Consider the following 72,089-nt stretch of genomic DNA (forward strand, 5'->3'; position numbering starts at 1 on the left):
CACATCTCACCTCTTGCTATCATCACATTAAATATTCCCATATGCAGTACCTAAAGTATCAGAGATGTGTCATTAGCAGTTACAATCAGTAGTCCTGCACATAATTCCTAATGTATCATCCTCCATCACATCTCACCCATGGGAATGTTGTTTGAAGGTATTCCCATCAAATCATCATCAAAGTGCACATATATTATGCCAATGTACAACAGTATGTACTAACACAACAGCATGTTGTCAGCAGGTATGTTACACAGTTTTGCCAAATTGTAACTGACAAAACTACAGCTCCCATCAGGCCCTGTTGCCTGAGCGCCTAATACTATGTACTACTCTCCTTTCCCCATAGCCACATGGCAGCCATGTCCGTAGTCAGGTTCACCTCAAAGGTAGGTGGCCATTGTTCAAGCGTGGGCTGGGAGAAGATGACAGGACTGCAACTCACATCAGGCACTGTTACCTGAGCACCTAACAACATGTACTACTCCCCTTTCCCGTTAGCCACTTGTCAGCAATGCCAGTTGTCAGGTTCACCTCAAAGGTAGCCAGCCATTGCTCAAGTGTGGGCTGGGAGAGGCTGACAAGACTGCAGCTTCCATCAGGACGTGTTGCCTGAGCACGAAACAACAAGTACTACTCTCCTTTTCCCATAGACACTTGTCAGCGATGTCAGTAGTCAGGTTCACCTAACAGGTAGGTAGCCATTGCTCACTCAAGTGTGGGCTGGGAGAGGCTGACAGGACTGCAGCTCACATCAGGCCGTGTTTCCTGAGCACTTGACAAGATGTACCATTTCCCCATAGCCATGTGGCAGTAGTCAGGTTCCCCTCACAGGTAGCTAGCCTTTTTCTAAAGTGTGGGCAGGTAGAGGATGACAGGACTGGATCTCCCATCAGGTCCTGGTGTCTAAGCACCTAACAACATGTACTACTCCTCTCTCCTCTCAGCCACTTGGCAGCCATATCAGTAGTCAGATTCACAGCACTGATATGTAGTCATTGCTCAAGTGTGGGCTGGGAGAGGCTGACAGGACTGCAACTACCATCATGCCCTGTTGCGTGGGCACCCAGCAATATGTACTACTCTCCTTTCACCATAGCCACTTGGCAGCCATGTCAGTAGTCTGGTTCAACTCATAGGTAGCTAGCCATTGCTCAAGTGGGGAATGGGAGAAGATGACAAGAATGCAACTCCCATCATGACCCTGCTGCATGAGTATCTAACAACATCTACTATTCTTTCCCATAGCCAAATGTCAGCCATGTCACCAGTGATCTCCATGTCTAATTGACTGCACACAAGCACATTTCCACCAACTCATCCAGAAATCCACCAGGTCTCCGTAAATGAAAAGTAAGACTACCTGACAGACACCCAATGAACTGTATAACAGAAATGTCAGTAATGCATCAAGGTAACACAACCTATATGACATGGCTAGTGAGGCATTGGCACTACACATGCACACGTGATAACCAGTGCAAAATGATAAATACATTTGTCATTAGGCCTGCCTTGGACACACCTATGAGTTTGATGTTACCAATACCCATGTAACGTCTAAACTGGTCTTGCATCAAGTCATTGTGTGATGCCATGTACATCCCTATTGCCAACAGGAAGAGGAGTAGTTCACCTAAGCCTCATACCAATAAACCTACATTTAACGGATGTAGCATGTAGCATAAAATATTGCTAAACTGTCAAACACAACGGCTATAGTCTTGAATGTCTACCTCCACCACTTTTGTCCCTTCCATGCCTCTACTACTGTATACCAAATGCTGTGGAATGTACATACCATACCTCCTACAATGACACTCTACTCTGTCTCAAGAGGGGGATCCACTACCACATCCAGCGAGACACAAGATACAGAACAGAGTCCAGCTCCACCCCAGGATTAAGCCAACAGCAATGCTGAATCTCCTGCACATACGGATGTGGAGGAGCTATTAGGCCCTTCTGGACAGCCTGGGGCAGACCGAAACAGTGAGTTTTACTGTGCCCATGACCACACTTTTCATCCCAGCAGCAACACCTCTGCTGACTCTGCCCCAACAACATGTGGACTTATCTTCAGCAGCAACTTCACCTGCACCCCAATCTCAGCTCCAAAGGTGAGCACTGAAACCATGCTCCCAGAGGATGAAGTTGCCAGTGGAAGGGTGCAGCCTGGGACAAGGCCTCAGGTCCATTGGGGCAGGAGTGGAGGGTGGTTCTCTGTGGACCATCTTTGCCAATGTCTTACTGAAGCCCAGACCAATACTTCCAGATCAATAGGTGAATATGAGGACAACCAAGGGCAGATGGATCGGGTACTCTGAGAACTCCAGGAAATGAAGCACCTGCAGCAGTCCATAGACCACCGTTTGGATACACATAATGATAATATGGGCCAACTCATTCAGGTGCTGAGGGACATCCACACCATCTTCTGCAGGGCTTTTCCCCACAATCTGCCCATTCATGTGTCCAACCTATATCTGGGCCATCTAGATCAGTGGCTGGCTGTCACAATAATTGAGACCTGGGCAGAGGAGGACTCCTCAGACACCTGTGAGCTTACAGCAGCAGATCCCCCTGCAAATGTAAGCAGGAACATCCAAAAACAAATGCAGGAGATTCGGGTGACAGTGCACCCCCCCAACCCAGGAATAGGAGCTGCCCCTGATGTCATCCTTGTGCACTGCACATTGAGTTTGTTGACTATCCCTGTACACATTTAATTTATGATGACAGGACTTTGTTGGACCTTGGATTCCAGACAATGTGGCTACAACTCTAACGCTTTCCTCCACCACCATTGACAACTACACCCCTGTGTGTTCACCATTGCTCTGTATATGTACTGTAAAATAGTCACAAAATGCACTGCAATAAATGCACTTTTAACACATTCAAAATGTCATGTTGTATCATTCACATCTAGAAAAAATTAAGTCAACACCTTTTGTACCACCAAATATAAGTAGCAGCAACTTCCGTATGCATGGACTTGTGACACTTTAAAATATGCACATGAGTATACCATACATGTCACCCAAAACAGACATAGAAGTGTACAGTATCAAAACATCTTAGGTGGTCATAATGTTGTCCACAGAGTGAAATGGCACATCAGTGAAATGATCAGTGTCAGTGACCACACATGTTATGTTCATACCTCAAGAACATGTTTGGAGACAATACACTTGACAAAGAAAACATCAGTAGTAATATTGCAAATGTGTCAGGGAATTCAGCTGGAGCCTTAACGATTTCCCTTTAATAGGAGTCCAACATCATATATTACTAGGAACCAAAACAAGGGATGACTACAGTAACTGAGTGCAGGTCCAGTCCAAACAAGTGGAGCACAATGCAAAAGGTGGTCCCACTAGACAGTTATTCAATATCAAAGATACAATAACAGGGAAAACTAGTAACAAAGCAGAACAAAAACATTGTGTACTTGAAGATACAGTGTTATTTAATCACGCTGAATGTACATAAATTTGTAACATTATTTAAATCAAACAAAACCAAAAACGAGTACCCCTAGGAGTGGAGAAGAGAGGGGTGTTGGTAATAAGAAAGGTATCGTGATTTGAGTGAGGATAAGAGGGTACACAGAGAAGATAGCGTGCAGATCACATAATTTTCGCATAAAAAACACGGCTCATGTTTTATGCCATAACAGTCGAAATAGTGTCCAAAAGATAAACAGCCATGGTTGAAAATATTATCACAGTGAAAAATCACTATTGATCAAGCTGGCAAATGGTAAAATGTTGTAGTTTCGACCCCTAAAGAAAATGTAGGTTTCTGATTTCCTTACAGAGGGGTCTTCCTCGGGACTGAAGTGAAATGGAATGGGGCACCATAAACAGCCCCTCACTGAGGGCTGATTCGAAATTGTGGGCGCAAAGGCTCCAAGCAACTGCGAGCAAAGGACAGGTACTTTAGTTTAATAGATATCTAGTTTGTCCCTTCCAATAGGCAGACAATACAGGGTGTATGTGACCAGTTGGTGCCTCACGTATGTCCTTGTTGGACCTACCCCACAGGTCTGACACCGAGAGTGATAGTGATGGTCAGATTGCACTTCCTGGACATTGGTTCATTTAAGTAACAGTGGCTATACTAGGAGGAATGACCCCAACCAATGTTTAATATGGTGCTAAGTGATGTGCTATCAGCACTGATGAGATACATGTATAGCTACATTCTGTTCCGCAAACATCAAGAGTTGGTCACAGTGAAGGGAGACTTTTATGCCATAGGTCAAATCCCACATGTGGTTGGAGCTATTATTGACAAACATATTCCCCTAGTACTTCTGTAAGCCTGTGAGCAGGTGTATAGGAACAGAAAGAACTTCCATTCCATCAATTTACAAGTGGCATGTATAGTGGATTTATACATCTCATGTCTGTGCAAAATTCCCAGGATCTGCCCATGACTCCTGCGTAATTAGCGTAAATAGCACTATATCCCAGTTGATGTGACGACTACAACTGGAGAGGATCTGGTTTGCTGGTGAGTGAGATCTGTCAAACCTTTGTGTTTGTGTATGATGTCTGGTGGCATCTTCTTTGGATGTCTGAATCATAAATGCACATCTGTGTGTCTCCGATCTAGGTGACTCTGCACATCCCAAATAGCCATGGTTGTCGGCCCTGCTGAGGAATCCAATATCACCTGTGGAAATTCACTTCAATGAGGCCCATGGTCATATAGTGATGTGTGTCAAATCACCGCTGCCTGCTGCATGCTCCACAACCTCGCATTGTGCAGGAGCATCCCTCTGATCGTAGAGGATAGAGATACGCAGGATCCCCCCTCCTGGGGAGAGGACCCTGAAATGAGCAGTGATGATGATACTGGCAAAAAGGGAGGAGTTGACATGTGTCAAAAGCTCATCAAGAACGTCTTCCCTTGAGTGTGATTATGCTGAGAGATGTAATTGCTGTGATCGTTCCTGTTACTAAGGTTGTGCAGCTGTGAGGATGTCGTTGATGGTTGACAGTTTGGTGTGTGTACAGATGTGGGTGACACTGTGCAGGTCTGTTAGTGGAGGAGATATTGACACATCCACATTGTTGATGTTGCTTTGACTATTGGTCTGTAGTACGTACCTTTGCCCTGCCATCTTCATCTGTACATTTTAGAGTAGTAACATCAGCAGGTATAAGATGCAGTTCTGCAGTGCAAATTGGATATGGTGTGTTCCTAGGAATAATAAATATAACAAAAAGGGGAGAGGAGAGATTCAATGGGGTGAATTCGGTCTCCCCAAGCATAATTTTATAAATGGAAAGAATCCACACCTAGTGTGCCTAGAGTAGTCCCCACGGTGGTGGAGAGCCAGTATTCTTTTGATACCCCTCACACGCCAAAAGGACCCTTGGTGCCATGCTTCATCATCGGTGTCTTCGCACCCCTCTACGGGGTGCGGCGTGCTACTAACCAACGGAATACGTTGGAGCACTTAAATGATGACTATGTGTGGTGTGCGAAGGGCTTATGTTATTCAGTGAGTGGTGGATTTGGAGTGAAAATGGTGGGAAAAAATTAAAAAGGGCCTGGCGCGTGAAGTCTATTTAATTTTAATATGCTTCCGTGCTCGCACTGTTAAAAAGTTTGTGTCGAGGTGTATGTATATATTAAGGTACAACACCTCCTTGGTGCGTCAACATGTTTCGAAGCAAAGCATCTTCTTCAGGACGGGGGTGCACAATCCCCACCTTACTCACAACTATATGTCAAAGGACATCAATATATTAAACATAATCAATTTAATTCGGCTTTCTGAGGCTATAGTGTGCCTACTTTTTAATGTTTACAAAGATATCATCAATGTATACTTGCTGCCAAACGAATTGTTTGCCCCATGAGCCTGTTTAACGGAAGGGGTGATGTGCTAGATAGCCAAAAAATGTAGGAGAATCCCCATTCGTGTCTACCCCCGCCCGCGGCTCCGTAGATACTTATCTACGCAGCCGCGGGCAGGGGTAGACACGAATGGGGATGATATCTTTGTAAACATTAAAAAGAAGGCACACTATAGCCTCGGAAAGCTGAATTAAACTGATTATGTTTAATATATTGATGTCCTTTGACATATAGTTATGAGTAAGGTGGGGATTGTGCACCCCCGTCCTGAAGAAGATGCTTTGCATCAAAACATGTTGATGCACCAAGGAGGTGTTGTACCTTAATATACACATACACCTCGACACAAACTTTCTAACAGTGCCAGCACGGAAGCATATTAAAATTAATTAGACTTCACGCACCAGGACCTTTTTAATTTTCTCTCACCATTTTCACTCCAAACCCACCACTCACTGAATAACATAACCCCTTCGCACACCACACATAGTCATCATTTAAGTGCTCCCACGTATTCTGTGGTTAGTAGCACGCCACACCCCGATGATGAAGCATGACACCAAGGGTCCTTTTGGTGTGTGAGGGGTATCAAAAGAACACTGACTGTGTTCCTAGGAATGTCTGGCACAGACTTTTGGTGTATGACTCTGGTACCAAGGCAGCTTGAACAGCGATAGGATAGAAGATGCTGATACACTATTGGATTCCTTCCCTGTTGTGTGGTGCTCCTTAGGCAATATGTGTGCCATCATGTTTAACTACACAATGTGGTAGTTTAGTCAAAACATTCTTGTCTCTCTTCACATTGGGTTAGTCCTCAATATGTATGAGCTGGATGTAGGTGTTCATGTGTCTCATCAATGGATCCCAGAGAGCTTGTGAGACTCCACAATCAAATGTTTGTGACATTCCACCAGATGGTGCTACACTTGTTTATTACAAAAAGGGTAAACCCTGAATACATCGCTGGGACCTGGGTATAGGACAGTACAATGCAAAAGGCGGACCCAGTAGACAGTTATTCAACATCAAAGATACAATAACAGGGAAAATAAGTAACACAGTAGAACAAACACATGTTGTACTTGAGTATACAGTGTTATTTAATCACACTGAACATACATAAATCTGTAACAGTATTTAAATCAAACATTACCAAAAACGAGTGCCCCTAGGAGGGGAGGAGTGAGGGGAGTTGGTGATAATGACAGTATCGTGATTTGAGTGAGGATAAAAGGGAAAACAGAGAAGATATTGTGCAGATCACATAATTTTGCCATAAATGTCAAAATAGTATTCAACAGATAAACGGACAAGGTTGAGAACATTATTGCAGTGAAGAATCGCTGTTGATTAAGCGGGCAAATGGAAAAATGTTGATGTTCCGACCCCTAAAGAAAATGTAGGTTTCTGATTTCCTTACGGAGGGGTCTCCCTCAAGACTGAAGGGAAAGGGAAAGGGGGCATCATAAACAGCCCCTCACTGAGGGCGGATTCGAAATGTTGGGTGCGTAGGCTTCAAGCAACTGAGAGCGAAGGACAGGCACTTTATTTAAATAGATATCTAGTTTGTCCCTTCCAAAACTGCAACGGACCAAGCCATACTACTCAGCTGGACCTTAGAATTATATTAGCTCTGGAGGATTCCTCGGGACAAACAGCCGGCCCGCACGGTGCACAATCGCTACTCACAGAAAATGTCTCTGTTCACCTGAACCTTGACCAGGCTGCACCCTCGGACTGCCCCTCCATCCTCAATGAGAATAGTGTCAATGCTCACCTCTGGAGATGGGACTGGAGTGCAGGTGATGTGGCTGCTGCTGGGGCTAGGTCCACATGTTTTGGGACAGTGGTCAGCTGAGGTGTTGCTGCTAGGATGGGTAGTGTGTTTCTGTGCACAGTGAGAGACTCACTGGTTCTGTCTGCCCAGAAGGGCTGGTAGGTCCTCCACTTCCGTATGTGCAGGAGATTCAGCATCACTGTTGGCTTGATCCTGGGGTGGAGGTGGACTCTGGTCAATATCTTGTGTCTCCCCAAATGTAGTGTGGGATACACCTGTTGAGACAGAGTAGAGTTTCACTGTAGTAGGTATAATATGTATATTCCACATGCTTTGATACACAGTGAATATAGGTCTGGAAGGGGCAAAAGGGATGGAGGTAAACACTCTGGACTACAGCCATTGTGTTTGACAGTTTAGCATGATTTTGTGTGACATCCTTAGATGAAGGATTATTGGCATGAGCATGTGGTGTACTGTTCCACTTCCTTTTGACAATAGGGATGGATATGACTTGATGCAAGACCAATGTAGATGTTACATTGTTATGTATTTGTGATGCCAAACTCCTAGGTGTGCCCAAAACAGGCCTATTGACAAATGTGTTTCCAATTTTGCACTGGTTATCATGTGTGCATGTGCAATGTTAATGTCTTACCAGCCATGTAATGTAGGCTGTGTTACCTTCACACATTACTGACATTTCTGTTACACACTTCACTGCGTGTCTGTCATTTTTTCTTTCATTTAATTTATAGAAACCTGGCAAATTTCTGGATGGACATGTGCCTGAGCAGAGCTTTGTGTGCAGTGCATTAGACATGGAGATCACTATTGACATGGCTGTCAAGTGGCTATGGGGAAATGAGAGTACTACATGTTAGGTGCCCAGGCAACAGGGCCTTTTGGGAGTTGCAGTTCTGTCAGCCTCTACCAGGCCACACGTGAGCAATGGCTACCTATCTGTGAGGTGAACCTGACTACCAACATTGGCTGCCAAGTAGCTATGGAGAGAGGAGAGTAGTATATGTTGATAGTTGCTCAGGCAACATGTTGTGGTGGTTGAAGTCCTGTCAGCCTTTCCCAATACCTGTGAGGTGAACCTGAGTACTGACATGGCTGCCACGTGGCTATGGGGAAAGGGCATAGTACATGTTGTTAGATGCTCAGGCAACAGGGCATGATGGGAGTTGGAGTTCTGTCAGACTTTCCAAGCCCACACTTGAGCAATGGCTAGCTACCTGTGAGGTGAGCCTGACTACTGACATAGCTGCCAAGTGGGGATGGGGAAAGGAGAATAGTACATGTTGTTAGTTTGTTCCAGCAACAGGGCCTGATGATAATAGCAGTTCAGTTAGCCTCTACCAGCCCTCACTTGAGCATGGGCTACCTACCTGTGAGGTGAACCAGACAACTGGCATCACTGCCATCTGGCTATGGGGAAAGGAGAGTAGTGCTGGTTGTTAGGTGCTCAGGCAACAGCGCCTATTGGTAGTTGCAGTCTTGTCAACCTCTCCCAGCCCCATCTTGAGCAATCGCTTCCTACCTGTGAGGTGAACCTGACTTCTGACATGGCTGCCATGTGGCTTTGGAGAAATTAGAGTAGTACTTGTTGTTAGGTACTCAGGCAACAGGTTCTGATGGGAGTTGTAGTCTTTCGAGTAACAATTTGGCAACACTAGCAAACCTGCATTATGTAACATACCTGTTTGCAAGATGCTGTTGTGTTGGAAGATATTGATGTACAATGGCGCAATATATTAGTATCGTTATGATGATTTGATGGGTAAAACACTTGCAAAAAACATTCCCACGGGATGGAGGCTGATACATTAGGAATCATGTGCAGGGCTACTGATTGTAACTACCAATGACACATCTCTGATACTTTAGGTACTGCATATGGGAAAATTGGATGAGTTAGACAATAGCAAGAGGTAAGATGTATGCAGTCAGTACATTGATATGTTATGCCAGTCTGTGCGGTGTTACTTACCAGTTTACAGTTCCTCAGGGGTTCCAGTCAAGTGCTCAGTGCCCGAGGGCAAGCACCTTCTCCTCCCAGGCTGTGAGATCTAATGGTGACCAGGGACGCCCACTGCCAATCTTCTGAGCCGCCAGGTGGTGCCTTTTGATGAGGCGCTTGACCCTGATCTTCAGGTCGTGCCACCTTTCTCTGAAGTCCTCTTTTGTGTGCAGGATGGTACCAACACTATTGACCTTGGTGACGACCTTGTCCCACATTTCATTCCTTCTAGCAACAGAGGTTTGTGTGACTTGGGCTCCAAACCAGGGCCGGCTCTAGGCTCATGGCGGCCCTGGGAAGGGAGCGTAGGTAGGGGGCCCCGGAAGAGGGCCCTGGAAGAGGAGGCCCTGGAAGAGGCGCAGAGGCCAGTGAAGAGGGGGGCGGGTCAGGGGGTTTGGAAGAGGGACAGAGCCGGAGGCCGCCAAATCCCTGCCACTGGGGCCACCACGTCAATATGTATCCATCCTCAGAGGATTATCATATTAAGGATATATATTGGCGTGGCGGCCCCTGGGGTTTGGCGGACCTGTACAGGTGCACAGCTTGCACATGCCTAAGGCCGGCCCTGTCCAAACTAATGTGGATCTCCTCTAATGATTTCATTCACCAAAACGGACAACCCAGTTTCAGAAAAACGTTGTTTTTTTGCCAGTGACATGTGAAGAAAAAAATTGGAATTTGAGTGTGCTAGTGAAGGTGATGCAATTGGGTATTAAGTAGGAGTGATAAGCAACAGTGTGTGAACAAACGTGGGTGGGGTGTGGGTATAGTGATGGCTGCTGTCTCTCTTTCACTGCAACAAAGTGATGTGTGGGGCTGCACTGCTGTGTTGTGGCAGACTATCATGGTCTGGAATGGGGTGTGTTTTATACTTTGAAATGTAGGTGTGTCCATCTAGGCAATAACCATAAGCTGTGTCCTTTTTTTATACTTTCTATTGACACAGATGTGCTGTTTGGCTGGGTCAGTAGCGCAGCAGTAAATTGCTGTGGTTTGACTGCATAATTCAGACTGACAGACAGTACAGCGGTTTTATTGTAATCTGCTCTGCAGTTGTATCGCAGTACTGTCAGCTTCGGAATCCCTATCGGCAAGCTTTCCGACCGCCGCAACCCATGCAAAGAGCTTTCTAACTGCAGCAGTTGGAGGTTTACAAAACATGCATTGTAATAAGGCAGATATTAGATTGCGGACTTGGCCGTCAGAATTATCCTGCGGACAGAGCAATCGGATGGCTGGTCTGACCGGCATCATAATTAGCCCATAAATAGGTGACATTTACTATTCCCACTCCACTACAAACAAACTCAGGGAAACTGTTGGACCTTAATGGGGTGACATTTACAATTCCCACTACAATACAAAAAAACTCAGGGAAGGTGCTGGACACTAAATGGGTGGCATTTTCTATTTCCACTCCACTACAAACTGAGGGCCAGATTACGAGTTTGGCAGTTTTACCACCGTAGCGCCACGACCGAGGCCCCAAGCAACTGCTGCCACATTACGATGTCACTGCAGGGCCTGCTGTAGTCTTTCCGACAGCGGTGAATATTTTTTCATATGTGTCAAGGCAGGTGTGTATAATTTGACTACACAAGTATTAAATGTACACATGAAAAAATACCCACTTCGAGTACTTTCCCATTGCCGGAGTCTGGATCATATGTGCCAGTCCAGGGAATACGTATATATTGCAAAATGGATATACCTGATTTCGATGCCAACAGGGTTGTTTTCTTCGGTGTCAAGATGCTGCTGTGAAGGGGAACCTAGAGGAAAGATTCCTCGTGGGGGACTTAAGATAAGAAAGGAAAAGGGTGAGTTTGCACCCAAATTCCTTTGATTCTGCTGACTCAAAGAAGTTGTTCTCACCGACATGGTAGGCTTGACAGAAAGCTAACTCATTATTCGGATTGCTGTGAACTTGCATGTACCACTCGCTGCCAACTGCCCTTCTCCTACAACTGGCGCTGCAGTTTGCGAAAGGCTAGCAGTGATGGCGGTGCTCTGGCAGTCTTTTGTTCAGCAAAATGACAACATCGTAATACGGCTTGCAGACCGCCAACTAGGCGGTGGGGTTTCCGACACTCTTTTGACAGTGGTTCCAGTGCAACCAAACTCGTAATTGGGTCCGAAGTCAGGGATGGTGTTGACATCAGAAGGGGTAACATTTACTATTACCACTCCAATTACAAACAAAGAAAGGGAAACTGTTGGACACTAAAGGGGTGACATTTACTATTCCCACTCCAATACAAACAAACTCAAGGAAGGTGTTGGACACTAAAGGAGTACAATTTACTTTTCCCAATGCAATGTAAAAAAAAGTTAAGAAACATATGATACAATTAAAAAACATATTTAATAATACCAAATCAAAATAAAAGTCCTTACAAAAGTCCTTATGTACAATAATCTTTTTACCAATACATAAAGAATATTTTACACTACACAGTATCATTTTTTTTTTCAATTGTACTACATTTTATACCATAACACACTATTTGGAAAAATATACAAATGTTAAATATGTTATTAAAAAAAGATTAGAAATTTCAATTTGTTTCCAAAGGTTTGTAACAATCTTTTCTACACTAATATTCTGAAAATAGTACCATAATTAGTCAAAAATATTATTTTTTATAAAACTATGTTTAAATTTGTTTAAACTTTTCAAATTATTATTTATTTATTCTCCATTTTTACAAATATGAACATATATTTTGTTGTAAATTAAATGTTTACATTTTAAAAAAAAATCATATTTAAAGATAAAAATATCAATATGCAACAATTGTAAAAGTTATTTTTTTAATAAAAATAAAAATGTATTAAATACATTATTATAGTTTTACCAATACATTTCTTGTTATCAATTTTATTTTGTATTTATTAATGTTGGTTAAAATTATTTAAAACATAATTTTGTTATTTTTAATAAAGCAATATTCTTATTATAAGGGTAAATATGAATATGTAATGGCAGTCACCATGCTGTGCCAGACACGTGGTGTAGGAATGTTCAGGGAGGCAACATAGGTGTTCCCCAGAACTCATAGCGGAGGATCAAGAGGGAAGGAGGCCCTACTAGTGGTCCCCAAAGTCACTTTCCGACAGCCTTTCATGTCAGAAAAGTCAACATGGAAAGGCTGTGGCAAATGGACATCATAATCCAGATGGCCATTTGGGGATTATCTGTCCTTCTGATACTACGAGGGGCTTAAGCGGGACGGGCTTCCGCTGACCACTAGTATCGTAAAACGGCAGTCAGACCGAAACCTATCACAAGGTGTCGGGTGACTTTCCACCTGACTGACTGACTGAATTATTTTTAAAGCGCATTGATGCCGAGGTGTCTTGGCGCTGTAGAATGGAAGAAGAACCAGATAGCTATTAGGGCATAGAAAAGAGCCAGGTTTTTAGCGCCTTCCTAAATCTGGTTCTATTCGTGTCGGAGCGTAGTGTGATGGGCATGGTGTTCCACAGTTTCGCTGCCTGATGAGAAAAGGATTTACCGCCCCATCGAGCTCTTCTTATTCTAGGCAAACGGATTAGATCTTGACTACTAGATCTTAATGTGCTAGAAGGTACATAACAAGGGAATAGATTGGTTAAATCCTCTGACCCTCTTCCATTGAGAGATTTGTGGACCAGACAGAGAGCTTTGAATTGGATTCTACGCCTGACAGGAAGCCAATGAAGTTGCCGTATGGCATGGGATGTCGGATGGCGCTTAGGGAGGTCCAGTAAGACTCTGGCTGCCGCATTTTGAATTGACTGAAGCTTTGCGAGCTGTTTTTCCTCTGTACCTAAATACAGTGCATTGTAGTAGTCTACACGAGGCATTACCAAAGCTCCCATCACTGTTTTCCTTAAAGTGAAGGGAATGTATGGCAGGATTTTCCAGAGAACCTTGATTGTATAGAAACAGGTCGATGTAACCTGACTGATTTGCGCTGTACAGGTTAGTTCCATGTCAATCATTAAACCGAGGTTCCTGACCTTTTTAGCTGGGACTGGACATGTACCAGCTTCTGGAGGCCACCAGAGGTGACTCCAGATGGAAGGTTTTTGACCAAACTCAATCACTTCCGTTTTTTCAGTATTGAGTTTTAAAAAGTTCTCACTCATCCAGCTCTTCACGTCTAGAAGACAGTTTCGAAAGCGCTCTACTGTGGTTCCACCGTCTGAGAAAGTGACACTACTAATTGTGTGTCATCGGCATAAGACACTAAACGCAGAGCATGCGATTTTATTAGTACTGCGAGGGGGGTCAGATACATATTGAATAATGTAGGGGAGAGCGCTGACCCCTGGGGGACACCACATGGGAGAGAAAACTCTTCAGATTGGAAACCTCCCCAGTGAATTTTCTGTAATCGGGCATCTAGGAGGGACCTGAGTAGAGTTAAGGCAGTGTCTGTAATGCCTAGTGTTCCAAGTCTATTCAGTGGGACCCCGTGATTGACAGTATCAAATGCCGCCGTTAAGTCTAACAGAATCAGGGCGGCTCTTCCTCCGTCATCCATAGTCCTCCGGATATCCTCGGTTGCCATAATTAAAGCAGATTCCATGGAATGACCTGACCTGAAGCCATGTTGAGTGGTATCTAGTAGGTTATTTTGGTCTATGAATTCCATGAGCTCTTGATTTATAGCTTTTTCAAGAATCTTGGCCGGTAAAGGAAGGCACGATATCTGACGATAGTGCTTGAGTTCCATAGGGTCCAGGGCTTCTTTTTTAAGAATGGGCCTTATAAACGCTTTTTTCCATCTGTGAGGAAAGATACCAGAGCCTATAACTTCATTAGGCAGAGGAGTTAGAATAGAACTGATTGTCTCGGGTATCAAATGTTATATTTAGGGGGGGCAAGGGTCCAGAGTTGAGCCTGATTTTATCTGGGTTAGCAGGCTCGCCACCTGTTTTTCTTCAAGATAAGAAAATTGCGGGAGTTGGTTAGTACCTGGTACTATGTCGTCCCTGTGGCTCGTTGCTGTTGGAGTGGATGAATTGTGGAGTTCATCATAGACCACTTGGACTTTTTGCTGGAAGAAGAGAGCCAGATTTTCTACAAAATTCTGATCCGGGATAAAGATAGTGTCACGGGGACTCTTAGCTAGGTGTAAGACAGTTTTAAATAGTTCCTTAGAGGAATTAGAGGCTTCTTGGATTTTTTTGGTGAAAAAGGCCGATTTGGCCTGTTCTATCTTTATCTTATATTCAAGTAGGACTCTGGTATATTCTTTCCTATTTTGGGAGCTATAGTCGGATCTCCAGATCCGCTCATAGTGACGGCATTTAAGTTTAATTTGTTTGATGTCAGGAGTGTACCATGGTGAGGTAACTGAGCGTCTTCTAGGTTTCTTGGTTTCCTCTGGGGCCAGCTCATCTATCACTTGGCTAATCCATGCATTGAAGTTGTTGGCCCCCGCTATTGCTGTCATAGGTTTCTAAAGGGGGTTTTATAGATAGAACATTGGCAAGTTGACTAGCTTGAATCTTCTTCCAAGAGCGCACTTTGACTGGAAGAGAGTGATCCCTTTGGCGAATGATAGAAAGGTTAGTTTGTAGGTTGAAAAGGATGGCTGCATGGTCAGATCATGGGACAGGCATAACAGATGTTATCCTAATGTGGTCATTATTTGTGAAAATGCCATCAAGCGTATGGCCAGCTATATGCGTTGGTTTTGGAACTATCTGTTCCATCCCAAAGCTTTGGAAATTTTCGATTAGGGGGCCACTTCAGTATCATTATTCTCCTCTAGATGGAAATTGAAATCACCTAGGACCATAAAAGTGGCTGTATCAAGAGTGGATTCCAGAAAAGTGTGGAGCGCTTTGATAAACGAGGCTCTTGGTCCCGGGGGTCTGTAGACCAATAAGCCTGATAATATTATTTGATTTCTGTCCTTGACACTGAAAGTCATGGTTTCTGCTTCCAGACCTAATTGTGGAAGGACATTTACTTTAAGATAGGAGCGGTGGATTATGGCAATTTTGCCATCCATAGAACCTATTCTATCAGCATGTGCCACAGAGTAACCAGTAGGGACAGCTATATTCCAATCTGGCCCTGACGAGTCAGACGCCCATGTTTCCGTAAGAAAGATAAGATCAATCAATCATCAGAATTTGTATAGCGCACTACTCACCCGTAGGGTCTCAAGGCACTGGGGGGGGTCGCTACTGCTCGAACAGCCATGTCTTGAGTTGTTTCCTGAAGGAGAGATGGTCCCGGGTCAGCCGTAGGTGAGTGGAGAGGGAGTTCCAAGTATTGGCTGCCAGGTAGGAGAAGGATCTTCCTCCGACGGTGGATCTGCGGATTCGCGGGACGGAGGCGAGGGCGAGGCCGGCGGATCGGAGCTGGCGGGTGGGTGTGTAGAATGTGAGGCGGCTGTTGAGGTACTTCGGACCCGTGTCGTGGAGAGCCTTGTGTGCGTGGGTGAGGAGTCTGAACATGATCCTCTTGTTGACGGGGAGCCAGTGCAGGCCTTTCAGGTGGGCAGAGATGTGGCTGTGGCGAGGGATGTCCAGGACGAGTCTGAATGCGCTGGAGTCTTTTCTGGAGTTTGGCTGTGGTTCCAGTGTAGAGGGTGTTCCCGTAGTCCAGACGGCTGGTGACGAGGGCCTGAGTGACCGTCTTCCTGGTTTCGGTGGGGATCCATCGGAAGATCTTGCGGAGCGTGCGTAGGGTGTTGAAGCAGGATGATGTGATGGCATTGACTTGCTTGGTCATCGTGAGGGAGGAGTCCAGGATGAAGCCCAGGTTGCGTGCGTGGTCCGTTGGCTTGGTTGCGGTGCCCAGGGCAGGGGGCCACCAGGAGTCGTCCCAGGCGGAGGGGGATGGTCCGAGGATGAGGACTTCCGTCTTGTCTGAGTTCAGTTTCAGATGGCTGATCTTCATCCATTCTGCGACGTCTTTCATTCCTTCCTGGAGGTTGGCTTTGGCGGTGGCGGGGTCGTTGGTGAGGGAGAGGATCAGCTGGGTGTCGACGGCGTAGGAGATGATGTTGAGGTTGTGTTGGCGTGCGATGGCTGCGAGAGGGCTCATGTAGACGTTAAAGAGGGTGGGGCTGAGTGAGGATCCTTGCGGAACGCTGCAGATGACTTCGGTGGCCGCGGATAGGAATGGGGGAGGCGGACTCTCTGGGTTCTTCCGTCGAGGAACGAGATGATCCACTCCAGGGTCGCTCCTTGGATTCCGGTGTCGCTGAGGCGCTGTATCAGGGTGCGGTGGCATACGGTGTCGAAGGCTGCTGAGAGGTCCAGGAGGATGAGGGCAGCAGTTTCCCCGTTGTCGAGCAGGGACCTGATGTCATCGGTGGCTGCGATGAGGGCGGTCTCGGTGTTGTGGTGTGCTCGGAAACCGGACTGAGAGGGGTCGAGGGATCCGTTGATCTCGAGGAAGACGGAGAGATGTCTGTTGACGCTCTTCTCGATGACTTTGGCTGGAAAGGGGAGGAGCGAGATGGGGCAGAAGTTCTTCAGGTCCTTGGGGTCCGCGGTGGGTTTCTTCAGGAGGGCGCTCAGCTCGGCATGTTTCCAGCTCTCCGGGAAGGTGGCGGATGTGAAGGAGCTGTTGATGATGTTCCGGAGTTGGGGTGCGATGATGGAGTCGGCTTTGTTGAAGATGTGGTGTTGGCAGGGGTCGGTAGGGGAGCCGGAGTGGATGGTGTTCATCAGGCGGGTGGTGTCTTCGGGGCTGACAGGGGTCCAGGTGCATAGGGTGGTGGTGGGGTGTGCTGGTTCGGTGGTTGGGTGCGTGGTCAGCGCGCCAAAGCTGTTGTGTATGTCGGCGATCTTGCGGTGGAAGAACGAGGCGAGTGAGTCGCAGAGGTCTTGCGAGGGTGTGATGTCGTTGTTGCAGGCGCTGGGGTTGGAGAGCTCTTTAACGATGCTGAAGAGTTCCTTGCTGTTGTGGGTGTTGTTGTCCAGTCATTCTTTGAATGTTGTCTTTTTGGAGGTGCGGATCAGCTGGTGGTGTTTGCGGGTGGCATTCTTGAGGACAGTCATGTGTTCTGCAGTCTGGTCGTGGCGCCAGGCTTTCTCGAGGGTGCGGCAGGTTTTCTTGGAGTTTTTGAGGTCGTTGGTAAACCACAAGGCTTTCCTGCTGCCGGGTCTGCTGGGAGGATTTTTCAGAGGTGCGAGTTTGTCGGCGCAGTTGGTGAGCCACTGTGTGAGGTTGGGGGCTGCTTCGTTGGGGTCCGTTGTGTTGATGGGAGGGTTCTGGCTGAGGACGGTGGTGAGCTGGTCGGCGGTGATCTTGCTCCAGCTTCTGCGGGGAGCCTGTTGTGGGTGGTGGTGGGTCGTGGTTCTCCTGAAGTTGAAGTGGATGCAGCTGTGGTCTGTCCAGTGTAATCCGGTTGAGTGGCTGAAGGAGATGTGCTTGCTGGAGGAGAAGATGGGGTCGAGCGTGTGGCCGGCGTTGTGGGTGGGGGTGTTCACCAGTTGCTTGAGTCCGAGGTTGGCGAGGTTGTCCAGCAGGGCGGCGGTGTTGCAGTCCTTGTTGTTCTCCAGGTGGAAGTTGAGGTCCCCTAGGAGGATGTAGTCTGTGGAGGTGAGGGCGTACGGACTGACGAAGTCTGCGATGGCTTCGCTGAATTGTGTGCGTGGTCTCGGGGGTCTGTAGATGAGCGTGTCTCTGAGGGTGGTCTTGGGGTCGGTGTGAATCTGGAAGTGAAGGTGCTCGGCGGCGGTGAGGGTGTCGTCGGTGTTGGTCGTGATGCGGATGGTGTTTCTGTGGACAATGGTGATGCCTCCTCCGGTTCTGGTTGACGCGGTCCTTCGGGGTGATCATGTAGCCCTCCGGGATGGCTATGGCGATGTCGGGGGCTGAGGAGGCGTTCATCCATGTTTCTGTGAGGAAGGCGACGTCTGGTGATGTTGTGTCGAGGAGGTTCCAGAGTTTGACGGCATGCCTGTGGACAGAGAGGGTGTTGAGCAGGATGCCTGGTTGTTGCTGGAGCTCTGCTTGGCTTGGCAGGTGAATGGTCCGTGAGTGCGTTTTGGGTTGGCTCGGTAGCAGGCGGTGTTCCGGCTGGCGTTGAGTGCGTGGAGGGTGGCGGCGTCGTAGGTTCCTCAGGTGCGTTGGAATCGTTGAGGGCCAGGGGTCCTGGTTCTGGGCGCGGACGGGCGTGGACGGGCGCAGACGGGCTTGCCTTTGGCATGCCTTCGGCGCACAATCGGCGCACCCGCTTCGTGCGTCCGCTGCGCGGTCGCTTGTGGACTCCATAAGTAAGGAGCCGGGAGGGAGGAGCAGCTGGGTGGCGGGAGCGGGGCGGCGAATGGGCTGGAGGGGGGCAGGGCCGCAGGGAGGCAGCGGTGGGAAAATCAGGCGGTGTGCGGCTCAGCGGCGGCTGGGTCGTCCAAGGCGGCAGCGGCGGCGGGATTAGCTGGGCGAGGAGGCAGACTGGGAGACAGCAGCGCGTGGGGGCGACCTAGCCTAGAGGCAGGGTCAACGGTCGCTCCCTATGCCTGCACGCAGCCCCCTTAAGTAAGGAGCCGGGAGGGAGGAGCAGCTGGGTGGCGGGAGCGGGGCGGCGAATGGGCTGGAGGGGGGCGGGGCGGCAGGGAGGCAGCAGCGGGAAAATCAGGCGGTGGGTGGCTCAGAGGCGGCTGGGTGGTCCAAGGCGGCAGCGGTGGCGGGATCAGCTGGGCGAGGAGGCAGGCTGGGAGACAGCAGCGCGTGGGGGTGACCTAGCCTAGAGGCAGGGTCAACGGTCGCTTCCTATGCCTGCACGCAGCCCCCTTAAGTAAGGAGCCGGGAGGGAGGAGCAGCTGGGTGGCGGGAGTGGGGTGGCAAATGGGCTGGAGGGGGGCGGAGCCGCAGGGAGGCAGCGGCGGGAAAATCAGGCGGTGGGCGGCTCAGCGGCGGCTGGGTCGTCCAAGACAGCAGCGGAGGCAGGATCAGCTGGGCGTGGGGGCGACCTAGCCTAGAGGCAGGGTCAACGGTCGGCCGAGTTGTCAGTTATTAGCGCCCCTAACTTGTGTTTATGTTTTGACATAGATCTTACATTTATTAAGATATTTTTTATTATTTTATGGTTGTTATCAATAGGCCTATCCGTAATGTTGGAGGGTCATATTGTTAGATTTGTTCTCGAAGGTACTCTTAACTTGATAACCATCTATAGAAGGTGTTGGTGCATTCTTAAGCAGAAAGCCACAAGAAGAGCAGTTGGTGGTATCTAAGATGCCATGGTCGAGCAAGGTAGTTGGGTGATCACAATTTCTGGAATTTAATTTGAGCAAATCATTCCGGGAGAAGCTGATTTTAGAGAAACATGCAGGTGTTGGGGCGCTGGGCGCGGGTCCGGCGCGGACGGGCACAGACGGGCTTGCCTTTGGCGTGCCTTTGGGACGCCGCCGGCGCGCCCGCAGCGCGCGTCCGGACGAGCATTGGGCTAAGTAGGCTCTCCCTGGAAGTCGTGGCAGCTAGAGCGCGTCCCCACCTGTCCAAGATGGCAGCTGTGCTCACTCCGAAAACCCGGATTTACCCTGCTCTCCCTCGACAACAAACGGGACTTCCCGCGGCGGAACAGGGATACCGTCACTAAGGTAAGTAACAGTAACAATTTTCAATTGTGCAAGTGCTGTGGCAATTTTAAAAGCATAACAATTTTAAAACGTAGTAATCACGTGTTAAAACAGATCAGAGCGACTTTGCTTAGCAGCAGTAATTATTGTGGTCCAAGACCTGAGGGCAAGGTAGTGATTAATTGCGCTAGCAGCTTCTGTGAGTTCTTCCTTCTAATTCTGCGCGTCCGGCTGAGCCTTGCCTAAGTAGGCTCTCCCCGGAAGTCGTGGCAGCTAGAGCGCGTCCCCACCTGTCCAAGATGGCGGCTGTGCTCACTCCGAAAACCCAGGGTTACCCTGCTCTCCCTCGGCAACAAACGGGACTTCCCGCGGCGGAACAGGGATACCGGCACTAAGGTAAGTAACAGTAACAATTTTCAATTGTGCAAGTGCTGTGGCAATTTTAAAAGCATCACAATTTTAAAACGTAGTAATCACGCGTTAAAACAGATCAAAGCGACTTTGCTTAGCAGCAGTAATTATTGTGGTCTAAGACCTGAGGGCAAGGTAGTGATTAATTGCGCTAGCAGCTTCTGTGAGTTCTTCCTGACATCATAATCAGGCCCTTAGTGTGTGTGTGTGTGTGTGTGTGTGTGAGTAAATATAGATATATAGAAAAATGTGTGTGGGTGTATGTATATATGAGTGCATGCTTGTATATATATACAAAGACACATATATACAAATATATATGTATATATTGAAATTATACATATTTTAATGCATTGAAATTGCGAGCAATATACATAAATTGGAACTGCATAATTTGGGCCTATATAGCAACAAAGGGTTTTTTGTAACATGCCATTGGGCCAAAAATGGTGCTTAAGTATGGTGTTTGAATATATGCTTAAAAATGGTGTTTGACTATTTTTTGGGATGTTTTGTACTGGAGTATTAAATAATAATCATAAAACTATTGATTTTTTTAGTAAAATATGCTGATTAGTAAAGCTGGGCGATAACTTTGGGTCCCCTAGCATGATTGTTGGGAGTTAAAGTGGCACCCAAGGAGATTTTCTAAATGTAGACTGTCGGAGGAAGTTACAACTATTCTCAGTGAGAAAACTGCCACTGGAGTAGAAAATCCACTCCAGTGACAGCAAAAAAGCAGCACCTCATTGGCATGCCACATGGTGCTGTTCGCACTGATTTTGCAATGCAGAGCAAGCTTGCAGTGCTAAAAATCAGCACAAGCAGCAAAGCGTATTGATTTCCTACTTTCGTGGAACTCCACTAAATCGAACAGAGTTTTTATGTAACTCTGCTTAGTTTGGCGGAGTGAAACTTTTTTAGGTGCAGGGTTTAAGGGTTATGGGGGATAAGAGTGGGGAATGTATTATCATTGGGGCTATATGTTAAAAAATTGATTATAGTAGTACTCAAGTATTCATTCTAAATATTAATAAAAGATATCATTAATGCTTAGATTTAACTTGAGTATTCTAAATATCTATAATATAGTTTAATAAAGAATGAAATAAAAAATTATTTCTTAAAAAACACTTAGGAACAGGATGTTACTGGGGATGTTGGTGAGCAGTCTATTATTTTGTTGGGTTATTTTAGGTATTTTATGGGTTATTTTAGGAAGTAATAGACAACATTTAAATTAAATATGCTTTTTAACCATTAAGGGTCTGATTACGAGTTTGGCAGGCCAACCACCCGAGAACCACATCCACGTCGTCCATGCCACCGCTGTGCTGGAGAGCTACCACCTGCCATATTACAACTTGTGCTGTCTGAAACGACCACTGTAGCCAAGGTGGGCTGTTTGGCAGGATTGCAGCAGTCTTTTATGAGCGGTGTGTGTCCTACGATGCCACAAGGTCTGCGGTCTACCCACCAAACTTTTTATGACTACACAGTTGTACCCGCCACCTCACATTGTTGCTCAACAAAAGGCGGTTACCCAAAGCGGTTGACCACCGCGATACGCGGCAAATAAATAGTGACCATTGGATGGATTAAAAACTGCATACTTGATAATGTTTGGCAAGTGGATATGCCTGCAAATAACACTATAAAACACCCCATCCCTGACCAGCACCCTTTGCTCCACAACTACAGCACAGCAAGACAACAAGTCAGCCATTCCTCTGCCACATATTTTCATCATCCCATTTAGCACTCTCCACCGCCTGTAAGGTTTTATGTTTTGGGCACCTTTTTACTTCTATCACTTGTTTGTTCTACATTCACATACTCCCTCACATTTTGTTATTGTTCCCCTTGCCTGTTAAAAAAAAAAGCTTCACTGAGTAAGAGTTGACTGTCCTGGTGGATGAAATTTTAGATAGAGCCACACATTTTTGGGTCCCACGTCCAGCAAAGTTTTCTCATTAGAAAAAAAGAAACATGAGAAAGGATAGCCAACTGAGTGAATGCTGTTGATAATACCCTGTACATACAGGGAGACATTAGGAAGAGGTGAAACGGCTTCAGGCTGAAGGTACGGGCCAAGTTCAACAACCACCAACTGCAGGCTTAGAGGACTGGTGGAGGCCCTCCCAGCGCACCACTACAACTCTTATCCTGGGACGAGGTCTTGGCCAACGTGCATACTGAGGGCTTGTCAGGAATTGAGTGGGAAGTGGACTCTGGTAAGTTAAACTTCATTAACTGCCACAATATCTCAGTGTCCTCTTTGATCTTGAATCTGCTTTTCCTATTCTGCGCTCTATCTATTTTCCTAACATGCAATACTCAAAGTGTCTGAGATTTGTCTGTGGCAATGTGAATTTATTGCATAGAAGAGCAGCTGTATCCAAATCCATAACATGCCACATGTTACAATGCTGTTTGTAACTGTGTTGCCATCAAAATATCTATCCAGTACATATAAAATGTGTGGAAATATAAATTAATGGTCCATCCCAAATGCATGTTGCCAAAAGCTATGGTTTACTGATTGTTTGTCAAGTGTGGCTAAAGTGAGATTGAAGTGGCTGCAACTACCATGATGCCTTGACACTCCAACTCTAACCAATTTGGCACACTTCTTTTGCCCTTCTTGTCTGCTCTGTCACAACTGAAATTCACTTATCATGCAGGTTACCAATACTCATGTGTTGGTAAAGTGACCTTGAACTGACTACAACTACCATGAGGCGTTGTCACTCCAACTCTAACCAAGCTGATACACTCCTTTTGCCCTTCTAACTTGTCTGCCATGTTACTACCGATATTCACTTATCATGCAGGTTACCAAAATGTAAGTGATAGTAAAGTGAGATAGAAGTTATTGCAACTACCATGATGCCTTGTCACTCCAACTCTAACCAAGCGGATACACTCCTTTTGCCTTTCTCACTTGTCTGCTATGTCACAACTGAAGCTAACTTATGCAGGTTACCAATACTCAAGTGTTGGTAAAGTGACCTTGAACTGACTACAACTACCATGAGGCCCTGTCACTTGAACTCTAACCAAGCTAATACACTCCTTTTGCCCTTCTCACTAGTCTGCCATGTCACTACTGAAGTTCACTTCTCATACAGGTTACCAATACTCAAGTATTGGTAAAGTGACCTTGAACTGACTACAACTACCATGAGGCCCTGTAATTCCAACTCTAACCAAACTGATACACTTCCTTTGCCCTTCTCACTTGTCTGCCATGTCACTACTGAAGTTCACTTATTATGGAGGTTACCAATACTTAAGTGTTGGTAAAGAGAGATAGAAGTTACTGCAGCTACCAAGAGGCCCTGTCACTCCAACTCTAACCAAGCTGATACACTCCTTTTGCTCTTTTTCACTTGTCTGCCTTGTCACTACTGATGTCCACTCATCATGGACTGTGCAATGTACAGACAATGCTCCACTCATATATACTTCTGAATACTTTGCCTGAAGGTGTCCTGAACCCATTAACTCATACTAATGATGGTATCAGTGACACCATAACAATGGTGTACCCAGTGGCGGCTGGTGACATTTGAAATGGGTGGGTGTAAACGTGCGTGATGAGTGCCCTGTGGCAAGTGAGCGAGGCCAATTTTGATAAGGAGGGTCTGGGGTGGTTCTCCTCCTGATAGATTTTGAAAAAAGAGTGGGCAAATGATGCATTTTTAAACAAACTTGAGAACGCAAGTAGGTTAATGAAGCAATTGTGAAAGTGTAGTTATGGCATCAATAAAGAGATTTCATATGATAATGACATAGGTAGCTATATATCCAATATAACCGTAGAACTTCACAACTCCCAAACACACAACTCTCCAACTCACCAGTAAGCACTGTATTTTTATTTACTTTTGCCTTCTCAATATTTTGGGATCTGTGTACCTCATTCACACACAGTTGGACAGAATCACAATTGCAACTCGAATAGGGAACCATTGCTCTGTTTGTTCAGCAGAGAGGCCAAGAATTGGATGACCAAGTATTCTGAACACCACCCACTGACTGGCACTGTGAGAAATGTGCGCTGCCCTCAGCCTCTACAGCTCTCATTAGTGGCTTGTTCTAAATGCCTGACGGTGACTCAGTTCAAAGTATGCACTGTTCAAGAGAAAAATACTACACAACAAAATACACAAATGCGACATCCTGGAATTGGATGCTCATTTTATAAAAATTCAGTTGTCAGTTCCTGTTTTATTTAGACTCTTTCTGATCAGGGCTGCTTTTCTTTCGAAAGAGCCGACTTCGATCCTGGAAAGTGGATTGCTCTGGAGGATATAGCATTTAAAACATAGCTTTACCGTGAGTATCTCATTACACACCGAGCCCTGCTTATTACAGCTCACAGTAGCTTCAAATGGTTGGTGATGTTGGACAGTTACAGAGAAAGCTTTTGACTCTACACACCTCTCCTATATCATCTAACCACCAATGCAATCATTACTGTATCCAGCTGTGCTGTGTAGCCCTCAGTTGTCAGCACTGCAAAGGCTTGTGCGATCTTGTACAATTTTATTACCATTATTAGGCAGTTTCACTTCAGTAAACACTTCGCATACTTGCAACCAAAGGGTATTTTCAGAAACACATGCAGAACTTCAGGGTCAGCCTCAGACTGTCTGGAACATAAAATAATCTCTAGCATGGGCACCAATATAAAAGCGGACCCAAGCTAGCTAAAAACCTGCCCACATGATGACATTTGCAAATCGGGACAAATTTTAACTTGTAAAGGTGAATGGTGTATAGTTTTCTTATGTTACGGTAGATTGCATGAATTTGTGCTTTAGCTGTAGTTAATGTTTGCGGTAATATGATCAGGTAAAACAATAGTAAACCTAAACCCAGGCAGCACCAGAACACAAAATAGACCAACATACAGCCACAAAAAAGGCCCACACAATCACCTGTTGGACCAACCTAAAGGGCACTGCCAGCCGGATTCCTCTTAGCTTTAGGTCAGTCCGACCCTGCAGAAGGAACACACAGCAGACCCAATCTGCCCCACAAATCTAATTCGCACACATCATCTAAGACAGTTAAGCAATTCGATGCCCCTTTAGAGGTAGTAAGTGCTATATAGATAAATTATAATTACAATCTAAAATGTTGCTCTGTATCACATCCGTGTCTTTAAAACAGTTTGGCGAGCAGCTTCTAACACGACACATTTCCTGCTGCAGGGAAGCACTTCATTGTTCACAGAGCAAAACTGAAAGAAAGGCACCTGTTTTCAGAACAGGACAAAGGTTAATATCAAAGCAATTTTTTGTTATGCCTGTGGAATTGGTCTGCAAGATTGGTTCTGAAGTCACAGCTAAAATGTGAGGTGGAAGCCTAAACACACTTCTCTGAGAATAAAAACACGAGGCCATGGGGGCTGGTAATCCCGATTTTGATGGAAATGGAAACTTGCACCCAATCGGGTGGTTACAGACTGTGAGGGATATTCTCAAGAACGTGTGCGCATGTCCACAAGCCTGACTACGACATAGTAATGATGTGTGCTGAAGGTGGCTGACCACGTGTGTGCAGTCCCATTGTAAGGACAGGGCTGACACAGATGTAGAGCACCTGCCTGGCTGAACTCGCCATGCGGTTGAGGGTTGACATTTGGCGCATGCTACGCTAATGGCGACAAACACAACAGTTGGTATGTGTGATCCCTGACCCCAAGCGGGCATGCCCTCACTCATGTACCCCTTCGGCCGAGCCCGCACTTCGGCGGAATGCTACATAGCAACATCCTCCATTGCGGAACAGGTGGCGCAGACACTACAACATAGACAAACGCATTAGTCACTTCCTAGGCAAGGCCTAAACTTAACCACACCCAGATTCACGTGTGGAATAGCCACACCCCTATGCCATACTCTCATATGCATGTCACCTCCACTGACGCTCACAGGGAGGTACGACACAGCTACATTGCCGAGGTCTACCCCACTGCCTGCGGTGACATGGTTGTGCCCGCTGTACACAGTACAATGTAATGTGGTATGGCCTGGGGCCCTCCTGCATACACACTGACCACACGGACACACTGAGTGAGTTTGTGGAACTGGCTACGGGCACGTGCACCCGGTCCCTTTTATTGCCAGGGTCAAATGTCCAGTGACGCCTGTGCAGGATGGGTGTTGTGTAGTGTAAGACGCCCCTCAGGGGTTGGTTGGTGCTGGCAAAAACCACAACAGTGATCAATCAGCAGTACAATGTTCAAACAGCAAGGGTCCATGACTTGAGCTGCACATAGTTATTGGCCCCAGATGCACTGCATCCGCACAGGCACACCGCCATGGGAAAATGACTTACGTTGCACTGAGGTAGGACCACACGAGCTGAGCGAGTGGGTCTTCATCGATGGCCAAGGTGAATGTCGGAGAGGGTTGCGGGGGACAGTGGAAGGCATGATGCAGAGGGCAGAAGCAAGCAGAAACAGGCAAATGGCGGAGTTGAATGCTACAGACTCCTCTTTACCACCATGTTAGTATCAGCTACATGATGACGGAGAAAACCCCCAGCCCATGGACTCAGATGCCACCAAAGTTCAACCAGAGAGTGCCCATGAATTTTGGGGCATATACTTAGTGGCACCAGAGCTGAGAGGGGATGCAGCCTGCGATGAGGCCTGTACAATGACATGAACTCTGCCATTAAGGAGCAGGACTCAGTTCCAATTGTGTAACCTACTCCACCGTAGTGTGTGCCGGAGGCAGCGGTCAGCAGTGGCCTCCAGCCACGTGTCGTAGGCCTGCGATGCACAGAGTTAGTGGCACCAGTGCAGTTGTTGGTAGTGTCCCATCACCTCCGTAACAGAGACCCTTTTCTCCGCCGGACTGAAGCTCGTCTTCCTCTTACTCCTCTCCTTGCCTACTGTGACATGCACACTGCCATGACGAAATCGAGACTCACTTCCAAATGTGTGACCTAGATGACATCAGTGTAGGCCAGAGGCAGCAGTCACCACGGGTCAACCGCTATCCAGCCATCTCCTCCTGATTCTCTAACACACGATGTTGAAATGGCATGTGGAGGAGATTTGTGGCTGACGGAGGTAGTGGCACTGGAGCTGAGCGGGTGTGCAGCCTGCGACGATGCCATGTCCTGCCTGGTATGGACTGCATTGCATTGGTCTGAGGCCTGCAGGACCGCAGTGTAGGCCGGAGGCCGAAGTCAGCAAGGGCCCACAGACATGAGTGGTTGGAATGCGATGCATGGTGTTGGTGGAACCACATCGAAGGGAGTATAGTGATACAAACTCAGCCATACTTAAATGTCCCCGGCCATAGTGTAATCAAGACTCAGTTCCATATGTGTCATCTACTGGTCTGCTGTGTCAGCCGGTGGAGTACGTCAACAAGAAAGGAGTTCTGCGGGCCTGTGTTGCGGAGGCCGTGATGGTGTGAGGGGGCTGCCAAGGTCGGGGGCCTCGGAGCTTGCAGCGGCATGTGGTGGGCCATCCGTGACACACGCCAGTGTCGGCAGGTGAGCAGTGATACCTGGATATGCATGGGCAGGCAAGACGGCTTCGGGGACCAGCGACCCGGGGTGTAGCAGTCTCACATGATCGCAGGCACCACCGCTTACAGCCTCGGCCTCATGGCAGGGTGAGAGGTGCCGCTCTGGCAGGAACGTTTGCCATTCCGGAAGAGGACCAAGCCCAGGGCTACGTACTTTTAATTCATACCCCTTCGCTAGCCTGGGGTACGCCGGGCCAGCCCACTCCACACATGCTTACAGGGGGGATGTAACAAGCTACATTTCTGTGATCTCCCCCACAGGCTGGTGTGACATGGTTGCGTCCACTGTCCACTACACTCCATACACCAGCGGTGTATTTAGACATGGATGTGTCTGTGATCTGCATACTGCAGCCTGTCCAGCACATCCAGGCCACACATGGCATTGTGTACATTCTCATTCATCGGTCACTTGCCTCCTTCGCACATGCCTGGTTCCCACATCTCCCCACATTCTTCTATTGTGTGGCTGAGGTGCCATGCCGTTGATGGCTTATGTACATGGCTAGACCAGGTTCACATAGTAAGTTGTGCTGTCATGTCTGGTGGGTGGGCATGTTGTTTGGCATGTTGTATGTGACTTTCTGACATGTGCATTCCCAGAGTTATGATTTGCATGATTGTGGAGTTAGGGTGTGTTCATTTGGTTCTTACCAACAAGAAGTGCATTTCCGTAGATGCCAGCCTGGAAGCAATGGTTAATGATGGACTGTTGGAAGATATAGGAATCATGCACACTGCCTGGGTAGTTGGTGATGACATTGGTGAAGAGTCCCCGGTGGTCCACTATTGCCTGCACATTGATGGACTGCGTGTGCTATCTGTTGCGGTAATTGTGTGCAGTGTCGGCAGGGGGCACAAGTAGGACATGTGTGCAGTCAATTGCCCCAACACGTGCGGAAAGCCAGCTATGGCATAGAAGCCTTGCTTGGCCTCCAGCTATTCCTGCACAGTGTGGGTGTAGCATAGGTATTGGGGTACCAAGCTGATGAAGGCATCCAGGACAGGTTTTAAAAACTTTGATAGGCCTGGCTGTGAAACTCCTCCAACTCTGGCGGTTGTTGGTTGGAAGGTACCAGAGGCCAACAGGTGCAGCACAGCCAGCAACTTTGCCTGAGGTGGGATGTTGGTTGTCCGCTGTGTTGGTATCGTCAGCCTGTGGGCAATGATGTCCAGGATGGGGAGGACGGTTGTCCTTCTGAGCCTGTAGTGGGCAATGACGTACTCTGGTGGTTAGTCTGTGAGGCTGGTGCATTTTCTGACGGTCTGCTGTGTGTGGCTGCCTCTGTGGTGGTCCGGGGGGGCGGTGAGGGTCCAGGGGGGTGGCGGGCCTGGGGGTGGTGGCAGTGGGTGTTGTGGCCCTGTGGGGCTCCGAGCTGCATGATCAGTAGCTCCATGGCTTCTGCATGTTTTCAGGTGTTGCTCTGGGCTGGGCTCCCTTTTCTGGTGCAGGCTGTCGTCCGACTGTACACTAGGTCAGAGCAGGTGTTAATTTCCTGCTTCTAACGCGCCTTATTGCCTGTTTTGGGATCTTATCGCCGATTTGGCTGGTCGTTGAGAATGTTACGGAGTGGTGTTGTTGCAGCTTTTGGCACGGGTAAGCCTACTCTGCATCTCATTAGCTACAGTTGTCGGGCTCAGCTGTGGCGATGTTTTTTGCGGCTCCTATCACAGGTAAACTGGTGCTATGAGCTGTTAGCACAAGCTTGTAAATGGGGCAATAGTTTTATCGCCACTTTGGCTGCGATAAAGTGTCGATAACTTGGCGATAGCTCCTTGAGAATATGCCCCTGTGTGTTTAAAAAAATAACTTTGTTCTCACACATTTCTGGAAGAATTTGTGCAGGGAAAATATGTCACATTTTACGTTTCGAAGCTCAGAACAGAGGACAGCATGGTATTACGTCATCAGCAGCCATTCCAAGTTGAGAATGGTGAGGCAGCAACTCACACATTTAAATCCTCACCATCAGTTGTCTCAGTATTGCTTTTTTGTGCTGCACTGGAAACATTAACCCAACATTGTGCAAAAAGGACATGAGCAAATATTGCAGAAACAACCCCTCTGATTCATAAACATGCTTTCTGTAAATCCTTGACAAAGGATCCCAATGCAGTGACGGAGACCAACGAGGGACATAGGTATTCATCCTGGCAATCAAATCTACAGAATATCGTGATCGCAGACACTAACTCTTTAAGGGGCTCTTTAAGGCTGCACTGGAAACATTAACCCAACATTGTGCAAAAAGGACATTAGCAAATATTGCAGAAACAACCCCTCTGATTCATAAACATGCTTTCTGTAAACCCTTGACAATGGCTCCCAATGCAGTGACGGAGACCAACGAGGGACATAGGTATTCATCCTGGCAATCAAATCTACAGAATATCATGATCGCAGACATCAACTCTTTAAGGGGCAGTGATTGTAATGCAAAAAAGTGGTATTTTCGGCAGAGCATGTAGCTAATTAATTTACCAGTGTCTGCTTCCTCAAAAGCCTACGGCTGACATTCACGTAGAGGGATGCCATCCGAGTGCAGCACTTTACACGCAACCCTGCCCTTAAACATCATCTGAGATGAGGCCCTGGTTCCATTTTGACTCGATACATAATGGTTTAAATGAACACGATAGTTCCTTTTCACAACTAGCCATCTTGAGGTAAGGGACTAGCCCTTTCTACTGTGTGACAGTTTCATTTACACCATGTATGTTATTTTTCTCTTGAATCCAACATAGACTAGACGTATATGTAACAATTTTCAATGCAGAAATCGTTTTGGAATTGCTCCTGTGCTTTTAACTGTATTGCGTTTCCATTACTGCTTTTGGATATACATTTGTTAATATTGTCCATCGATACCTTGAACACTCATGATTCTGGGGTTATGTGATTCTTTTGCGGAATATTTATAAATCTCAATAATGCTCAATCGAGTCTCCATTACCTAATAGGGTGCACTGGTTACTATAGCTACAGTGCACACTTCCAGCATAGACGGACAGGTCAATGGTCCTATCTTTATGTTCCCGGCGCATACGTCGACTCTGGTGACGTTCTCCTGAAACCGGGGCTATTTGCAAATATGTACTCGGATAATGAGGATGTGCACTTATGAATTATCCACCTTGGCATACCCTCCAAACCTAGTATTGCCATCATAATTTATTTACTCATCACGTACTTTAGTAATACCTCTTAATTTTTTCCGATTTTTATGCCAATAGTCCTATTTTTGTGTCTCCGGACCACACGTAGACCATGATCACGTGCTCCGGTAACCATGGCTATATCCTAACCAGGAAGAAGCCTGTTTCCATTGCGGACCTCGCTACAGATCGAGCCGGATTAACTCCATTCTAGGTAAGCGATTTTAATTCGCACAGGAGTTCTTCCCGCCCGGTGACTTTAGCAGCCACCTAACTCCCTCCCGCCTCTTTACAGACGGCATTCCTGATGATCGTCATGATGACTCGGTTATGGGCGGATTGTTTATCGCCTTTCATCACTGAACCCCATATTGAGGATTCACTCATCCGTGTACCTGAGTAAGAGCCGCCATTTATTTATTTCTGGTGGCTATTGTTTTTTAAGCACCTGTCCCACAAGCAGTTTGGTCATTCTTACTCCATTCAACCCTGTAGGATCCTGAGGACTGATCATCGCCCTCCAGTAAATGAACTCCAATACGAGGATTTACTCCTTCTTTGGCTGAGTAAGTGCTGCGATTTACTCACCCCTATTTACCACTGGTACTTGTTGCACATTAAGACCTTGATCTGTAAACAGAATGGTCACTTTAATTTTATTCAATTTTGTAGGATTCTATGTCTTCGTACATCGAGACTACTTTCCACCCATCCCTCTCAGATACACAACAGATCGGGTATGTCGTGTGTTATAATGTGTGTTTTTAATCACAGTGTAAACAATTTGATTGTTACTATACATTAAAATATGCCCTTATTTATTGATCAGGTGCCTTACCCCATCCCCCGTCCTGATGAAGACCCCGCCGCAAGGGACTAACTAGTACCTGCCTTTCCCTACAGGGGGTCGAAACGTCGACAGCTTTGTTTATGTTTTCAGCTCCACCCCCCAAAATTTAACAATTATAGTATCAAGTGGAGTATGATAATATTTGGAATCAATTTCGGAATTATTATTCGTTTTGTATGTGTTTGATTACAATTACGCAAAAATTGCAAGATTGTTCAGCTATACTTTATGTCACTAATTTCCTACCCACACTTCCATCACACACTCACTTCCCTTCCTCCCCAGGGGCACTTGTAAATGTAAATATAAAGTGTTGTGAACCATAAGCAGATACTATTTAAAGACATACTCACATTGTGATTAAATAACAATGCTTGAGAAGTAACTGTGTTATTAGAATTTTTGATTATTGTCTAATTACTGTTTTTTGTTTGCTGGGACCCCCTCTCTCAGTACCTGGTTTAAACTAACACAAAAAATCATTTTTACAAGTGAGTGACTTATAGTGACAGAGAAGATCCCTCATTGTTCCTTGATGCCTCTGGCTCAAGGCATGAACAGAGTTGTGAGTTGACCACTAGCGTGGCACTCCACCCACAAAAGCATTTGCTGAACCAATACTTATGCTGCTCCCTTACTGTTTATGCTAGTAAACAGCAAGGGTGCAGTTCAAGTATTGGCTTGACCAGACGCTGTCACCGCTCCTGAGGAGACTTGGGGCCTGTGGCTGTAAACTCCCAGGCTCCTAACATTATGCAGCCTGACGAGGGTAAAGGGCATATGCCAGGTTTAGCAGAGCAAGGCACCTGTCCAACCCAACATGCACACCCCCAGGCCCAGCTGCACCACCTGTCAATTATTATTCATGCTAAACCCCCTGCCCCTCACTCACTCTCAAAGGCAAACTGCGGGCCATGCCGATGCTCTAAATTGAATCAAGTAACAATTTATGTGGCTGCCTAGAGTCAACAAAACAAACAGGGTGGCGATTGAGGTTCTAAAAATCTGGATTCGTGCAATTATTCTGGACTTGAGAATTAAAACTTAGTCGAAACATGACAAGTTTGGTATCAAAAGACCGAGAATGACGAGTACATCATGTACATGTATTTTCAGCATATTCGGGTGACGATTTCACCTCGAAATCGTCACTTACATTCTGAACCCTTGGCTTCCATTTATGTGTTGCCCTTTACTTAGGCCTTAATCCAGCTGAATTCGATTCCACAAGGACACATACTCCTTAATCGACTTTTCCATGACCTGTACAAGTTGGAACCATTGCCCCAGGCCGAACTCGTTAAGTCAGTTCCCCTCCCAGTGGCCGAGCAAGATAGCATCTAGGCTCATCAAACCATAAAACCATTTCAGCGCGCACACCTGCCATATCTCGCTCACATCTATCTCCACTCTTTTGCTTCACTTACTTTATGGTGGGGAGGTGCCCATTTTTATTAGGGGTCCAGTGATATCTGATGAAATGTTGGGCCTTGCCAAATGATTTGTTGTAGGCAGCACGAAGTGAAATATGGACATGTCATCATGACTCTGCTTTCTCTTTGTACTAGAAATATGTTAACGATTTACTTTACAACCAAGAATGTTTTGCCTGAAGCCCAAAATTGTGTATAAGAAGAGAAGCCTGACTTTGTAAGAGCGAGCAGTCTCCTGAGAATATACTTCCATATGTCCTACTTCTAGGACACTTGTTACCTTGGTTGCAGCCAATAAACTAATCTTTGACTTCACCTAGAAGACTCTGAGTTTCTGTGGTCTGGATCAGGAAGAACCCGAGGTCTCTGGGTGTGTATTCCCTGACAACGCTGGGTTACCGGTGTCTGTGCCGGTTCTTAAAAACCCAGTACCTCAGCTGGCGCCCAACGTGGGGCGATTCCAGTGGTACCAGTCAGCCAGAAGATCGTGAGGAGCTTCGTGTGGAAATTCCGGAGGACGGCCAACCACCTCATCGACCCCTGCATGTCGACGTGGTCCGAAGGTCTTTGCTGCGAGGTTCCCTGCTTCCCGACGGCTACAAGGACTGCTGCCCTGGCTATCGCCCTGATTTGGACCCTTGAAGTTTGGTAGAGCGAAACACTAAGACGAGTCTTCTGGTGACGTCATCGATATTTCAGTTAAGTATAAGTGGAGCGTCTCCCAGTCATTAGTTGGTCTTAGTTTTGGTATACAAAGTTTTGTATTGGTACTTGCAAGCACCAAAACCGAAGGACTCGTGTATTCACGAGAAATATCGTAATCGATAATCCTTTGAAGTTTGGAACTAGACTAGAGAGCGAAGATGCCTAGTCTTAGACTTGGAAATTTGTTTTGTCTTGGTGGTAATAATAGGGACTCCCGATTGGAGGACTCATGTCCGGTTCCTCCAGTTGGAACTCCGACTTACGAGCTATATGTGAAACATGGGGTAGGCCCCATCACCTACAACGAAGTATGGATTAAATACACCAGGAAAGATGGTGTTCTAAAATGGCCCCAATATGGTAGCTTTGATTCTGAAATTTTAGACAACCTCGAAGTTAAACTCTTTAAAAAGAAAGCCCGGCCGGCGATGTTTGACTCTTTCCGCTTATGGCGTAAAGAAGCCAAACAAAAAGAAATTAAATTAGCTAAGAAAAATAAGAGAGAAGGGGGATTTTCAGTAATACAAGCTGCTGTGCAGTTTAAAGATAATGAAGAAGAGCAGATGAATGAGCAGTTGCACAGGCAACGTAAAATGGCAATAGATGTGTTATCCAGTTTTGCCGTCTCTTCAGCAAGAGGCAGCAAAAGAGCATGAAAAAGACCCATTAATGTCGCATTTACTAAATTCACCACCCCCCTATGCGCAGAATGCCACAGCACCCCCGCAACCTTTAGTTGCGCAAACTACGCCTCCTGCTCCTCCACAGCACCCACCAGCTGTTCTTCAGCTGGCTCCCACTTCTTTGGTGCAGCCTCCTTCAGGCCCACCGACCACCTCTGTTTCACCTGTGTTTTCTACGATTTTGCCTACTGTATTTTTCACGTCGCCTAATGCTCCCTCTACGATTTTGCCTAGTGCCCCCTCTATTTCCCCTGATACCTATTCTGCTATCTCTACCCCTGCCTTATCTCACCCCATTTTTCCATCTGTTTGTCCTTCAGTTTCACCTTCCATTCGGCAGAAAATGGCCAGCACTGTTACTAACCTTCTTTTACCTCTTTTCGGGTCGCCTACCACGACCCCTAACATGGGAAGAAGACAGTTGCGAAATCAACTACCTGATTATCAAGAGAGAGATTCACTGAATAGTTTAGCACGGAAATGGGTCATGGACACTGCAAAATATGATGTACAGTCTGTCATGGAAGTCTTCCATCAATGGGAAGCAGCGACACAGAGATATGTTTTCGAACAGATGTGTGTTTTCCTTTGCGAGGATTTAGAAGACAATGATCAGGAATGCATCCCACGAGAGATGTGTCGTGTACGGTTTAAGTTCGGAGAAGGTATGATTGTAGGTCCAGATGTGGAGAAAGCAGTTGAAATGTTGTTATCATATCGGAGTAAGGGGAGCAGTTCTGAGTCACAATCTGAGCATAATACATCCAGTAGGAAACAGGCGCGACAATACCCTATGAGAGAAGTTCCCCCACAATGGAGAGAGGGTGACACGACTGCTGTCCCACCTATTCTGCCACACTTTCAGCGTGTATGGGTACATGTCCCATGGAAGCGAGCTGAAGTTTTAGCACTCAAACAAACATTACCCGATCCGCGTAAATATCCTGCAGGGTACTATAAAGAGTTGTCGCAAACTGCTGGGTCATGTATAATGAATTTAGCTGACATCGATATGTTATTTGGAAATGTTGTTCCACAGCCTTTATGGGGTAAAATTCGTCATATAGATCATGACCAGGAATTAGGTGACACATGGGCTAATATTACTGCTGCAGATGCCCGACAAGTTGGTGGTGCCAAGCCTGAGCCTTTGATAGCAGAACTCCCTGGTAAAATAGTAGATTACATGAAAACGATAATGCCTGCAATACGCGTAAATTGGGATAAGTTGTCTGCATGCAAGCAGAAGAAAGAAGAAACAGTCTCAGACTTCTTCACCAGATTTGAAGAAACATTCGTTGACCACAGCGGTCAAGATATGACCACAGAAGGTGGTCAGAGATTGTTTGTCGATAAATTCGTGCACAATCTGCTTCCAGAATTGTGTAAAAAATTTAAAGATTCAGAAAGTTCTTGGGCAGTCTCATCTTCAGCCCAGATATTGGCTACTGCACAATATTACGAGAATAGAGACAAAGATGAGAAAGATAGAGTAGAAAAGAAAACTAGAGAACTAAAAATGAAGGTTTTGCTACAGCAAGCCTATCCGCCACGTGGTGGTGGTAATCAAAATATTAATGGTCAGAATCACTACCAAAATACTTTTCAGCAGCCTCAACAGTATCAGAGAAACTCGCAAAGATTCAAGTATACTCAACCCCGTGTACCTGTAGGCCCCAACCAGTGTTTATATTGCAAACAAGAGGGTCATTTCAAGTATAATTGCCCTATTCTATTACATCGTGCGAATGGAGTTTCTGGTGTGAAGGGTCGTGGCAGTCAGCAAGCACCTAGAGGTAGAGGGCGTGGAAACGCCCCTCAGAACACACGTCCCCTTCCACCACAAAACTCTATGAACAGGTTTGATCAGCAAAATAACGTATCTGACAGGGCAGCTCAATACTACGTCGATGATTATTACACAGAGGATGAGCATTGGGAAGGTAATGATTGCTAGGACAGCCATAGACAAAGAGAGGGAGTTGTTTCAGTTCCAGTAGATCAGAGTGGACCTTACGTTGAGGTGATTACATCAGGTGTGTCAGAACCTTTTCTGTTGGATACTGGTGCTACAAAGAGTTCTATTATGCACTCCAAACTCCCTGGCGCACCTTTGTCTGGCGAAATGAACGTTTCTGTAGGTTTTTCTGGCGCCCCAGTTAGAAATCCGATTTCTGACCCTTTATCTCTTTCTGTTGGTCCTTGTGAATTCGAAGCACCCCTTATTCTGACAACAGGTTGTGGTGAAAATTTGCTAGGATTGGATTTGTTAAAAAGATTGTATGCGACTTTGTACTGTTCTCCCTCAGGAGTACAACTTACTTTAGGTAAGAAAGTAGTTTCTCTCATGTATTTGTCGAGAGATGCACTTCCAGCAGAATTGTCGGTTCTCCCAGATATTCTTTGGGCCACTGGTCCTAATGATGTAGGCCTTTTAGAAATTCCACCATATGTTGTAACATTGAAGTCCAATGTCAAAATGCCACGAATTCCCCAATACAAAATATCTAATGAGGGTGAAAAAGCTTTGCTAGCGATTGTTTACGAATTGATTGAAAAGGATGTGATTGAAGAAACACGTTTGCAATAGTCCTGTTCTGCCTGTTTTAAAACGAACTGACCCTTCTCAGCCACCTGTGTACAGATTCGTAATTGATCTTCGAGAAGTGAATAAGATAGTTGTGCCACAATTCCCAGTTGTCCCCGACATTACCACATTATTGACTATGATTCCAGCTTCTGCTTCATGGTTTTCGGTGATTGACCTAAAGAATGCTTTCTTCAGCATCCCAATTGCTGAGGAGAGCAGGGATATTTTTTCCTTCAGTTTAGGAGGTCGAAATCTTCCGCTTTAAACGCGCTCCTCATGGCTACTGTGAAAGCCCCTCAATATACAGTCAAGCTTTGAAAACACAGCTTGACACGATTGTTTTACCTAAAGGTGCTACTCTTGTACAATATGTGGATGATTTGCTCATTGCTGCAGATACTAAGAAAATTTGTAAAAAGACCACGTTGACATTATTACGTCATCTGTGTGATCTGCATCACAAGGTGTCACTTTCCAAGCTTCAATATTGCCGACAAGAAGTGACCTACTTAGGTCACCTCTTATCGAAGGAGGGAAGGAAACTGACCCCAGAAAGAATTCAGGCAATAGCGAAATTGAGTGTGCCAAGAACACAGAGAGAAGTGCGTGCTTTCTTGGGCATTACATCGTACTGTAGACAGTGGATTCCAAATTTTTCGTTATTGGCCAAACCCTTGGTGGCATTAACGTGTAAAAATACACCCAATCCCATTCCTTGGTCTGAAGAGTGTCAGAAAAGTTTTCTCGAATTACGCACAGCATTAAGTTCGGCTCCTGTGTTAGGTACCCCCAACTACAGTAAGCCTTTCACATTGTATGTCCACGAGAAGGAGGGCTGTGCATTGTCTGTGTTGACTCAGTTATTTGGAGGTAGACAGCGGCCATGGCCCTATTTTTCGTCAACTTTGGATCTAGTAGCTAAAGCATTGCCAAGTTGTTTAAGGGCCACAGCAGCAGCAGCTGTTTCTATTCGACAGTCTGCTGGTCTAGTAATGAATAATATACTAATCGTGATGGTCCCGCATGCAGTAGACACATTGTTAAATAGGACCAAGACACAGCACTTAACTAGTGCTCGACTGTCCAGTTACGAATTGACGCTGCTAGCGAGCCATGTGCACATAACAAGGTGCAGTACCTTAAATCTAGCCACGTTGTTACCAATTGCAGAGGAATCAGATGCTTTAGAACAGCACAATTGTTTCCTCACAACAGAGGAAGAGACAAAAGGGAGAGTGGATTTATTTGACACTCCTCTTGCTGAATGTGATGGTACATTATGGGTGGATGGTTCATGCTTTAAGCTCCCAAATGGGAACGTGACTGCAGCACATGCTGTCACGACTTTGCACACAGTTGTTGAAACTGCACGAATACCACATGGTTCAGCTCAAGCCGCAGAATTAGTTGCACTAATGAGAGCATGTGTATTGTCTAAAGGAATGAGAGTGACTGTCTACACTGATAGTCAGTATGCGTTTGGAGTGGCTCACAGTTTCGGACGATTATGGACAGAACGTGGGTTCCTGACTTCGCATGGAGCTAAGAATCAGCATGGTCAGTTGGTGAATGAGCTTCTTGAATCACTGACCTTGCCTCTGCAAATGGCGATTGTGAAATGTAGTGCTCACAAGAAGGTGACTGATGATGTTGGTCGTGGGAATGCATTTGCTGATGAGATCGCTAAAGAAACGGCAAAGAATGTGATGAGCCGAATGTATGTTGCAGGCCCTGAAATATGGAATGGTGATGTTGGAATATGTGAGGACACGATAGAGAGTGTGAAATCCATCCAAGCTGAGGCCACAGAGGAAGAGTTGAGCACGTGGAGAGAGAGTACAGGTAGAATGGATGCAAATGGTTGTTGGATTGAATTGACAGAGCATCAGAGATGGTTGTTACCCGATGCATATGTGCTTGCAGTGGTTACAATGGCTCATGGAATGGCTCATATCAGCGTGAAAGGGATTTGCGAGTTGTTGGCCCCAGTATGGAAGAATTCAGGGATTCCCAAGTGTGCAGAGAATGTTGTCAAGAATTGCATGGTATGTCTGAAACACAATCCTGGTAGGGGAACCCCAACTCCAGCTGGTCATTTTGCACCTCCTACGTATCCGTTCGAGGTTTTGCAGCTAGATTTCATACACATGGAGAGGTGCAACAACTTAAAATACGTGCTTGTTGTTGTTTGTGCCTTCTCAAGATGGGTAGAAGCCTATCCCCTAAAAGACAATACTGCCTTGTCCACAGCAAAAGCCCTTGTAAAAGAGTACTTCCCCAGGTTTGGAATGCCTAGAATGGTCTGGTCTGACAACGGAAGTGAATTTGTGGGTCGTGTGATGAAAAGAGTGTGTGAAGGGCTAGGCATTAGGCAGAAGTTCCACGCTGCAAATCACCCCCAATCAGCTGGATTAGTAGAATGTTACAATGGCACTTTAAAACTTAAATTGGCCAAAATCCAAGCGAGCACAGGTCTTAAATGGCCTGACGCTCTACCCTTAGCACTCCTATCCACCAGAATGACTGTGCATTCGCGAGTGAAACTCAGCCCTTATGAAACTGTCTTTGGCCGGCCAGCCAACATATGGGGAGTGCCTAGACCCACGAAGTTCAGCGAGCTAGAACACCCTATTTTGCTTGATTACTTGTATGAACTGACGGCTAAATTGCGTGTTTTGCATCAACAGTCCACATCACCCTGCCTCCGGTCTCTGAGACTCCAGGTCACTCCATTGTCCCTGGTTCTTGGATCCTCGTGAAAAACTTCCAGAGAACAAAGAACGACCAGCCCAGGTGGACCGGGCCACACCTCGTCCTTCTTTTCACGAGGTCAGCCGTTCGAGTGGAGGGGAAGGCCAACTGGATCCACGAGGTCCACTGCAAGAGAATCCCTTCACCCCCGCCACATGACCAGTGGGTCCAGAAGGGTGTCACTGACTCAGAGCTTACAACTGTGCCACGTGTCATACCTTTCAGCGATGACCGTGTAAAAGGAACTAACCCTGAATGTGAAAGCGAGAACATTTTTCAAGAGACTGTGCCACCATCAGAACAATTGAACTTTTTGGAGCCTGAACTCCTGTTTCAGGACCAGACAGTACCAGGAAAAAGACGCTACAATTTGCGACCGAGAAAAACGAACTAACACAAGTGATTCCTTTTTATGATTTGAGACCAAGACCTATGGACAAATAAATATATCTTTTTTCCTCCCAAATACTCTTTTTGAAAGTGCAGCTCTCCCATTTAGGAAACTTGCTTATTTTTGTTTTTCGAACCGCCATCCGGGTTCCGCTGCTAGGGCCGCGGTTGATTAAAGTCTTTTGGGTGCAGCTGACGACGTTAGGTCGGTAGTTCTGGTTGGTCCAAGGGAATTGCCCTAGACTGACGGAAGCATCCTTTAGCAGAGTCAACCTCCCACTGCGGGCAGCACCTTAGAGAGGATGGAGTTTCCTGATGAGGAGAGACCTGCCAAACAAATGAACTTTAAGCAGAGACTGTGTAACACGATGACAAAGAAAAGTTTTATAATATTGTGTATTTTTATGCTATCCAGCGTAATGATCTTTTTGATAAGTTATGTTTTATTCTCTTTCCATGTAACCTTTGCGCCCACTGCATCACCCATACCTCCTCCTACTGTTTCCTCTCATTCTTTCCACCCTCTGCCTGACCACGAATCAAATAGGAGATTAGAGTTCGTTAATAACTCCTTTGTTCAGTTATTACACCAACACCAACTTGTAATGAACACAACTAACTGTTGGGTGTGCGGTCTCATGCCTCACACAACGGATAAAGGTATCCCCTATGTGGTCCTGCCATTTAGTCACAATGGGTCAGTATGGGCATATAGGACAATGTTCATATATGCACGAGAAATCCAACCCCTACGTTCGGTAAAAGACAACCTCAAGACTAGCGCCCTAGTCAAAGGTATAGTTGACATGATCAAGGAAGTAACTTCTTATGAAGATACTCCGGATGATGAGATACTTGCATATGTAGGTTGGAACGTGACCGGATATGGCACTACTTTAAGTGAGAAACAGCAAGCCAAAAGATCCTCCCCTATCTGGATCGTACCCCATCAGGGTCACCTGTGTCTGCAAGGTGTTGGCAAGAATCCCAGAGCTCAGCTAGGGAAGAGTACCTGTACAGAAACGTATGTTTTTGGATCTCAGACTTCCCCTGCGTTTTTAGCCGCTAAGGGTACTTATTTCATCTGCCATGATAGAGCCTACACATGGTTGCCCCCTGACTTCTCGGGCTCATGTTTTGTTTCATTCCTGTTGCCTCCCACCTACACAGCAGCGGCGGATTACCACCGGACAAGGGTAGTTAGAGGTGTTTTGAGTAAAGAAGACACTGCAGGTCAAGAATTTGGGGACTTTGCAAAGGGTTTTCTGCCGTTCTGGGGATCCATGGCCAACAGCAGAAACATAAGGCAATTAACAAGGGTAGTTGAATCCACCGTGACTGAAACTGCTGGTGCCCTTAGTAACTTGACTGCTGAGCTCCAGTCGGATCGACTTATGACCCTTCAGAACCGGGTCGCTTTGGATGTTATACTTGCAGACCGAGGTGGAGTATGCAAATTGATCCAGTCTAGTTGTTGCATTTTCATCCCAGATAATGCTCCAACAGTGTACAGGGCCATCTCCAAACTGCATAAGATTTCCGAATCTATTCATGTGGATAAAGGAGATTGGTCGTTAATGGGATGGTTCTGGGAACTGATATCTGCCTGGGGATGGAAAATTCTAATGGTCATTGGGATGGTCTTAGCCATTCTTTTCATGTTCTGTCTGTGCATACAGTGTGCTCCTGCAATATGTGGCCTCTGTGTTACATCATGTGTAAGGAAGCCTGTGTCAAAAGATGAACTAAGTACTAGAATGATGTTACAGCAACATCTCAGTGACTTTAGGAATATAGACCTGGACTCAGACTAACATGAGGATAGATTAATTGCCTATGTAAGGGCAAAAGGAGGGATTGAGGTTCTAAAAATCTGGATTTGTGCAATTATTCTGGACTCGAGAATTAAAACTTTGTCGAAACATGACGAATTTGGTATCAAAAGACCGAGAATGACGAGTACATCATGTACATGTATTTTCAGCATTTTCGATTGACGATTTCACCTCGAAATCGTCACTTACATTCTGAACCCTTGGCTTCCATTTATGTGTTGCCCTTTACATAGGCCTTAATCCAGCTGAATTCAATTCCACAAGGACACATACTCCTTAATCGACTTTTCCATGACCTGTACAAGTTGGAACCATTGCCGCAGGCCGAACTCGTTAAGTCAGTTCCCCTCCCAGTGGCCGAGCAAGATAGCATCTAGGCTCAACAAACCATAAAACCATTTCAGCGCGCACACCTGCCATATCTCGCTCACATCTATCTCCACTCTTTTGCTTCACTTACTTTATGGTGGGGAGGTGCCCGTTTTTATTAGGGGTCCAGTGATATCTGATGAAATGTTGGGCCTTGCCAAATGATTTGTTGTAGGCAGCACGAAGTGAAATATGGACATGTCATCATGACTCTGCTTTCTCTTTGTACTAGAAATATGTTAACGATTTACTTTACAACCAAGAATGTTTTGCCTGAAGCCCAAAATTGTGTATAAGAAGAGAAGCCTGACTTTGTAAGAGCGAGCAGTCTCCTCAGAATATACTTCCATATGTCGTACTTCTAGGACACTTGTTACCTTGGTTGCAGCCAATAAACTAATCTTTGACTTCACCTAGAAGACTCTGAGTTTCTGTGTTCTGGATCAGGAAGAACCCGAGGTCTCTGGGTGTGTATTCCCTGACACCGCTGGGTTACCGGTGTCTGTGCCGGTTCTTAAAAACCCAGTACCTCACGATGCCCACTGCTGGGTGTGCCCCTAAGAATTGTCAGCCATGAAGGAATCTCAGCTGTTTAGCAGTGGCAGTTGACCCCTGACTCTGCACTTTTCACATGGGGAACAATGTTGAATATATATAACCAAGCTGGTTGTTTGCCAATTGAATTAGAAAAAACTAGGCCTTGGAATGGACAAATACACGTTAGACCAAATTGTGTTGGTAGCAGAGTTTTAGAGATGTCCTGTCTATCCCTAAAGACAAAATGCCACATATCTGCACAGCTAACGAGCTGAGGAAATCTACTACATCTAATGAATGTCTGCAATTGTCTACTAACCAACTTCAACTCCATGCAAATAGATGACAATATTAATCTCTATCTATTTTGTTCCATTCTTGGTCCCCATTTACCTTGACACAAACAATGTTCCAACATTAACAATGTTCCCTATCTCTCAAGAGGTCGATCCACCACTCCCCCTGCACAGAGGTTGGAAATCGAACACACAGGACAAAACCCTCTGTGATGACAATGCTCCTGATGAGGAGGACGTGGTTGACGCTCCTGGCCCATCTGGTCAACCTGGGCAGATGCCTACAGTGGGCACACTTTGCTACCTACAACACCTCCCACCATAGCTGAAAAACTCACAGCCAACCATGGTACCCCCAACCTGTGAACCCAGCACATTTGGTACCATCCTGTGAACCCATGTCCTGCATTCTTAGATGGCGAACACCAGCCCAGTCGTGGAGAAAGCAGTATTCAGTAGGAGGGTGCAGTCTGCCACAAGGGCACAGAGCCATAGGCAGAGACGTAGTGGGAGGGTAAATGTGGGCCCACAGTGTGAGCTCACTGAGGTCCTGGTCAACGAAGTTGCCCTCAACCAAGTACTGAGCGTCTACCAGGACTGTCAAAGTTTCATGGGCCAGGTACAGACTAAGATTTTGGGGATGAAGGAGCTACATAAGGACACATACTGGGAGGTTGTTGACATCCACACTGAAGTGAATGGCTTACACACAAGGGCCTATGGTTATAACAAGCATCAAGGCTTGACTTAGTTGCGCACACTTCACCTGGTGTACTAACACCTCAATATATGAACCAATTTTTAACAGTATATAACAGTGTTTATTTCTGTATTTTCAAAAATATTTTTTAACACAAAGTCAATTTTTTAACATTGTACTTTACTTTCCCAATGTATCAATGAATTGATCATGCAATCGTTGTCAACTTTCAAATGTATGTACCAAAAACAAAACTAATATTAGGAAACATTTTCGCAATTTTATTTGCTGTTCAATGTTGGCGCCCAATGCATTTCGGAACTGAGTACAGTTCCTTCTTCAGGGGATATTCTGAGAATGAAACATATGATAAATACTATCAATGACCATGTTTGGCTCAAAAACACTTCACATAGCCATATATATAACCCAAAAATAACCATTATGTGGATTAATTAGCATGCTGTTACCCAATGCGTATATAATGTGTACCCTACCTTCCTCTATTGTAAGTGAGCCTCAACATCTAGTGTGCCTGTATAAAAAGACTGAAACCAACCAAAGACACCAATATTTAATGCCACTCCGCTATTAATGACTGCTCATTTCATGATGACTGAAACACTGTTTTGATTTCTTACCTTAACCTCTTCTTTCAAACACCATAAGCTGCAAATTAATGCCAACAGCTAGCGTTAGTGCCCACTCTGTAAATCATTATTGGATGCCACTTTGACCAAGAAAAACACATCAACGCGAACTTCTTACCTCCAACTTTGTGCCCTTAGCGATATCTAAAAAAACAGACCGACAGGATGGCCATAAGTAAAACTACATAGTATCACGTTAACCACTAGCGATTGACTACTTGTAACCTCCTTATTTTCACTGCACCATTAACATACCTTTAATACTGTTCAAACCGAACGCGTCAACCCGACTTCCGTATTTTCCCGTGTGTACTCCAAAGGTATCGCGGGAATAATAAAAGGCTGTAGTCAAGATACTGAGAATGGACTTCAGTGAGAGTGAGGATGATCTCCTCACTAAAGGTGGCCGCCATATTAAGATGAACAATAGGCACTCGATTTTGTTGAAAATGCGAGTTCTCTACAGAATATGGTTACGCTCATATCATTGGTGATAATATATCGTGCCTCTTGTATTAATACATGTGGTGAGACAATCTGAAAACCGCGTGTGATACCTATTGTAAGGCCGATTCAAAAGTAAAGAGTAGCCAAATTCAAAAGAACTATTCTACTTCCTATGTGCCGCACGAGTGTGCTGTAAAAGGAGAACTAAATAACTGTCTCATCCTCAGGGTCAGTGCCTAAAGAATCATGACAATATCTTGTGCAACATTTAAAGATCTGAAAAACATGGCTCTCTATTAATGTTTAACAAAGCAAGAGTCTGCTGGTATTCCAACTCCTAAATATATAATGACCTAAAAGTAGGCTGTGCGAAAGAATGTAGTGTAGGAGAGAACCTGCATAATTGTGTTTATTTAAAACCTGCTAGTTAGACAGCCCTGGATCATATAATGTACCAATTTGTGAGTGAACTTGTTTAGACCCTATTATTGGTCCTAAATGAAGCATGACATATCCATTCTATCACTTAATCCTTTATGGATCATGGAATCTAGGGTCTTTATCCAATATACCTCACGTTGAAGTAGTTTCTTGTGGTTATCTACACCTGACCTAAGTTGTACTTGTTCAATAACCTGAAACTGTAACTGTGAAATCGAGTGGTTCTCCTCTGACCAATGTACTGCTAGTGCTGAGGTAACGTTCTTTGTGCAAATTTAACTTTTGTGTTCAGTCAACCGCGTACTGATTTTGCGTTCAGTCTTTCCGACGTATGTCTTTCCACATGGACATTTTATACAATAGATCACATTTTGCGTGTTGCAATCACTTGTGTGCCTTAATGGTATTTGAATTCCTGTTGTGGGACGCGTCAACACGTTGCCAGGGAGGACATTGTTACAATGAGTACAGTTGTAACATTTTAAAGTTCCTTTCCAGTCATTTTGTTGATTATGCTTTGTGGGTTTAGATAGTAACTGCAGAAAATGTCTTCCTCTCGCGTACGCATGAATCGGTAAGTCTTTGTAAATGTTATTAAAGTCCGGTTCATTAGCCATGTTGGCATTAATTTCCAGCTTATGGTGTTTGGAAGAAGAGGTTGAGGTAAGAAATCGAAATACAAGTGTTTCAGTCATCATTAAATGAGCAGTCATTAATAGCGGAGTGGCATTAAATATTGGTGTCTTTGGTTGTTTTCTGTCTTTTTATACAGGCACACTGAATGTTGAGGCACACTTACAATAGAGGAAGGTAGGGTACACATTATAAACACATTGGGTAACAGCATGCTAATTAATCCACAGAATGGTTATTTTTGGGTTATATATATGGTATGTGAAGTGTTTTTGAGCCAAACATGGTCATTGATAGTATTTATCATATGTTTCATTCACAGATTATCCCCTGAAGAAGCAACTGCATTAGGCGCCAACATTGAACAGCAAATGAAATTGCGAAAATGTTTACTATTATTAGTTTTGTTTTTTGTACATACATTTGAAAGTTGACAACGATTGTGTGATCAATCAATTGATGCATTGGGAACGTAAAGTACAATGTTAAAAAATGTTCTTTGTGTTAAAAAATAATTTTGAAAATACAGAAATAAACAATGTTATATACTGTTAAACATTGGTTCATATATTGAGGTGTTAGTACACCCGGTGAAGTGTGCCCAACTAAGTCAAGCCTTGATGCTTGTTATAACCAGGTATTACTAGTAACAAGAGTTGACAGCTCTTGTATGTTGCAGCAGCCCATATGCATTTTGTGAGATTAAGTAGGAGTACAACAGGTGTGCACCCCTATAAATAAATATATTACACATAAGGGGGCCATCATCCACGCTAAGGTGTCCGGCATCCACACCAAGGTGGCTTTCATATGCACCAAGGTGGCCTCCCTGGTTGTGGTGTTGTGAGACATCAACACCACCCTCTGCAGGGCTTTTCCACCTGCATATATCCCTTCCTGTGGTCAAAGTACATTCCCGCCATCAACATCTTCCACTGCTACAGGAAGGGAGGCCCTCCCCATGGAGCACATGCCTGCAAGCCCCCCTGTCTCGGCAGCTCCAAAGAGGGTACGTCCACACAAAAATCAAGGAGCTCAGGATGGCAAGACACACACCACAGTCAGGAAGAAACCTTGCCCCTAATGCCCTCCTGTGTGTGCTACTCATTCACTTTGTTGGCCTATTCTCACCCACTTTTCCAAATCAGAAGTGAGGAGTATGTTGGGCTTAGGACTCATTACCATTTAGACTCTACTACAATGTTTTCATCCACCATGACTGAAGACTTAACTTTATTTTGTAACTATTGATTTTTTCTGTTTATTCTTTGGCCTTGGTCACTTCATTAAAACATACATAATCAAAACAATGTCTCCTGCTTTAATTCTCATAGGTAACAATGAGAATGTACTACCAGGTGAACTTTGCAATGTTAAAACTAGGGACTTCTTGTAGCATGGATATGTTGTATGCAAACAATGTTCAACTCAGAATCATTATCATGTCATGACAGCACATAAATTCAAGTGTCTGTACTGAGAACATCCGTATTCCATTGTTCAATTTATAGTCTGATATGATTTCTGAAACATAACAAATAAGAACTGACTCAGTTATTCCGGGTCAGTGATCACATCAAAACTTGCAGACTTTCACAACAGGGAAGGAGGAGAGGAGATACATCTGACAATATCCCACACAATAGGTAAAAATCACTTAGATCTACATCATCTGATGGAGCCATATTGCCTAACTCACACAAGGAATCCTACATCAAATAAAGTTAAACCAGACACATCAGTACAACATTTTCTGACCACAGATTCAATTCAATCCAGTGTTGCTTGCATCTGGTGAAATGTCACAAATAAATGTCAGTGATGTGCTACAAGCACTTCAGCCAACAATGAGGAGACAGATCAACAACTACATACGGTTCATAGATGATGAGGAATTAGCCAAGGTGAAGGCAGGATAGCATGAATTGGGCACAACACAACATTGTGTTGAATCACATGATGGCTTACATAAACCATTAGGACCAACACACCACAAGGAACAGGTCCAATGGAAGCCAGGTAACTTCTACCATATTGCTGTGCAAGCTGTCTTGGTACCGGCTGTGTACAACCAAACTCTGAGATAGACATTCCCAGGACAAATACATGTCCAGTTTGTATATCTGAACAGAATCATACACTGGCTAATTTCACAACTCTGAAATGTCCAAATGAAGATAACAGAGTGACAGGACCTAAAACAGACCAACACATTTAGATAAGCTAAGGAAACAGACATATGACACACATCACATTGTCAAATTCTAGCAAACACTGTCCAAAATAACATTTAGAGCTGAAAAAAGCTACACTTACACAACAAACACCTTTCCCCAGATATAATCTGAGCCATATATTCCTAGTATGTAGCATTACCATCCTCCTCACAACATCACTACAAGAGTTGCAAGAATAGTCAAAGTCATCACATCTTATATCATACTTACAGGAGAAGTAGTTCTGGAGGTCAGTTCCGTCCCCTTCCCCACTATCATCATCAGCATGAGGTATTCCGGGGTCCCCACCCGGTGGGTCTTCATGGCCTGCATCCTCTGCGATGCAAGGTGTGTTCCATCGCAGGGAAATGTTGTAGAGTATGCAGCAGGCCACTGTGATCTTACATACCTTCCCAGGTGAGTAGAGGAGGGCTCCCCCAGTCTCGTCCAGACATCTAAATCTGGCTTTCAGGAGGCCAAAAGCCCGCTCCACTGGCTGCCATGTTCTTCCATGGTCCTTATTGAAGCAAACTTCCCCTGGCATTATAGGACTCCTCAGCAGTGCCAACAACCAAGGCTGGTTGGGATACGCTGAGTCTGCTAGATGGAAGACAGACAGAAGGGTAACATTTAGTTATACAGTTTCAGCTTCTACTACCTGACATTTCCGTTACAAAGTTAGGAAAGATCACACTTACCTCCAAGCCAGGCCATCTCCTGTAGTAGTTGTGACTTCTGCTTGGGTATGGTGGTATTCCACATTATGTAGGCATCATTGGCAGATCCTGGGAACCGGGTATAGATGTTTGAGTTGTACAACTTTGCTAGACAGACAACTTTCACATTGATGGAATGGTAATGCTTCCTATTCCGGTAGACTTGCTCCCTGTTGTGTGGCAGTGCTAATCCAATATCGGTGCGATTAATAGATCTAATCACTTGTGGAATGTGTCCTAATCCATAGAAATACGCCTTCACAATGGCTAGATCCTCACGTCTGAGGAACTGAATTTAGCTGCTCAAGGGTCTAAACATTACTGTAAGCACCTCTGTGAGGACCCCACTGAACGTTCGTTGTGACATTCCACCAGAAATATCAACAGTGAATTGAAATGACCATGTGGCCAAAAAATGTCAAACTGACTTGAGTTTCACTAGTGGGGGTGTTCATGTAGGATTATTTAGGTGAGGTAGGAGGTCAGGCTCTAACTGATGACGTAGACCAACAATTGTTTGCTTATTTAAAAGGAATGTTTTGCAGATGTGACATTCTTCCATGGTGTGTAGGTCTGGAAATGGGTGGTATACAACATTTATTTTGGTCACATTTTACAGAATAACATATGTGAAAAATAAGTCAATAATCATTTGTTTGAACATCAATGCTTCTTAAAGCAGCACACCTTTTGAATTGTCATTGTTAATCTTGTTCATCTACCTATCATCCCAAAGTGCCTTTCACATGTCAGTAATAGACCTGTGCACATCATCAATTCAGAATATTGTGAATTTCCACTATAGTTAGGGTACCAGACCATGTAATGTGAAAATTCAGCCAACTGCGGTGTACAGTGTGCAGCACACATTTGGCCTACGTACAGTTTTCCTAACCGCTACCAGCTGCATGACCTTGCTAATAGGACATGTTAATAGGACATGTCGGGTTTTGCCTGCCGGCAGAAGTCGCAGCGCAGTGGGCAGTCGCATACATCATGTTCCCAGCCATTGGGTAACATTGGGGATGGTGACAGTCGCAGGCCAATGGCTGTGTACAGCCACGATGATGACTGCTTACGTGATGTAAACGTACGCAGTGGTTGGAAAATAGGTCACTTGCCTCCTGACACTACTGCTATCAACACCGCCTCGATTATAGCTGTTGTTTTTAACCTCTAAGAGTAATATTGTCATACACTACAGGGGAGATGGCACACCCATTCCCTTCAGAGGAGCTGGAGACCTTAATTGATGACATCCTTCCCCTGTATTTGTAGCTCAATGGCTTACCAGAGGAACAGGTAACTATTTCAAATACAGTTATTTACTCTCTTCAACTTATTTCTCCTAGGCTACAATGTGGCTCTGATTACAGTAGCTACAATGATTCCTGAAGTAATATCATGGTATATGTTAATGTGTACTGTGTGGGTTCACATCATGAGCCATGTCTGCATACTGTTAGATTTGGGTCTGTTGGGTAAGTACCATGGGGTACTTGTTCAGAACCTGATTCTTTTTTTTCAAAATCAATAGTGATTTTGTACTAGACTTTTATAAATGTACTACACCTCTGTAAGTTTTTATCAAAAATAATATATTTATTAAATTATTTGTTTCTCTATTTTTCTCGCTATTGTGTAAACAATTTTATATAAAACGATAAAACCAAATGGGGGCTGTCTGCCAAAGAAAACACAATAACAAATACACAGACAATTAAATGGGTGACGTTGGTGACATATAGTGCAAATGGCTGACCTTTCACATTCAGACAATAAACAAGAAAATAACATACATTTTCCATCCTTTTCAGGCTTTTCACTTTAGCTAGTCCTATTTTTTAAAATAATTGCTATAGTGATCCAGGACATGAGGTGGTTGTACGTTAATGTTTTGACCATGTAATACATGTATTTGTAGACATATCAAGTAGGGTCTTCTTTAGGACAAAAGAAGGAAGTGCGACAGCCTATTCAAAGGAAAACAAAATTCCTTAATGGTTTGGAATAAAAAATGTACAATGTGTGAGCTGCTGATTCATGGATGTTTCCAGAAAGAGTGATCTGTCCCCCTAGTAGGCCTAATAGCTGTTACATGGATACTATGAGGTATGGGGAATGAGGTCATTCCCTGACCCGATACCTCTCTCCATTGAACAACAGTGTCAATGTGTGTCTGTCAACAATGACTGTCCATTTACTAACACAGATACATTAACACCTTTATAATGGTGTTGCTTCAACTGTAAGGCCTATTGCACATCTGAGACATGAACAGTATAGATAGTGGGTTACTGTTGAAAATATTTAGAAATGTTAATCATCTGTTTGACGATAATCTTCCCAATCACATAACACATACAATGATATATTTATTGTCATCCCTGTTACAGTAAAAAAAAAAAGAACTATAAGGTGGGGGAGGGCCTAAGGGAGTTTAAAGACCATGCTGGGACACATTCCCTTAATGACATATAGCAAACAAAAGTGTCACAGGGTCTAAATAGAAGCCTAGCTGTGGTACAATTACCTGGAGACGTGAGTGTTAAACCGTACATGAAAGAAAAAGATAAAGAAAGGTGCTCTGTTGTTACTCACAAGATACCCATCAGTCACCACTCGGAACCGCCCTTCATCATTTGGGATTCCTGTTAGCCATATCAAGGGTACACCTCTGGTATCAGATGGAAGGTCAGATGTAGTTAACCTTTGTCTACCTAGAGGCGACCTATATGGTTTAGAGTGTCACAGGCCACTCATTGGTTAAAGCAAGGAGCGTGACTGATATGCAGTGCATGTGAAGAAAAAGTGTGCAGTGAATCTAAAATTGGGTGAGAGAGCAGGAAAAATTATTTATTCGGGTTTATGCTCGCTCCTCCAATATTAAAAAGCAGCATTGGTAAATTAAACAAATATTTACCAGGATGTAGGAATGGTCAACATGTTTCAGCAAATTCGTGGACTAACGAGTCCATTGCTTTCATCAGGACCGTGATATAAAATAATGCTACTGCAAAATTATAATGTGAAGAGTGAAAAAATAATAATAAAAAGTGACTACATATACAAACAATCTGCAATACTGATAAGCATCACCTGAGTCTCTAGGTGTCGTCTTTCTTTGCAGTTGATGTATGTCACTAGTGGAGAAAGAACACAGACACACAACAGGAACAGTGATCACAGAGAGAAGAATAAAGTTAATGTGTAATAAATCCACATTTGACTCCAACACATTTCAGACCATTAATATTGGTCACATTTGTTGACATACGCACACCTAGCTGTAATTTTAACATGAGGTGTTTCTATACTTCATCTTACCCTTATGAATGAAGTAGAGGGCTCCACCCCACCTGGCAACGGCTCAGGTCATGAGGGAAGCACCGCTCTGTTGGAAAGGAAGCAAAAACACGAGAATCTCATCGCCTCCTTTAGTTAAAGCAGAGACACACAAGAGGCACCTATAAGAATATAAAGGAAACATGTTCTTTGAATTTCGACAAGTAATAAAGCTCGCATTTTTGGATATGGCAGACATTTTGAGATAGGGTCAAGAAAACTATAGGACTGTATACTCCCAAGCATTTTTCAATGACATGCACAACTCCGAGATATTCGGTTATTTCTTCTCGTTCGTGTGTTGTCTTTTGCGATATAAAGCAAGGTATGGGTCAGGAATAGAAACTGGCTTGTTAGTATTCGCACATGGCTGAGAGGCGAATACTAGTTGTGACTACCGAGTGCTTCGAAAAAACTAAGGCCGAAATTGTTAGCACAACAAAGTGGGGGCTTAAGAAAAAAGCCCTATGGTTAAAAAACTCCTGCAAAGAGATCGTTTAACGCTAAACTCAAGAGTGACTGCGTCAAGTATTGAGTACCCTCACCTCTCCGTCGGTACTCCGTTGCCTCCTTCTGAGCCGGTTGGGGAGGTATCTGAATGGTGTAAGGTCTGTGTTTAAAAGCCTGTCACTGATTGGTCCACGTCCGTTCACGTGATCGGGTGGGCCAATAGGCTTACTGGACACAATTCGGCTCTTGGTGAGGTATAAGGCGAGCGGTGAATGGTTCCGCATGGTCATGTGTGCAGAACCTACAGTGTAACCCACATGTTTATTGGTCAAAGGATGGTTGCCTAGAGACGTTTGTTTATATTGGAAAAGATGGAATGTCCATCGAGTGACATAAGACCCCGATTCGGAGCAAATATCGATTAACAGCAAACAGTGAGCTATATAAGATTTTTAAACCGTAAATGTCAGAAATCACATCCAGACCGGGGTGAGAGAGCATTATGATAGTATATCGATAAAAAACCATTATGATAGTACAACGATAAAAAACAAGGTTTATTGTACCACTCTATCAGAACGATCAAAATGTTGATCTCTTCATTTATAGCTAGAATACTGTTAGAAATGAATCTACAGATGTATATAGGGTCTAAATAGGGATCCCCAGCTATATAATGGTGGCTGTCTACAGATAGCTAGCACTGCAAAAAAAACCTGTGGCTATAGGTATTATTCTGAAGCAGTGAGCTCATCAGAGCACGGACCACGGTATATCATCATTAAGTCCGACTTTGTTGGTGCCCAGCTTAAACACCCATTTCTGTTCTTTTCTCATCAGAAAATTTGCATGATCTGTAACGTGTGGTGGGATGTATGGTTGTTCTAGTACTGTCCACACGAACGCAGTTGGATCATGTTGTTTCTCCAGAAAATAGTTTGTGAGTTTGGTGGCTTGTCTTTTGCAACGAATCGTGCTTTTATGTTCTGAGATGCGGATTTTTATCTTACGAGTGGTAATCCCGACATATTTCAAGCCACAAGGGCAAGTTATGAGATATATTAGTTTCTCACTGTTGCAGTTGGTGAACTTTGTTTGTTTCCACTGCCTATTTGTACCAATGTCAATTTCAAGTGATTTTGTGGTTTGGGGGCAGGCTTGGCATGATCCGCATGGATGATGTCCTATCACAGGTGGAAGGTTCCAGATGGTGCTTAGGGCCCTTGGTGTTTTATTGTAAGGTCTGGTATGGACAATTCGGTCTTTCAAATTCGAGCCCCTTTTGAAAGAGAACAGGGGTGTTTCCACAGTGTCTCTTCCGGAGTTCAGAATTGACCAATGCTTTCTTATTATCTTTTGGATATCATTGGACAGAGTACCAAAAGTGGTGACGCATGTTAATCTGTTAGATGTTACTATTGGTATTGAGGGTTCCAAAAGAGCCAATCTGTTGTTGTTTTTGGCTCGCTTCATGGATTTGCGTACCAATTTAGGTGGATACTTTCTACACACTAGCTGTTGTTGTAAAGCTGCAGAATGTGTTGTGTAGCCTTCCTTGGTTGATCAATTTCTCTGAACTCTCAAAAATTGCCCATAGGGCAAGTTTTCTTTGAGAGATTTAGGGTGGTGGCTGTCGAAGCAAAGTAAAGAGTTTCTCGCCATCGGTTTTTTGTAAAGCTCAGATTGTAGACCCTCTGAGGTGGAGAAGATTCTTAGGTCCAAGAAGGGGATGTTAGTTCTGCTTGCTTCGACAGTGAAGCAAAGGAAGTTGTTCCTGCTGTTTAGCCAGTCTTTAAATGCCACAAGGTCTTCATGTATCCCTCGCCATATTACTAGTATATCATCGACATACCTCTTCCACATTTTTATGGAGGTGATGTATGGGTTGGTGTTTATGAGGACATATGTTTGCTCGAAGTGATGTACGTACAGGTTTGCCAAGCTGGGGGCAAAAATGCTCCCCATGCTGGTACCTGACGTTTGCAAATATACTGTGTCCTCAAACTTGAAAAAGTTTCTTTTAATGGCTAGAGTGGTACAGTCCATGATGAAACTGACTGGTGTAATACTATTTAGGTCACGTGCCATCAAGAGAGACGAGATCACTTCTAAAGTCTCATCTTGAGGTATAGATGTGTAGAGTGACTCTACGTCAAATGAGACGAGGTGGTCAGTTTCTACATCAAATTCAATATCCGGAAGGAGGCGGAGTACGTCTGTGGTGTCTTTGAGATATGTGGGCATTTCTCGCACCATGGGGCGCAAGAAATGGTCAACGAAGGTGGAAAGTGGTTCCAGGATGGACCCGATCCCTGAAATTATTGGCCGACCTGGTTGTGGTCTTTGTTCTTTGTGCACCTTCGGGAGACAGTAGAAGTAGGGCATTACTGGGTGTGCTGTGCACAGGAAGGCCGCTTCTTTTTGAGTGACCCACTCTTCTGTTAAGGCTTCCTCAACCATGTCATGTATGGTCTTCATCATGTCCCACGGTTGACATGATGAAGACCATACATGACATGGTTGAGGAAGCCTTAACAGAAGGGTGGGTCACTCAAAAAGAAGCGGCCTTCCTGTGCACAGCACACCCAGTAATGCCCTACTTCTACTGTCTCCCCAAGGTGCACAAAGAACAAAGACCACCACCAGGTCGGCCAATAATTTCAGGGATCGGGTCCATCCTGGAACCACTTTCCACCTTCGTTGACCATTTCTTGCGCCCCATGGTGCGAGAAATGCCCACATATCTCAAAGACACCACAGACGTACTCCGCCTCCTTCCGGATATTGAATTTGATGTAGAAACTGACCACCTCGTCTCATTTGACGTAGAGTCACTCTACACATCCATACCTCAAGATGAGACTTTAGAAGTGATCTCGTCTCTCTTGATGGCACGTGACCTAAATGGTATTACACCAGTCAGTTTCATCATGGACTGTGCCACTCTAGCCATGAAAAGAAACTTTTTCAAGTTTGAGGACACAGTATATTTGCAAACGTCAGGTACCAGCATGGGGAGCATTTTTGCCCCCAGCTTGGCAAACCTGTACGTACATCACTTCGAGCAAACATATGTCCTCATAAACACCAACCCATACATCACCTCCATAAAAATGTGGAAGAGGTATATCGATGATATACTAGTAATATGGCGAGGGACACATGAAGACCTTGTGGCATTTAAAGACTGGCTAAACAGCAGGAACAACTTCCTTCGCTTCACTGTCGAAGCAAGCAGAACTAACATCCCCTTCTTGGACCTAAGAATCTTCTCCACCTCAGAGGGACTACAATCTGAGCTTTACAAAAAACCGATGGCGAGAAACTCTTTACTTTGCTTCGACAGCCACCACCCTAAATCTCTCAAAGAAAACTTGCCCTATGGGCAATTTTTGAGAGTTCAGAGAAATTGCTCAACCAAGGAAGGCTACACAACACATTCTGCAGCTTTACAACAACAGCTAGTGTGTAGAAAGTATCCACCTAAATTGGTACGCAAATCCATGAAGGGAGCCAAAAACAACAACAGATTGGCTCTTTTGGAACCCTCAATACCAAAAGCAACATCTAACAGATTAACATGCGTCACCACTTTTGGTACTCTGTCCAATGATATCCAAAAGATAATAAGAAAGCATTGGTCAATTCTGAACTCCGGAAGAGACACTGTGGAAACACCCCTGTTCTCTTTCAAAAGGGGCTCGAATTTGAAAGACCGAATTGTCCATACCAGACCTTACAATAAAACACCAAGGGCCCTAGGCACCATCTGGAACCTTCCACCTGTGATAGGACATCATCCATGCGGATCATGCCAAGCCTGCCTCCAAACCACAAAATCACTTGAAATTGACATTGGTACAAATAGGCCGTGGAAACAAACAAAGTTCACCAACTGCAACAGTGAGAAACTAATATATCTCATAACTTGCCCTTGTGGCTTGAAATATGTTGGGATGACCACTCGTAAGATAAAAATCCGCATCTCAGAACATAAAAGCACGATTCATTGCAAAAGACAAGCCACCAAACTCACAAACCATTTTCTGGAGAAACAACATGATCCAACTGCGTTCGTGTGGACAGTACTCGAACAACCATACATCCCACCACACGTTACAGATCATGCAAATTTTCTGATGAGAAAAGAACAGAAATGGGTGTTTAAGCTGGGCACCAACAAAGTCGGACTTAATGATGATATACCGTGGTCCGTGCTCTAATGAGCTCACTGCTTCAGAATAATACCTATAGCCACAGGTTTTTTTTGCAGTGCTAGCTATCTGTAGACAGCCACCATTACATAGCGGGGGATCCCAATTTAGACCCTATATACATCTGTAGATTCATTTCTAACAGTATTCTAGCTATAAATGAAGAGATCAACATTTTGATCGTTCTGATAGAGTGGTACAATAAAGCTTGTTTTTTATCGATATACTATCATAATGGTTTTTTATCGATATACTATCATAATGCTCTCTCACCCCGGTCTGGATGTGATTTCTGACATTTACGGTTTAAAAATCTTATATAGCTCACTGTTTGCTGTTTATCGATATTTGCTCCGAATCGGGGTCTTATGTCACTCGATGGACATTCCATCTTTTCCAATATAAACAAACGTCTCTAGGCAACCATCCTTTGACCAATAAACATGTGGGTTACACTGTATGTTCTGCACACATGACCATGCTGAACCATTCACCGCTCGCCTTATACCTCACCAAGAGCCGAATTGTGTCCAGTAAGCCTATTGGCCCACCCGATCACGTGACCGGACGTGGACCAATCAGTGACAGGCTTTTAAACACAGACCTTACACCATTCAGATACCTCCCCAACCGGCTCAGAAGGAGGCAACGGAGTACCGACGGAGAGGTGAGGGTACTCAATACTTGACGCAGTCACTCTTGAGTTTAGCGTTAAACGATCTCTTTGCAGGATCTTTTAACCATAGGGCTTTTTTCTTAAGCCCCCACTTTGTTGTGCTAACAATTTCGGCCTTAGTTTTTTCGTAGCACTCGGTAGTCACAACTAGTATTCGCCTCTCAGCCATGTGCGAATACTAACAAGCCACTTTCTATTCCTGACCCATACCTTGCTTTATATCGCAAAAGACAGCACACGAACGAGAAGAAATAACTGAATATCTCGGAGTTGTGCATGTCGTTGAAAAATGCTTGGGAGTATACAGTCCTATAATTTTCTTGACCCTATCTCGAAATGTCTGCCATATCCAAAAATGCGAGCTTCATTTCTTGTCGAAATTCAAAGAACATGTTTCCTTTATCTTCTTATAGGTGCCTCTTGTGTGTCTCTGCTTTAACTAAAGGAGGTGATGACATTCTCGTGTTTTTGCTTCCTTTCCAACAGAGCGGTGCTTCCCTCATGACCTGAGCCGTTGGCAGGTGGGGTGGAGCCCTCTACTTCATTCATAAGGGTAAGATGAAGTATAGAAACACCTCATGTTAAAATTACAGCTAGGTGTGCGTATGTCGACAAATGTGACCAATATTAATGGTCCAAAATGCGTTGGAGTCAAATGTGGATTTATTACACATTAACTTTATTCTTGTCTCTGTGGTCACTGTTCCTGTTGTGTGTCTGTGTTCTTTCTCCACTAGTGACATACATCAACTGCAAAGAAAGACGACACCTAGAGACTCAGGTGATGCTTATCAGTATTGCAGATTGTTTGTATATGTAGTCACTTTTTATTATTATTTTTTCACTCTTCACATTATAATTTTGCAGTAGCATTATTTTATATCACGGTCCTGATGAAAGCAATGGACTCGTTAGTCCACGAATTTGCTCAAACATGTTGACCATTCCTACATCCTGGTAAATATTTGTTTAATTTACCAATGCTGCTTTTTAATATTGGAGGAGCGAGCATAAACCCGAATAAATAATTTTTCCTGCTCTCTCACCCAATTTTAGATTCACTGCACACTTTTTCTTCACATGCACTGCATATCAGTCACGCTCCTTGCTTTAACCAATGAGTGGCCTGTGACACTCTAAACCATATAGGTCACCTCTAGGTAGACAAAGGTTAACTACATCTGACCTTTCATCTGATACCAGAGGTGGACCCTTGATATGGCTAACAGGAATCCCAAATGATGAAGGGCGGTTCCGAGTGGTGACTGATGGGTATCTTGTGAGTAACCACAGAGCACCTTTCTTTATCTTTTTCTTTCATGTAGGGTTTAACACTCACGTCTCCAGGTAATTGTACCACAGCTAGGCTTCTATTTAAACCCTGTGACACTTTTGTTTGCTATATCCCTGTTACAGTGCCTCATGTGGCCAATGAGGTGTCCTGTTATGGCAGTACATATCACACAAACGTATGTGGACTTACTAAGATCCTCAAATAAGTAGTCCACATGTCCACACAGACCTCAGAGAGTTAGCTCTCAGTGTCACACATGCCAGCCCTTACCATGTGCCCTTAATGTTAGGATATTATGAAAACGATGGCACTAGCCTCTATGGATCATGTGCATTAATGCAATGGGCCGGGCAGGAATAGTGACTCGCCAGTCATGCACAGTTCTCTTTTATCTCTTAGCGCCAGGATGCCTGCAATGGTGACAGTTGCGCTTTATAAATGCTTAAAATAAATAAGGTAGTTTACCCTTCAGAAGGTCCAAATGGTGTGCTGTGTGTCATGGTACATCACATCACATTCCATGTAGGATGGGCCTGGCATGCATGCTGTTAGTGGGCTACCACAGACAGTGTAGGTCATGGCAAGGGTTGAAGTTAGTCATCATATGACCACTAAAGTGTGTACCCATGCTCAATTTGTGCCATGGACACATGCAAAATATTGACTCTTGATGAAGGCTTGTACTAGATGTCAATGTGATGTGTATCAACCCTACAGTTCTACTCAAAGTTCCAGTTTCAATCTGTTCCTACATCTATTGCATCCATGCAGGTCAATGCCCATCAGAAGAAGGCCTTTTAGAAAGCCATCACCTGTAAGGTGAAGACCCTGAGGGTCTTCAACTGGTGTAGTGTTTACTGCAGGAAGAGGTGAGAGGACCTGCAGCGTGGGACCCAGAATATCACAGAAGTACAGTTGGGGAAGTACTCCCAACATTGAAGGGGCTCACGCAGGCCCTGACATCCCTGATGGCCCCATACTAGCGGTGGCTTACCTGGACCTTGATGGGTAGTTTTCTGCCCAACTGCACCAAAAAGGGGGTGAGTCCTGGCCACAGTCATGCTTGTTACTATGCCATCTTTGTGTGTCACAGACAGGCATGTCCAAACCAAGATTAGTGGTGGCCTAAGTGCCACACACAAGCTGAGTCATTGTTGGTATAAGTGTGGTAATAGGTGCATGCTGCTGTCGTAGATGTACAGAGATGCAGGGTAGGCCCATGTGCAGATAAATGAATAATTAAAATGCAAGAGCAATGGACATTTTAGGATGGTGGGATGATGGGTTCAAGTGCATTACTTTGACAAATATTTGATGTTTGAAGGAAAACATGCACCACTATTTTCTTCTTGTTTTGCTTTTTTTCATTTTGTGTTTTTTTATGAGTGAAGGGGCAATTGACATTTAGGATGGTATGGGCATTGGGTTCTATTGCCTACTTTTCCTTGTGTTCTTGTTTGTGGATTTGGGATTGTACGGTGGTATTTTACTGTTTGAAATCCCATTTTTGTAGGCCACTGAAGTATTTTGTTTTTTTAGATCTCCCTTCTAACCAGCAATCTCAGTCCCCCTCCTCGAGTAAATACATTTTTAATACTGCCAAAAGGGCCCTCTTGAAAAGTGATAGAATACTGGAGACTCTAAAGTGCAAATTTAATATGCCTTCCCTATGGAACAATCCTAAAATTAGAATCCAAGGCGCTCCAGCCTGTTGAACCTACTGGGCCTCTAGGGGTATTCTCTTCTTGAAGGACCTGGGGCCCCCACAGTCTCCACTGTCTTTTAGGTAATTACAAAGTCACTTTAACTCACAAAAATTAGACTACTGCGAATTACTGACACTCAAAGTTGGTCTATCTAAAACTCCCAACTAACAAACCTTCCCTTATCAAAGCCGTCCTAACCTTTAATAAATCCACCACCATGCCTCCAAGCTCTACTGCCTCTTAAAACCAAAGTCCTCTAGCCTGTGCTCAAGTCCTCAAACAAAATGCAACGCTTCAGAGTCTGTCACAATAGAGTCTTGGCACCTAATATGGAAGTCAGTGGTCTCAGATGAAATATCTCCTTCCCTTTCTCAGAAGAAATTACAGCTATTACACAGGTCTTTCTGGACTCCGGGCCATCACCACAAACTGTCCCTCAGGGATAATCCATTTTGCTGGAACTGCAAGGATCCAACTGGGGATATCTCCCTCATCCTCTTTTACTGTAGCGCTGTTTCTCCATTCTGGGACTCTATTCAACTTTATTCACTACTTAAGTGGTGTCCAAAAAGGCCTGAAGTTCACATCCTCAACCAAAGGTTTCCTTGACCCACATATCAGATCCCTTAATGATAGCCCCTTGATTGACATCCTCCTTACCGCTGCCTGTAAAACAGTACTAGCTAAATGGAAAAACACAGGGCTATCTCTTTCCTCTACTGGCTAAACTGGGTCACTTCCTGATTGGCACAGACAATGCCTCATACAAAACTCCCCTTGGATAGTGTGTAGCACCTCTATTTTGACATCCCTCGACAACTACTTTGGTACCACTAACCCCCGTGAAGGCCTACCAGGTGACCCTCATCTTCTCTGATCTGTAATCGTCCTGAATACACAAATGAAGTCTGAGCAATAATGGATGTCACTGCCTTCTAAATCCTAGTGCTTGTCTCCTGGGTTGCAGAGAATACACATTCCAAAATACTCCTCCATCTAAGTACTCTACACTCTCACTAGGTTCGGCCTACCTATGCAACTCATTTCAAGCAACAGCTGCTAGCTCTTCCTTGTTTTTTCTTCTTTACGCCATTCTCACTAATTCATAATGCCTTATTCTGTAATTCTCATGATTGCTTAAGTAGGCCATATGCTTTCCTGCCCTCACTTTGTATGTTTAACCTGGGCTTTGTTCTTTCTACTTGATGATCCTGTCCCAGCTAAACATCCAGGCCTTTATTTTTCAGGCATTGGCTTTTCAAATTGTAACCTATGTATCATTTATTGTTCCTTTCTCCCTTGTTCATTTGTTTTGGAAAATGCTCAATAAATGTTTTCTGAACAAAAAACTGATGTCATTTTTATAGATTGTTTCATGTTCTTACTTCATCTACACTCAAGATTTAAGGACTTGTGAATAGCCTTGAATCAATGTCCAATTTAGTTTAATATTTTGTCTGCATGTCTCAGTGGGTGGTTGGGTGGTGGGTGACTACAAGAGTCCAGGCCCTAAGGGCTACGGATTTGACCCTGCTTTCAGCAACCTTCTTTTCAGGCAAATATCAACCATTTTGTGTGCATATATGTGAGGGGAGGGGGTTAATTAACAAGCATTTTCTGCAACTTTTAAAGTGTTTGGCTGGTATATTTGTTGCCTAAGAATGTTTGTCCTTGGGGCTTTTTAAAATGTATTTTAAAAATTGTCATAATTTTACATGTTGCAGGGTTTCTTCATCTTGGTTGGTATTTTACATTCTCATTGCTGTTTACTGGAGGTGTCTAGACTCCAGGGTGGGTTTAAACACATTCTGGGAATACAGTTGTGTATTGCTGTACATGTTTGTTGATTAAAAGGGAGGAAAGGGTTTCAGGAGCATGCAGCCATTTTCATTTTGTCCATACTACTGAAACCATCAAGTGGTCATATATGCAATGGACAACTGGCCAAAATGTTAGTGCTTTATTTACTGATTTTACTAGGTTGAAGGAGTGGGCTTTTTGGAATTTGTGGAGGCACTTTGTCCAAAACTGGAGGTTCCAAGGTAGACTACTTTTTCAATTGTTGCTGTGCCCTGGCTTTACCATTAAGTGTTGGAACTGGTTGCTGATGCAATTTTCAGTCCATCAATCTCACTACAGACATGTGGACAAGTTGTCAAGCTAGAAACTACATGTGGATCACTACATGTGCATCACTGCACACTTCATCTCCTTCAAGGGTGTCTCCTTCAAGGGGACTAAGCATTGGCTAGCTTCTAGCACCACCATTGTGGATGCTTTTCAAGGCTTTCATCATCATGCAACAGTTGCTGTATTCTCCAAGGACAGACAACACTGACAAGGATATTATCAAGGTCATTGCAGATGGAGGGTACTAAAGAGAGCTGTGTTTAGCTCATTGCATCAACTTAAATGTGCAGAAAAAAAGGTGGTAGCCCACAACATACCGGTCGCCTGCAGCAGGATTTGCACTCATGTCAGTCATTCCTTCAAAGCCCGCAAGCAACTGAGGATCATTCAGAGTGCAAATATAGTCCCCATAAATGTTTTAATACTGGTGCTCCCAAAATGTAAAACTCCACCTTCACATTTATAAACCTGTATTGCTCAAACAGGCAATGCAGCAGCAAAGCCTGTTTGATCATTATAGGTACATAAATTATTATGTGCTACAAACAAGAGCAGATGTAATGCAAAAACCATGACCATGGAAGTTGACAAAGGGAGCTAAGATAGTACATGATCCAAATGCTAGTGCCTTTTACAGAACGGGACGCCTGAAGTCACAAGGAGGATTGTCCAACGAGCCAAGTCATCCCATTATTGCATTTACAGGTAGGTTCGTTTGTGTGAGGTGAAAGAAACATATATCAATGGCAATGAAGAAGCAGCTGGTTTGGACAACAGCATAACCCTTCATCTGGATACAAATCTTGTGCTGCAAAAAAAGATTGTGCCTACCAAAAGTTACATCTGTGCCACATTACTGGATCAATGGTAGAAACTTTAATTCCTTTTTCAGAAGTAGATGGCTCAGTATAGAAGAGCTAGATTGTCAAGTTACCAATTTAACTGGAAAATGAAAGACTGGAAATTCAAAAGCAAGAAGAACAAAATTCTGTATTAACCGAACTTTGGAGAGAATGATGATGGCTCCAAATCCAGAAGGATTTTGCAACTACAGCACGCATTACTGATTAAGCAATTACTATTCCAAGACACACCTGCCACTAAATCACAACACCAACAGCTTTACTTCAACCAGTATCTGCACTGGGTTGGTTTTTGGCAGTTTCAGCACTTAAATCAAGAATGTGTGTGCAGGAAATGCAGAAGCAGCAACTTTCAACATAAAAGAACTTCGACAAGCAACCTCGTCCCTCGACCCCTCTACTATCAACTGTACTCACCGGAAGAACACCTACACTCTCCAAATAAAACCCCCATCACCACAAATGTAACCATTGCCTTGATGGCATTTATCCACTCAGGGGCCCCCACTCACCTGCTCCTCCATCATATCTTCAACCTCGGTTGACCTACGATAAGCACACAACTCCAAACAATCATCAACACTTCCATCAACACAGCAACCTTCCGCGATCCCTGGAAGCACACAGAAGTCTCTGTGCTCCTCAAGAAATTATCCACTGACCCAGAAATCCTCAGCAACTCCAGTCCAATCTTGCTGCTGCCTTTCCCAGTGAAAATCGTCTAGAAAGCAATCAACACCCAGCTCTCCCAATGCATCGAATAACTTGACATCCTGGACTACTCACAATCAAGTTTCTGCAACAACTATAGCACTGAGACGGCCCTCATTGCCGGTGGGGGCCCACCCAGACACACCCAAGCTCTCTTTTGTGTGTGTCTGATTACGAGGAATACACAAAGTCTAACTGTCAATGACACCCAGTCATGTGTCCCAGTGACAGGATGCAGGCATGAAAAGGCTAAGGTAGGAAAATGACAAATTTCCAAAAGTGCCATTTTCAAAAGTGTCATTAAAACTACAACTTTACTGGAAGAGATAATTTTACATTACTATACAAAAGATAAAAATCATGAGCTAGTCATCTGTTATCATTTGGAAGTTACAGTTTATTAAATGTAATAAGCAACTCCAATGTTATCCTATGGGAGAAGCAGGCCTTGCAGGAGGTGAAAAACAAATGTATCAGTTTTTCACCTACAGGACATGTAAAACTCAAAATGATATGTTCTATTTTTTTCCGACATCACATCCTACCCTGTGGGCTTTTTAGGGCCTACCGTAGGGGTGCTTTATATGTATTAAAGAGGAAGGTTCTGCCTGACAAAAGGTCTGTTTTGCGAGGTCTAAACAACAGTTAAAACAATGTACACAAGCGGCAATGGCAGGACTGAGGTATGTTTAAAGGGCTAATTAAGTGTGTAGTAATTAACCCTGGGCGAAGCACTACGCTACGCTCGCGGAGTTTGCGAAGTTTTCGCAACTTCGCACTACGCGAGCTGCACGTAGCACAGTGCGAGCATGCGTAGTGCAGCGTAGCGTAGTGCAGCGGTCATTTTTTGCTTGTTCGCGGTCCTGAACGTCATGTTCGCGACCGCGAGCAAGCAAAATGACATCCCGGCGAGATTCTCAACGCGAGGAGGTCAGGTTTCTCATTGTGAGTGGTTGCGCATGCTCGCGACCGCTCTCAATGAGAAACTACCTGTTCGCGTTAAGAAAGCTGCCGCTCGAGTAATAATCTACTCGAGCAGCAGAAAACTACAGCTCGCACTGTGCAAGATGCCGTTTTCAATGCTTGCACAGTGCCGGATGCTTGTCTGCACTGTGCAATCATTGTAAGCGCATCTTGCACAGTGCGAACATGCTATTACGCAGCTCGCGTAGTGCTACGTGAAGTTCGCGTAGTGCAAAGTGCACTTCGCGTAGCTTCGCGTAGCGCTACTTCGCGAACTACGCCCACCCTTAGTAGTAACCAAAGAAGGGACAGTGGGCTTTTGGACAGGTCCAGCATAAAGGCACAAGTACAGTAATTTCAACAAAAAAGATGATGCTGTTCCTCTGAAATGAGAGACAAAACACTGGGAATTATGAATCTAAATAAGTGGGTGCAACAATGAGTGCAGTAGACCCACTAGTATCATTTAATTTACAGGCCCTGGGTACATGTAGTACGACTTTACTAAAGACTTATACGTAAATTAGTCATGCCTAAGTGGGATAAGGCAATGCTTCCATGTTTTAAGGAGTGAGCACGTGCACTACTAGCCCTGTTCAGCAGTGATAAACAGCACAGAGTCTTGAGGCCAGCAAAAAGGAGATCAGCAAAAATGGAAAAGAAAGGTAAAACATTTTGGTGAGAACCACCCTAAGGGTGACAGGTCTAACAGACTTTCTTGCATAAATATGTCTTCGCCTCCATGACCTAAATATTACGGTTTTGTGCAGAATTATCTAAATCCATCACACCACAACAAAAACATGATTTCCAAACATTTGTCGTTATGTGCTTTATTTACCAATTCCAAGCACTAAAGGTTGGAGAGCTGTTTTCTCTTGAAAGGAAGGCAAAATGCATTTTTATAGCTCTTGGAATTTGCAGGATATGGCCATATTGAGATTTGCCAATCTGTTACCCTGCCTGGGTATGGCTGGTCTTGTTCTTTACCCTTCTCACTCCTACCTACTGCCGCGATGCTGCAGAATTTGTGATGTACTGCATTATAACACAATACATCTTTGGTGCTTCAGCATTCTTAAGAGCTATGCTATGTATGAGATGAAAATCATGTGTGCTTCTATTAGGCTAGCTCCTTCAAAATGAGGTTTCAGTGAATGGCAAGCCAACAGGGCAGTGCCACCATATACAAGTAGACATTCTCCATTGTACCATGTCTGCAGTGTAACATTTCTAGGATGTGCAAAGTACTTATTAGTGATCATATTGTAATGTAGATTCTGATTGCTGCCCTTTTTGGGGTGTCTCTCACTGTACCTATAGTTCCACACTATTGTAGTTTTTCTCTGCAAACTAGCAATATTTCTTCGCAAAGGCCAATATATTTTTAAAAGTGCTAGTTGGGACTGGAATTTCAGGAGCCACTTTCTTGTGAGTTAACCTTATTACCATTTCCTTCTCGTTCTTGGATACTAAGCGGCTTACACTTATTTTGATGTAGAGCTGATATGAATTTCTGTGTAGGTACTCTTTGTGTGGGTATTCTGGTGGTACAGATTCCAGATTGAGCTGTTCTTCAGTTGGACTGGGGAATGCGAGGGTGGTTTAGATATAGTTATGTACAAAAAAGTGTGGATCCCACCTCTAGGATCCTTGGACCTAGCTCAGCTTTAGGTGAATGATTGCATTGAACCAATGTACCAATCAAGAAAGAGAAATTTCTTTCTAGTGTCCCCTCACTCACCGAGGTTTCCCCACGGTGACATGCTTCATCATTGGGGCCATCCCAGTTCTCTACGAAAAGGGGCGTGCTGCGACTCACGAACTACGCAGGAGCACTTGAGGGTGAATGACTATGTGTGCTGCAGAAAAAGTGGTGGAGTGGGTGTGTGTGAGTATTTAAAAATACCGTGCTTAGTGGGCCTAACTGTTTTATTGAGCTCCTATGCAGGTATATTAAAAGTGGGGTTAATGTCACTGTAGGGCAACCTATAATGTGATTGACTCAGTGATCGATATGGTCGACATGTTTCATGCTACCCCTAGCATTTCTTCGGGACCATACAGGGACCAGCCCTGTATATGCCACTCCTATATCCCAAACTCTGGGAACAGTGAATTTACAACAATAAAATAATAATTTTAGCATGCATTCATATTAGAAATACATACGTTCCTCTTAAATAGATGGTGTTATTAAAGTGAAAAATGACACTTCATGCTCTCGCTGGGGTTCGATTTCACTTATGGGACACACTGTTCCTAGCTTGTGAAATCGCACCAAAGCACCTACTTGGAACCTCCCCGGGACCGCATGAAACATGTCGACCATATCGATCACTGAGTCAATCACATTATAGGTTGCCCTACAGTGACATTAACCCCACTTTTAATATACCTGCATAGGAGCTCAATAAAACAGTTAGGCCCACTAAGCACGGTATTTTTAAATACTCACACACACCCACTCCACCACTTTTTCTGCACCACACATAGTCATTCACCCTCAAGTGCTCCTGCGTAGTTCGTGAGTCGCAGCACGCCCCTTTTCGTAGAGAACTGGGATGGCCCCAATGATGAAGCATGTCACCGTGGGGAAACCCCGGTGAGTGAGGGGACACTAGAAAGAAATTTCTCTTTCTTGATTGGTACATTGATTCAATGCAATCATTCACCTAAAGCTGAGCTAGGTCCAAGGATCCTAGAGGTGGGATCCACACTTTTTTGTACTGAACTCAAGGAGGCCGACCTAGTCTCATTAATCCTCCTTCTCCCCCTGTTTCTCATAGTTAGATATAGTTATAACAGCAATGAGAATATGGGAGATATTTGCTGCTAAATGAGTAGGAGACAACATTTTGGGGACAGGGTGTGTGCCTAGCTTGTAGCACTTAATGGCTTATCTACTGAAGTTAGTCTGGCACAATTCATCCACATTTAGGCTGATCATTTATTTAGAGTGGAAACTCAAGTAATAGGCTTAAGTACTGATCAGCTTTCATTTGCTCAAATGTACTCATGATAGATCTGCTAAACATATGTGCGATGTCTTAAGATCTGTTTTCCCTTCTTATGATGTCACTTCCTGCGAGACCGTGGGTAGTGATGCTACTTCTTGTAATGTCATGTGCGCCATGATTTGACTTACCTATTGCTATACTTGGTTAGTCTCCCTACTTCTGTTTTTTTGGACTTGTGACCTGTAGCTACTTAACATGCCCTAAAGTGGTTCATTCTTTAGTATTATTTTCCATTACCCTTCAAATGCATTGCACTGTTTTATTACAAGCTGCTAATAGAACAATTCATTATGAAAAGTAGACAAGAGCCGATAAGAAAATGTAAACAATAAACAGCCTCTATTGAATGAGGCTTTCTCAGAAGACGTGTGAATGATGTTTACACTCAAGAAGAAAAAAATGACGTTTTCCATCCAAAAACATCTCTTTTTCAAAAAGAAAAATCTATGATGATGTTTCAAAAGGTTCAGTCTGCAGGTACTTCTAAAACAAAGTGGTAAACTTGAAGAAATCATGGATTTAAGCTATGCAAATCGTGCACGAGCAAGAGGCAATCGTACAGTGCTCAGAAGTGACGTAGCTGAGTAAGATCTTTTAGCAGCGTGAGATTATAAGTGCCACTCTCTTCCTATGCAGTATTGATGAGCAGTGAATTGCATGACCTATGTATTTTTTAAATTGATCTTGCCCAGATGATGTGACATTTACTTAGCATGAATGTATATAATTGTTTGCCTTGCTTGCGTATTTTTGCAAATATTATTCGCGATTGAGACCTTTAAATTAGTCAAAAGGTTTCTGTGAGAAGGCACTTGACGTCACAAAATATCTCCATATTGAAGACATTCTGTAAACACTTACTAATAGCATTCAATGTGTACATTCAAATATTGATAACTATGAATTGTTAATGATGTGTTTCCTTTATCGATGTCTGTAGCACTGTTTCCATAATAAACCCTAAGGACTAACTCTTTTCTTGTATACCATTGTAAGATTTTAATGTAATGATAAACACCCTAACAAATAAATATCTAGAGTGCTCAACACTTATTTCAGGGTTTATTTCACTCAAGTGTTTCTTGACCCTTTACGTATTAGTGCCAGTAATCATGTCTCAAAGCAGCCTGTTGCCACATAATTCTGGAAACAACGCATGAAAATAGGCTATTTCATCAATTATTATTTTGATATTCATTTATTTTATACCAGTTCCGGGGGAAGCATTTCCGGCACTGTTATTCATACGGTTAGAAGAAATATAGACGAAAATACATTTATGACTGAAACACACAGTCGGCTGGTGCTAGTTAATGCAGTAATATACACGCCAGACATCATACAGTGAGCCACACATGAGACAAAGGGGTGGAGTTTACAACACAATGTTCCAAGCACGTTTAACAAACATAGGTTTACATGCAGATTTGAAGTCAGATGAAATGTCATAATTATTTAAAGTCAGTGTTAATAGTCAAGATCATACCTCACCACTGCAGCAAAACATGTGCTTTTTATAAGATAGTCCAGGTGGAAAGACTGGATTTAAAGCAGACAAATAATTGTGAAACATCAGCAAATGACAGTACTTTACCAGAAGAAACACAGCAATGCTAAATTCTATTGCACAGAAATTGCAACAGTCTCAAATAAAATGGCAAACTTTATTGACCGTGACTAGCTTAAATATGACCAATATTGTTAGGACTCTGATTAGATTTGTCATGGGCACCTCGATGGTGAGTTCATGAAGCCCTCACCCACCAACCTGGTTGGTGGCATGCTTCATCATCGGGCCCACCCAGTGACACCTAATGTGTCCCGGGTGTGCTGCGACGCCTGATTACAGCGGAGCTGGTATTTTACTGAGAGTGCAGTGTGAGGTGTAAAATGAAGTGCGAGTTAAAACGGCTTGGCGAGGGTCCCAGTACCCGAGGGTAAATTACATTTTAATAACTGGGCCCCCGTCACCGGTTAAAATAAGGCTTGGGGATGTTTAAGGGAGGCGAGTTACTACCTCCTACATCCATCAGTTGGTCGACATGTTTCAGCCAGTGCCTTAAACTAAATCTGGCTTTCCTCAGGACCTTTTTAAAATAGAGTGTAGTGCAGGTTAAAAAGGAGTGTAATCCAGGCTATGTGTTACACTCACTAAGGTGTTTCTCTAAGTGTGAGAGGGGGGATTCCCTTATCATATATGCCTGTACCGACAACATTGAAGACATAGACAAAACATGTAAGAAGAGGAGAGTCAAATAGGCGTCTTTGCCACATAGTCATATACATAGAGTGCCGAATCTACAGTGCTCAGTGGGTAGACTACAGTCGGCAAAAGTGTAATGGCACTGGTGGTACCATTATTGTGATTATCGCAAATAATTGGGGGTGGTGTCGCTAAAACACGGGTATCACACATATGCATGAGATACAAAGTGTGATGGGGCGTAAGTAAACACTCTTACGCTTAGATTTTACAGCCAATGCTTCCAGGAGTGAAGCGGTAAGGGGTTGACCCTGTAGGGAAATAATGTTGGCCACTGGGAGTTATAGACGTGTAAGGAGGGAAAAGCGCTTACCCAGAGATTGTTGCTTGGAGGTTGTCATACTCACAGCTTTTCTGGTCAGAGCCTGCCTTGTACCTGTTGCACCGTCCTCGTACTCCGGTAGAAAGAGCTGGAGTTTCTTGTTCGTTTTTATATGCTTGCTAATTGGTTAACTATCTGCACCTGTAGCTGGGAGTAAGAGTAGAAAGACTACCCCGGGTGTGTTCCTAGCTGTCTGCTCATGGGCGGTGGAAAGACACTAGTCTCTTGCACATGAGCGGTGCTGCTTGTGTCTATTGAGCATGAGCGGGGGTGAGACACTAGTTGGTGGAAAGACACTAGTCTCTAGCACATGCGCGGTGCTGCTTGTGTCTATTGCGCATGAGCAGGGGTGAGACACTAGTTATTAGTGCTGTTGCGTGGTAGAGTATGTGTTGTGTTAAAGTCTGCAATCTGCCACTATCAATAGTGCGGGCCTGGAATTAAAGGAGGTGCATTTAGCATGTGACTGAGTTCCAAGGGATCTTCAGCTCTTTCTACCGGAGTACGAGGACGGTGCAACAGGTACAAGGCAGGCTCTGACC

General features: G+C 44.4%; 1 long non-coding RNA gene across 1 annotated transcript; it reads left to right on the forward strand.

Annotated features, from left to right (window-relative positions):
- The first annotated feature begins 31,848 nt into the window (after nucleotides 1–31,848).
- On the forward strand, nucleotides 31,849–32,409 carry LOC144827690 (uncharacterized). Its single transcript, XR_013610306.1, has 3 exons — nucleotides 31,849–31,914; nucleotides 32,021–32,085; nucleotides 32,178–32,409. It is a non-coding gene; the product is annotated as an uncharacterized LOC144827690 (long non-coding RNA).
- The last annotated feature ends 39,680 nt before the right edge of the window (nucleotides 32,410–72,089 follow it).

The sequence above is a fragment of the Lissotriton helveticus genome, chromosome 4_1 (genome assembly GCF_964261635.1).
Source record: "Lissotriton helveticus chromosome 4_1, aLisHel1.1, whole genome shotgun sequence".
In the NCBI taxonomy this organism is placed as follows: Eukaryota; Metazoa; Chordata; class Amphibia; order Caudata; family Salamandridae; genus Lissotriton; species Lissotriton helveticus.